Here is a 72,089-nt window from a genome sequence, read left to right on the forward strand (position 1 = left end):
GTTACGTCAACTTTTTGAACAGAGTAATGTGTAAACAAACACACAGAAAAACGATACAGTAGCAGTTTTGCTATACAACGCATGATTTAAAAAAGATTTAACATATTTAACACGAACTAAATCAAAATTATTTGTTTTTCAAAAGCTTTAATACATTGCAAATTATTATACAATTACATTTAGTTTTGACTTTATATTGAAGCATTATGAGTGACCAAACTGTTACACACTATACATAAATTAGTAGAAAACAAGTAAGGTCTACACCGTGTGTGCGTTAAAACATCTTTCCTCATAGAGAGGCTGACCATTTTTTGTATAGAAAATGATCTTGATAAAACAAAATTACGACTCTTTGGCCAGTTTCAGCGTGCTTTGTTGAAAACTATTTTGTGATAATAACGCTCTTTGTTTTATTTCTTTTTATTTGAGCGACTTTACACCACAGACCCGTGGTGTGTGACATGGACTCATTCGTATCGTATTCTTGCTGTCACGAACGGCGGCGACGGGTCTGGTGATTTGTAGTAGACAAAGAGGAGCTTACAGTGCGGTACTATGACAGGAGAGATGTTCGGACTTGCTCCAATGAGAAATGGTTCAGCGAAGCATGTTGCATCCACGTCTAGCCTTACCCCGGTACTTTAAGTATTTACTAAAATATGAAGGATGGACTAAAGGCCCGGTCACACAGGCCCCGACAAAGAGAACGACAACCAGAACGATAAAAATGCATGCGCTCGATTGGTTGAATGGCGTGGGCGTATTCTGCGTGGAGCATTTCAACCAATCGAGTGCGTGTATTTTTATCGTTCTTGTCGTTCTCGTTATCGGGGCCTGTGGGACCGGGCTTTTAGTTCTTCATAATAGTCTAATAGTCAACACAACATAGTGAGCAGGCACTGGATTAGTAACGTTTATAATGATGTCACTGTGAAATGCTTTTGAATTTCTGATCAGTTTAATATCTATGTAAAAAATCAGTGTTGAACTTGGTTCCAAAGAGAAAGAAATATATTTCAATGTGCCATACAATGTTTTGTTAAGTCCCTTTTCTGTAGAATGTGATGTTAAAACTGTGGTATTGTTTTTCAAGTTCATTATGACTCCTTTGTTCATAAACTGCTTGCATAGTGACTCTAAGTCTCATACTGCCAAGATATAGCTGGCACGGGGATAACATAGAGTGAAGAGACACATGGTTTTGAGTAACTTTGCAATTGGGACAACAGTTAAAGTTATTACAATCTATGTAAAATTACAGAAAAAGTTTAAATAAAAGGCAGTTCATATGCCACCGAGATAAATCGAAGTGTTTATTGTTGTTTCTATAGCGGTTGACGTTTGTTAATCACTCTTATAGTTATGGGTCTTTATTATGTAAAGTTTGATTATTCGGGCCAAGTGGATAATTGTTTGGTCTGGGCACGATGGTTTGTGATATAAGGAAGGCATCTGTGAAGAAAAAAACTTTATTTAATGGTTTCGTACACTTACTTTTTGGACGCAAAATGCGCAAACGGGCTGTATTATGCAAATGTTTAATTAGTTGGGCTGAGCTAATTAGCCAATCTATTCATTAGGGGCGCCTAGGTATGATGGTTTCTGATCTAAGGAAGACATCTGTAAAAAAAAATCTTAAGATTTATTGATTTTACTTTGAAATCATTTCAAATTACAATTGGTACTATTCGATACTTGCGCGCTTTTTCGTATGTAGAATGTGCGTTATACGGGCTATATTATGCAAATGTTTAATTAGTTGGGCTGAGCTAATTAGCCAATCTATTCATTAGTGGCGCCTAGGTATGATGGTTTGGGATCTAAGGAAGACATCTGTGAAGAAAAATATGAAGATTTAATGATTTTACTTTGAAAACATTTCAAATTATAATTGGTACTATTCGATACTTGCGCGCTTTTTCGTATGTAGAATGTGCGTTAGACGGGCTATTTTATGCAATTGTTTAATTAGTTGGGCTGAGCTAATTAGCCAAAGTATTCATTAGGGGCGCCTAGGTATGATGGTTTGGGATCTAAGGAAGATATCTGTGAAGAAAAATCTTAAGATTTATTGATTTTACTTTGAAAACATTTAACATACCGTAGTACCTCTTACTGCCTGTAACGGTTGTTATCGCGCCGCCGTTGCTTCGTAGGCAAAATGACGAAGGTTGATCACAAGAGGGCGCTATGGTATGCAAATGTTTAATTAGTTGGGCTGAGCTAATTAGGCAAAGTATTCATTAGGGGCGCCTTGGTATGATGGTTTGGGATCTACGGAAGATATCTGTGAAGAAAAATCTTAAGATTTATCGATTTTCCTTTGAAAACATTTCAAATTAAAATTTGTACTATTCGATACTTGCGCGCTTTTTCGTATATAGAATGTGCGTTATACGGGCTATATTATGCAAATGTTTAATTAGTTGGGCTGAGCTAATTAGCCAATCTATTCATTAGTGGCGCCTAGGTATGATGGTTTGGGATCTAAGAAAGACATCTGTGAAGAAAAATCTGAAGATTTAATGATTTTACTTTGAAAACATTTCAAATTATAATTGGTACTACTCGATACTTGCGCTTTTTTCGTATATAGAATGTGCGTACAGGCTATATTATGCAAATGTTTAATTAGTTGGGCTGAGCTAATTAGCCAATCTATTCATTAGTGGCGCCTAGGTATGATGGTTTGGGATCTAAGAAAGACATCTGTGAAGAAAAATCTGAAGATTTAATGATTTTACTTTGAAAACATTTCAAATTATAATTGGTACTATTCGCTACTTGCGCGCTTTTTCGTATGTAGAATGTGCGTTATACGGGCTATTTTATGCAAATGTTTAATTAGTTGGGCTGAGCTAATTAGGCAAAGTATTCATTAGGGGCGCCTAGGTATGATGGTTTGGGATCTAAGGAAGACATCTGTGAAGAAAAATCTGAAGATTTAATGATTTTACTTTGAAAACATTTCAAATTATAATTGGTACTATTCGATACTTGCACGCTTTTTCGTATGTAGAATGTGCGTTATACGGGCTATACTATGCAAATGTTTAATTAGTTGGGCTGAGCTAATTAGGCAATCTATTCATTAGGGGCGCCTAGGTATGATGGTTTGGGATCTAAGGAAGACATCTGTGAAGAAAAATCTTAAGATTTATTGATTTTACTTTGAAAACATTTCAAATTAAAATTGGTACTATTCGATACTCGCGCTTTTTTCGTATGTAGAATGTGCATACAGGCTATATTATGCAAATGTTTAATTAGTTGGGCTGAGCTAATTAGCCAATCTATTCATTAGTGGCGCCTAGGTATGATGGTTTGGGATCTAAGAAAGACATCTGTGAAGAAAAATCTGAAGATTTAATGATTTTACTTTGAAAACATTTCAAATTATAATTGGTACTACTCGATACTTGCGCTTTTTTCGTATATAGAATGTGCGTACAGGCTATATTATGCAAATGTTTAATTAGTTGGGCTGAGCTAATTAGCCAATCTATTCATTAGTGGCGCCTAGGTATGATGGTTTGGGATCTAAGAAAGACATCTGTGAAGAAAAATCTGAAGATTTAATGATTTTACTTTGAAAACATTTCAAATTATAATTGGTACTATTCGATACTTGCGCGCTTTTTCGTATGTAGAATGTGCGTTATACGGGCTATACTATGCAAATGTTTAATTAGTTGGGCTGAGCTAATTAGGCAATCTATTCATTAGGGGCGCCTAGGTATGATGGTTTGGGATCTAAGGAAGACATCTGTGAAGAAAAATCTGAAGATTTATTGATTTTACTTTGAAATGTTTAATTAGTACCTCTTACTGCCTGTAACGGTTGTTATCGCGCCGCCGTTGCTTCGTAGGCAAAATGACGAAGGTTGATCACAAGAGGGCGCTATGGTATGCAAATGTTTAATTAGTTGGGCTGAGCTAATTAGGCAAAGTATTCATTAGGGGCGCCTAGGTATGATGGTTTGGGATCTACGGAAGATATCTGTGAAGAAAAATCTTAAGATTTATCGATTTTCCTTTGAAAACATTTCAAATTAAAATTTGTACTATTCGATACTTGCGCGCTTTTTCGTATATAGAATGTGCGTTATACGGGCTATATTATGCAAATGTTTAATTAGTTGGGCTGAGCTAATTAGCCAATCTATTCATTAGTGGCGCCTAGGTATGATGGTTTGGGATCTAAGAAAGACATCTGTGAAGAAAAATCTGAAGATTTAATGATTTTACTTTGAAAACATTTCAAATTATAATTGGTACTATTCGATACTTGCGCGCTTTTTCGTATGTAGAATGTGCGTTATACGGGCTATACTATGCAAATGTTTAATTAGTTGGGCTGAGCTAATTAGGCAATCTATTCATTAGGGGCGCCTAGGTATGATGGTTTGGGATCTAAGGAAGATATCTGTGAAGAAAAATATGAAGATTTAATGATTTTACTTTGAAAACATTTCAAATTATAATTTGTACTATTCGATACTTGCGCGCTTTTTCGTATGTAGAATGTGCGTTAGACGGGCTATTTTATGCAATTGTTTAATTAGTTGGGCTGAGCTAATTAGCCAAAGTATTCATTAGGGGCGCCTAGGTATGATGGTTTGGGATCTAAGGAAGATATCTGTGAAGAAAAATCTTAAGATTTATTGATTTTACTTTGAAAACATTTAACATACCGTAGTACCTCTTACTGCCTGTAACGGTTGTTATCGCGCCGCCGTTGCTTCGTAGGCAAAATGACGAAGGTTGATCACAAGAGGGCGCTATGGTATGCAAATGTTTAATTAGTTGGGCTGAGCTAATTAGGCAAAGTATTCATTAGGGGCGCCTTGGTATGATGGTTTGGGATCTACGGAAGATATCTGTGAAGAAAAATCTTAAGATTTATCGATTTTCCTTTGAAAACATTTCAAATTAAAATTTGTACTATTCGATACTTGCGCGCTTTTTCGTATATAGAATGTGCGTTATACGGGCTATATTATGCAAATGTTTAATTAGTTGGGCTGAGCTAATTAGCCAATCTATTCATTAGTGGCGCCTAGGTATGATGGTTTGGGATCTAAGAAAGACATCTGTGAAGAAAAATCTGAAGATTTAATGATTTTACTTTGAAAACATTTCAAATTATAATTGGTACTACTCGATACTTGCGCTTTTTTCGTATATAGAATGTGCGTACAGGCTATATTATGCAAATGTTTAATTAGTTGGGCTGAGCTAATTAGCCAATCTATTCATTAGTGGCGCCTAGGTATGATGGTTTGGGATCTAAGAAAGACATCTGTGAAGAAAAATCTGAAGATTTAATGATTTTACTTTGAAAACATTTCAAATTATAATTGGTACTATTCGCTACTTGCGCGCTTTTTCGTATGTAGAATGTGCGTTATACGGGCTATTTTATGCAAATGTTTAATTAGTTGGGCTGAGCTAATTAGGCAAAGTATTCATTAGGGGCGCCTAGGTATGATGGTTTGGGATCTAAGGAAGACATCTGTGAAGAAAAATCTGAAGATTTAATGATTTTACTTTGAAAACATTTCAAATTATAATTGGTACTATTCGATACTTGCACGCTTTTTCGTATGTAGAATGTGCGTTATACGGGCTATACTATGCAAATGTTTAATTAGTTGGGCTGAGCTAATTAGGCAATCTATTCATTAGGGGCGCCTAGGTATGATGGTTTGGGATCTAAGGAAGATATCTGTGAAGAAAAATCTTAAGATTTATTGATTTTACTTTGAAAACATTTCAAATTAAAATTGGTACTATTCGATACTCGCGCTTTTTTCGTATGTAGAATGTGCATACAGGCTATATTATGCAAATGTTTAATTAGTTGGGCTGAGCTAATTAGCCAATCTATTCATTAGGGGCGCCTATGTATGATGGTTTGGGATCTAGGGAAGACATCTGCGAAAAAAAATCTTAAGATTTATTGATTTTACTTTGAAAACATTTCAAATTAAAATTGGTACTACTCGATACTTGCGCTTTTTTCGTATATAGAATGTGCGTACAGGCTATATTATGCAAATGTTTAATTAGTTGGGCTGAGCTAATTAGCCAATCTATTCATTAGGGGCGCCTAGGTATGATGGTTTGGGATCTAAGTATGATTTCTTCGAAGAAAAGTCTGAAGGTTATCGATTTTACTTTGAAAACATTTAACATACCGTAGTACCTCTTACTGCCTGTAACGGTTGTTATCGCGCCGCCGTTGCTTCGTCATGACGGTGTGTTGACAGGTTTTTTTGAAATTTGGTGCCAGCACCAAATTTCTCGCCAGCAACAAATTTGGTGCTAGCACCAAATTTAGTGCTGAGTTCAGCCTGGTGTTTTGGAAGCAGAGAGTGAGCATGACGCCCTCTGTTGGTCAAAAACAGCAAATGTTGGCACAGAGCTAAACAATTCATCGAGCAAAGAAACTTGCTAAGTACAGAAAAGTATTGCTAAACAGAAATAGGTAACCAGCCAAAGTTACGTTAAGTCTACACTGGTGTGACTTGTGCTTCAACAGCATTTTCAGCAAAACAGCTGTATGAAATTTTGCCCTGGTAATTTTCGTCCCCTTTTCGTTTTAGCACTTAACTTTTTAAACACGTGTCAAAACATAAAGCAAATTTCTACCCATTTATTAAGGGAACGTTCGTGAAACCACCCTCCTTTGGAGTATGCAGCATCAGCAGCCACATTGGCATACAAGCCATTAATCAATCCCATCAGCAAACTCAGCCCTAAACAGGTACAAGTAAAGTGTCTAACCAAGGAACGCAAGTGTCATGACCAGATAATTATATAAAACCACCATTTACATTTCCAGCACCATCAGCCGACTAAAACTTGCACTTAAAGAGTCAACCATTTCCACTCTCTAGTTCTCATCAAATACACCATCTGACCATGAACGATGAATATATAAAACTAATTTCAGACAAAAATAAAAAGATTGATATTTTGATTGATTTTTGTATTTCGTTATATTTAATCAGGGTAGCTCCTGATAGGAATGCATGTACATTGTCATAATGTAATCACAATTAGAAATATTAATATATAAGACTAGGAAAGTGTTTCAGGTGGAAATATTTCTTAGGAGGGTTGGCGCTGGTGTGAAGAATATAATCAATAAGAAGTTCCTATTCCCCATCTACACATGCTTCATTCCAGTACTGCATCATACCACATCTTATATAAGAAGTTCCTATTCCCCATCTACACATGCTTCATTCCAGTACTGCATCATACCACATCTTATATAAGAAGTTCCTATTCCCCATCTACACATGCTTCATTCCAGTACTGCATCTTACCACATCTTATAATTATATGAAGTTCCTATTCCCCATCTACACATGCTTCATTCCAGTACTGCATCATACCACATCTTATATAAGAAGTTCCTACTCCCCATCTACACATGCTTCATTCCAGTACTGCATCATACCACATCTTATATAAGAAGTTCCTATTCCCCATCTACACATGCTTCATTCCAGTACTGCATCATACCACATCTTATATAAGAAGTTCCTACTCCCCATCTACACATGCTTCATTCCAGTACTGCATCATACCACATCTTATATAAGAAGTTCCTACTCCCCATCTACACATGCTTCATTCCAGTACTGCATCATACCACATCTTATATAAGAAGTTCCTACTCCCCATCTACACATGCTTCATTCCAGTACTGCATCATACCACATCTTATATAAGAAGTTCCTACTCCCCATCTACACATGCTTCATTCCAGTACTGCATCATACCACATCTTATATAAGAAGTTCCTACTCCCCATCTACACATGCTTCATTCCAGTACTGCATCATACCACATCTTATATAAGAAGTTCCTACTCCCCATCTACACATGATTCATTCCAGTACTGCATCATACCACATCTTATATAAGAAGTTCCTACTCCCCATCTACACATGCTTCATTCCAGTACTGCATCATACCACATCTTATATAAGAAGTTCCTATTCCCCATCTACACATGCTTCATTCCAGTACTGCATCATACCACATCTTATATAAGAAGTTCCTACTCCCCATCTACACATGCTTCATTCCAGTACTGCATCATACCACATCTTATATAAGAAGTTCCTACTCCCCATCTACACATGCTTCATTCCAGTACTGCATCATACCACATCTTATATAAGAAGTTCCTACTCCCCATCTACACATGCTTCATTCCAGTACTGCATCATACCACATCTTATATAAGAAGTTCCTACTCCCCATCTACACATGATTCATTCCAGTACTGCATCATACCACATCTTATATAAGAAGTTCCTACTCCCCATCTACACATGCTTCTTTCCAGTACTGCATCATACCACATCTTATATAAGAAGTTCCTACTCCCCATCTACACATGCTTCATTCCAGTACTGCATCATACCACATCTTATATAAGAAGTTCCTATTCCCCATCTACACATGCTTCATTCCAGTACTGCATCATACCACATCTTATACAAGAAGTTCCTATTCCCCATCTACACATGCTTCATTCCAGTACTGCATCATACCACATCTTATATAAGAAGTTCCTACTCCCCATCTACACATGCTTCATTCCAGTACTGCATCATACCACATCTTTATAAGAAGTTCCTATTCCCCATCTACACATGCTTCATTCCAGTACTGCATCATACCACATCTTATATAAGAAGTTCCTACTCCCCATCCACACATGCTTCATTCCAGTACTGCATCATACCACATCTTATACTTTATCTTCAGTCTTCATTATGAGGCTATTTACAATGCAAGTTTCATTCTTTCCTTGTCCTTTGCAAACAACTCCTCTATCTTATTTACATGCAGCTTCTTACCCTCTTCAGTACTCCCTTCAAACCGTTGCACGCAAAGCAACTTCAAACAGTAGTGCCCTACCTCACCATCAGCCGTTGCACTTTGGTCAGAAGTACCCCCAAACACCCACTACCAAAAACTCTCAGGAGGTTCAATTGCCTTCATGGGGCTTCTTTCAACAACACCCAAAGTACTACAAATCCCCAGCAGGTCTCCATGCACCTTGACATAGGTCTTTAGGTCAACACTCTAGGAGTCTTCACTCAAGTACCTTCAAGTTGAGCTCATTTATTTGCCGGAAATATTTACTCAGTAGATACACCGATTTCTTTTGCATTTTCTTTTCAGTGGGTGGGTTTGTGAAGTAAACAAGTGGGTACATTCTTCAGTGAGCTAACCAGGCAGAAAACACCCTGTGCGCAGTAATGGTTCACAGAGGGCTCAATTTTACACTGGACCAAAGTCCAGATTTTTGTTCTTCAATTGAATAATAGATCCTCACTGTGTAATATTTTAAACCAAAACAAGTCATGTTCAAGTCAAGTCCAATAATTACCTTCAATTCTATTGAGTATTGAAGGATGTATACCAATAAATACAAATGAGGTAGATCTTCTCATTTGCTGTCTCATAGTGCTTTTCAAATCAAAACAGTTAAACTGCTCTGGTCTTGTTTAGAGAAATTCTGGGCTTGTAAAGATTTCGAGCAACAAGCCCTTCTTTAGTCTTGTGGATTCAACAAGCCCTTCTTTAGTCTTGTGGATTTTCCACCGAAATTTAAGTCTGGTTTACTAGGCACTAGGCTACTAGGCAACCTGTAAAAGTAAAATTAAACACAGAATGACCAAGCAGCGCTTTTAATAACCGCTTTGTACAAATCTTAAAAATTTACCTTCCACAAAAAAACAAAAAAAAACAAACCCAAACCTTCTTCAAAAATCTGTCTTTTGTTTTGACACTAGGCATGAGGCAGTCCACTAAAAACAAACAACATACACAGCATACTGGAATACAAAGTGCACACTTACGGTACATGTTTATTCCGACAAAACTCTACTGTTTAACCATCCAAGTTATTAAAGTGTTTGCAATGTTTGTATAAAAGCAATGACGATAATCTCATGGTACAAAAAACAACATTCTAGTAATATGCTCCGACCTCTTAAATGAGTCTTTTAGGTTCAGTTAGACAATAAAAATAATTGCCAATTAAAGTAAAACTGCTCCTAGACAGGACAACAAATCAAAACCTTGTCTTCAATACCAATACAGACATTTTGAACAATATCTTTTTAGCGCACTTTTGTGTAGTTCTTATATAAATGACTTCTGATTGGTAAGAACTGGTTGGTAAGAACTCTTTGACAAGTTCTGTAGTAAACTGGAAATTCAATTCTGTTATTGAAAAAGCTGCAGAATGGAAGTATAACGAGCAGGAAAACTATGATTAAACAAATATTTGAACTGTGGAGTCCCCTAAATGTAAATTGTTCACAAAGCACTGAAAGTATTGCAGGAAAGTGTTGTAAGAGCATTGAATGCAGCATGATTCGGGCGTGGTTAGAGCGTGGCTTAAATCCCATCAAAGATGGGTCAGCAGAAATCTTTTGTTTTATCAAATAAATACTTGAGTAGTGAATTTTTTAAAGAATATTTTTGATAAATATTAAGTATATTGGCAAAACTTCTGAATTTGATATCTATCTTTTATCGACTTTACAAGTAGGCGTCCAATGATAAAATGTCAATTAAAATAAAACTTTCTTTCTTTGTATTATATGCATCTTTGAAAGTGCAATTTCTGTGGTGTAGTTTCAGAAACTTTGAAACAGAGACAAACTTATTTCTCCGAAAAACATTCTTTCAAAAGAAATGTTTCAAGCTTATCCACATTGTTATACATTGTTAAAGTACGATGTGGAAGACTAAAAGCATATTGCAAAATATTGATGAGTTTATTTCCACTCTTTTCCTGCATTAAACTGATGTGTACCCTACTTGTACAAAAACAAAGATTAATGAAAACAGTTCAAGATTTGGTAAATAAAACAAAAACAAGGTAAGAGAAGAAAAAAATGATATGTTACTAGACCAACATAGACCAACATATATGATTGACCGAAAAATGTATTTTTTTAAAGCAAAATTTTCAGTGCTTTCTGAATTGTTTCTTGGATGTTTCAGTTTTTGTTTGACACTGATCTCACTTGAATATTTTATAGTCCAGGACCTTCTTCCCATCAAACTCTCCCTCACAGGCGAAGTATTCTGCAACCATCTTCTTTGTTGCTGGAGCATCGACGTCTAGCTTGGTGAAATTGTAAGATTCTGAATCAACCTGCCAGTCCTCACTCCTCTGTTAAAAGATAAATAAAAAATGAATCAAGACTCAAATGGGATTGGTGCTTCTACAGTGTATAATGCTATAACTTCCTTAATGAGTTGCCAAACCATTCGTGCGATAAAGGCTTAAGGCAAGGCCCCTTATCGCATGGCCACGACCCTGCAAGGTTTTAACCGGCCGTTTAAGAACTTGTCGCCTACTCTTTTATTCCCGTTCATAAATGCCCTCATGTTAAAAAGTGAAATAATTTCACAATTATAGACAATATGACACTGCTTTTTTTTTGCAAATTTTTCGAAGTTTGCAAATTGTGTTTTGCAAGTCGGTTGGTGTGTTTATGCGCGTCTCCATATATATATTATTTGCTATTACAAAAAAAAGCTACGAACTGCGTTCCGCATAATTCAAATAGGGAACACAGGCCTCAACCTTTAGCTTCAGAGGGGCAAGGCCACTTGGCCTCAAAAGCTCTCAAAAAGAAAGGGGCAGCAAGGCCAACTGAAAGGGCACAAAGGCCATTTTCAAACCTTTATTTGTTGATGATTATGTTAAAATACTTTCCACTGATTTGAAGACGGTGGTCAACTTTCCACCCCATATTTATTTCATTGTCGCTGAAATTGAATAAAAGTTTAAAAATATCTGTTTCTGAATTATTTACAGTTTTTTTGCAGCGCTCGAATTGCAAACGATTACCCCAGTAATTAATGTACCCCCTAACCCTTATTCATCGACTTAATTAAACTCCCTTCTGGTCATCTGAAAACAAATCGTTGCTCCAGAACAAAGAATTGTTGAAAAAATCATACAGAAAAAATATTAAGAAAAATAATTCCCTGCGTGTTAATCTGAAGAAAAAAGATCAATTAGTCTCTGGCTCACCACTACCCCAACTCTGCGAGACAAACGAGCCCAACCCACCCCACGCCAACAACCCCCATCATACACCAACAACCCGGAGGCTCAGCTAAATCCGATGATTTGGAAAAATATTTATTTCTCTTTTTCCCTTCTTTTTTTATATAAATATGATTAAGAAAATTAAAAACGAACCCTCAACCCCTTAGCACAAAATAATTGGCCTAGCATTTAGCTAAACTTGTAAGTTGTATTTTGCATGCCGGCGTTTATGCCATGCTAGACTGCGCTAAATAATTACTATAAAAAAAGTAAACAAACGCACCTAATTAAAAAATGCTTCTAAAGTTGGCACTTTGCTACCACTCTAGCCCTTTCGCCTTCCTGCTTATTTTTGCATCTTTTGTGGGGATGGCATGCTGATTAATCAATAATGAACTTGATGGAGTATGATGATTGCCAAATTAGGGCTCTGCCGTTTGACGTTTTACAATTCCACAAACATGTGTACACAAACATGTGTTTGGCAATGAAAAACAAAGTCGCAAGGCAGGCAGATCACTGGTAGTGGTGGGTCACAAACATTAATCCAGTACAAGCCTTGGACACCAGCGAAATAGCCAGGGGAAAAACATAGACTGTATCCAACCCCCGGCCGCGCGCCTCCCCCGCCCCATCCGCTACAAATACAGATCTCAATGGACAAAATCAGTGCGAAAATGCGTAATTTAATGTAGGGACTTGTAGCGAGTTTATACATTGGAGTAGTCTGGTGCTGCGTTTTTAGTAGAAAACAGCTCAACTACGTTTGATATGGTTACCATGCCACATTCTCGACACATTTTTTATTGCACACAAGCAGCATTGTGAAAAACTAGTGTGCGGGATCGTACGTACGAATTTTACCTCCATATAAATTAAATGGGTCACAATTATAACATTAAATAACTTTTTCGAATAAATAATGTTATGGAATCAATGGAAAAGGGCACGACAGCCAAGTGGCCGTAAGGTACGTGATTTTTAAAAGGGCTTCACGGCAACTGGCTGGGGCATCGCGGCAATGGCCGCTGTAGAGGTCGAGGCCTGGGAACATTAGCTTTCGCGCCCAACCACCAAGCCAGTCTGTCTTAAACAGCTTCAGCTGTGTCTTTATCAACCGTTAAAACACCCCCACGTGACGCGCTCTCAACCAATAGGAATAGTCAAACTGTCTGGGGTATTTATGAATATTTCTTATGTATCTAGGACACGGGGTCTGTCACAGATTGTTACTGACCGTACAGACACGTAAAATCCTAGAGTTTTAATTTTCCCTACTTTAAAGATGCCATGACCTATAGGTTAAAGGTCACGACACCGAATGTCTGCTTGTAGGGTTAGGTACTATTACAGAAATCCTTTTTTTGTTTTTAGAGAAGATACTTTGCATCCTTCTCATCAATTATCACTCACAATAAAAAATTGTTGTGCGAGTATAAAAATGTATCTTGCTTTATATAGCTCAAATGTACACACAAAATCAAAGCTCCCAGAGACTCAACATCGTTACACTGACACAACAAAATTACAATAAAAACATTCACAATGTGTTATTTCTGTAAAAATGACACCCTAGGAGCTAAATTTTCAGAGGCAAGAAGGTTGCTACAACTCTCAGAAAGAAAAAACAATTATGGTTATGTGTAAAGGACCCAACCTACACCAGCATAACTTGAGACTTTTGCACTACATCACTCACACATTACGACATTCTGGTGTTTGCAAAACAAGACACAATTGGATCTAAAGGTACATGTAAATGGGTCTTTCTTTTCAGCAGGATTTACAATACATACAAATAAACCAAGTTATTTATAAGTCATTTTCTCTAAACAAAACAAACTAGATTTTTAAAGGATTTTGGTACTTTTTTTCAAAATGTCCACAGATTTACATTAAACTTACAGGGTTTGAAGATAGTGATAGTGGAAAGCTTCCCTTCAAATATTACTAACTGAGGTTCTGCAGTTTTTGAGAAATGAGTAAAACAAGACACAAAATAATTTTCGTCTTAGTGAGCATTTTAGCATGTAAACTCCCATTAACCAGTTATGAGATTATACCATAATCTTAGCATAACTGGTTAATACGTTTTTACATGCTAAAACTGAGATGAAAATTATTTGTTTTACTCACTTCTCAAAAACTACATTACCTCAGCAAGTAAAATTTTCAGGGAAGCTTTCTACCATCATTATCTTCAAACTGTGTAAGTTTAATGTAAATCTGTGGAAATTGTGTTTTTCTTTTGTCCTACAAAAAGTACCCAGACCCTTTAACAAGAACATCATGGTTTGTAAAAAGCAAAAGAGAAACAGTTCTTACAGGACTAACTCAATTCTACGATTTTTAAAGGAAGTGGACACTATTGGTAATTGTCAAAGACTAGCCTTCACAGTTAGTGTATCCAATAACAAACCTGTGAAAATTTGAGCTCAATCGGTCATCGAAGTTGCGAGATAATAATGAAAGAAAAAAAACCCTTGTCACACAAAGTTGTGTGCGTTTAGATAATAATAATAATAATAAGACTTGTAATGCGCACATATCCACCCTGCTGGGTGTTCAAGGCGCAGTAAAACCAAAATCAAAACAAAAACAAAACACAAAACAAAGAAAAACAGACACAACCAAATTAGTCATTGAAAACCTGTGACATAAGATAAGTTTTGAGAAGAGACTTGAATTTTGCGGTACAAACACAAGATCGAAGATTAAGTGGTAGAGAGTTCCAGATGCATGGCGCGGCTGAAGAAAAAGACCTGTCACCCCATGAGTGTCGAGACTTGGGTTCAATGAGGAGAAGCATGGAACTTGATTGAAGATTCCTTGATGGAATGTAAACTTGAAGCAGTTCAGAAATATAGATGGTTGATTTTGAGACCTCAAGTTCTAAATCTGAGGTCTCGAAATCAAATTCGTGGAAAATTACTTCTTTCTCGAAAACTATGGCACTTCAGAGGGAGCCATTTCTCACAATGTTTTATACCATCAACCTCTCCCCATTACTTGTCACCAAGAAAGGTTTTATGCCAATAATTATTATGAGTAATTACCAATAGTGTCCACTGCCTTTAAGGGTTGGGTGTGGTGGTGGTGGTGGTGGTGGGGGGGGGGGAGATAAAATGCTCAAAGATTACCTCAAAGATTAGATTGTGTCCTCTCCAGAACCAGATTCCAGAGATGGTGCTGTCGTTGTCTTTCCCAAAGATGATACAAACTGCAAACGAATGCTTTCTTATTCTATCCAGACGCTGGAACATTCCTGAGAAGAAAAACAAAACACAAGACTAAAATATGAACTTTCAGTTATGTAAATGTACAAGGCGCCAATATTCATTTAAATTTTTTCTTAGGGTAAAACTCGCCATCAAATGGCATTGACTTTTTAAAGTGATAGGGGTAAGTTTAATTAGGAGAGTGTTCCTATTTTATTGTTCAAGTTTCAATAGAAATGAATGTTAAGTAATCACTCTTAAGATTAATGGCAATAAAAACCTTCGGTGTGATAGTATAAAGCATTTTGAGAAACAATTCACATTAAAGAAATGTGGTTTAAAAAAAAGATGACAGTTTATATGCTCCAAAATTTGAATCTGCGTAATGCTACTCAGATTGTGTATTCCTGTTTGGATTTTTCTTCCTGCGTGGAGATATTCACTTTGGACTTCAAGCAATATCTCAAAAACACAACAACCTTTTGAAATTTTCACATGTTGGTTTTGTTGTATGCGTCTACATTTAAATAGGATTAAAACAATCAAATCCAAAACTAAAGGTGTACTTTGCCTCTAAGTGGCCAGCCAATGATTTCACCAAACTAAAGGTGTACTTTGCCTCTAAGTGGCCAGCCAATGATTTCACCAAACTAAAGGTGTACTTTGCCTCTAAGTGGCCAGCCAATGATTTCACCAAACTAAAGGTGTACTTTGCCTCTAAGTGGCCAGCCAATGATTTCACCAAACTAAAGGTGTACTTTGCCTCTAAGTGGCCAGCCAATGATTTCACCAAACTAAAGGTGTACTTTGCCTCTAAGTGGCCAGCCAATGATTTCACCAAACTAAAGGTGTACTTTGCCTCTAAGTGGCCAGCCAATGATTTCACCAAACTAAAGGTGTACTTTGCCTCTAAGTGGCCAGCCAATGATTTCACCAAACTAAAGGTGTACTTTGCCTCTAAGTGGCCAGCCAATGATTTCACCAAACTAAAGGTGTACTTTGCCTCTAAGTGGCCAGCCAATGATTTCACCAAACTAAAGGTGTACTTTGCCTCTAAGTGGCCAGCCAATGATTTCACCAAACTAAAGGTGTACTTTGCCTCTAAGTGGCCAGCCAATGATTTCACCAAACTAAAGGTGTACTTTGCCTCTAAGTGGCCAGCCAATGATTTCACCAAACTAAAGGTGTACTTTGCCTCTAAGTGGCCAGCCAATGATTTCACCAAACTATTCCTAACTAAGGATTAATCTTAGGTCTTAAGACGAGTTCAATTACGCATCCACTGTACGACACTGTACGACACATTGAACCCATCCTAAGTTAGGACAAGTTACTCATCAAAACTCGAGAAAATTTGTGAAATCAGCTGGAGGATGGAAGATGATGTTTCTCAGATCAGCTGGCTCATACAAGGAAATTGTAGCATCTGTTTGGAAAAGAAAAAAAAACAACTCCAAACTTACCGTTGATGAGGTTACATGACATGAATGACTTCTTAAGTTCCTCAGGGTATTTGTATTCACATTTCCAAATAGAGTACTGCTCCTTATCAAAGTGTTCCCAGAAGTATGGTACAGAGACAGTCAGGGTGTCTCTGTTAGAGTAGCATCGCTTGAAGGCATCCAAGTCCATCGATCTAAGAAATCAAAGACAATTGGGAGAGGCTTAAGTGGATGAGAAGGGGTTGGGTCTTCTTCTTTAGTGCAGCTTTCATGATTGAAGATAAATGCACTACCAGAAACACTGGGGCTAACCCTTTCTTTTTGCAATAAGTGTGTACTGGGGTCTTTTACGTGCAGTGATGGATTTTATGTTCATAAATACCTAAGACAGTTATAATCCACTCTGATTGGTCGAATGGGGTATCACGAGGGGTTGTTTGTTGATATAACACCAGTAAAAAGTGTTGAAACATGGGCGTGACTTGCGAGCTTGCACCTGTGCTTATAAGACAGTTTCATTCCTATTGGTTGAGAGCAACGGCTGGAACAGTTGTGCCATATCACGCGATACGCACATGCACAGCAATCTCCTCATAAGGAGTTGTTTACGCGAGGGCCTTACCATTTCATAGCCGGAGGGGTGTTGTGTTGAAAGAAATTATTGAACAATTATAATTTGTGCATTTATTTTTACTTTTTGACCCATAAGTTTTTTGACCGAAAAGGTATTTACGAATGGATATCAAAGTGTGTTGAATTGGTCTTCAACTAGTGGTTTAAATGTGCCGAGGCCTGGTTCTTGATAATTTACCTTGACTTCGTCTTGGTAAAATTATCAAGAACCAGACCTCGGCCTGTTGAAAACCCCTTCACGACACATTGATTCCCTTAGTAACACACAGGACCTACAGCTTTATGCCCATCAACACAAAAATGGTTTGTTTTTAACTGCTCGGCCACGACATGCCACAAATAGATCTCATGATCTTTCATATTTCTTGTTGTCTCTAGGACACGGGGTCTGTCACAGATTGTTACTGACCGTACAGACACGTAAAATCCTAGAGTTTTAATTTTCCCTACTTTAATGATGCCATGACCTATAGGTTAAAGGTCACAACACCGAATGTCTGCTTGTAGGGTTAGGTACTATTCATGTCACGTAGGGTTAACAATATTAGCAGAAATCCTTTTCCTGTATTTAAAGGAGATATTTTGCATCGTTCTCATTGATTAACACTCTTGTTGTGAGAGTGTAAAAAAACGTATCGCGGTTCAAATATCACAAAATCAGAGCTCGCTGAGATACATGTACGTTACACTGACACAACAAATAACCATAATAAACTTGATATTAAATCAATAGATAACTCAGAGAAGTGAAAAGGAAACATGTTGTTCCGGTCTTAGCAACACAAGGCACAATCAGATCTCAAGGTACACTTACGGTTCAGGAAGGTCTGCAAATGGGTCTTTCTTAGGGGCTGGTGGAGCTTCACTAGCAGCCTTCTCCTCAGCCTTGGGCTTCTCTGCTTTCTTCTCCTTTTTGGATTCTTTCTTGTCATCTTTCTTCTTGTCTCCTTTGCCTGAGAGTTCGGCAAACTTCTTAGCTGCAGATTGGAATAGCACCATGGTTAAATTCACATGTTAAGAAAAAAATGTGAGTCAACCAGAAATTCAGTATGTGGTAGAGGGTGTCATCCCAACTCCCCCCCCCCCACCCCAACAATAAATAAAATTAACTTAAAAGTCCCCCCCCCCCCCAACCAAAAGACAGGAAAAGAACTCCTGATATTGTAAGGGGAAAAATGAAGACACAATAGGGGTGGGGAGGGGGTATACTCTGCCACATATCAAGACTAAATGAGAAATTCACATAAATCACAGTTAATAATTCTTATCAAATGCCAACACAATTGCATCCAGTGACTGATGGCGTTACAAAAAATAGTTCCTCGTTAATATTAATTTTTCTCTTTCATATTAATTTTGTAAAATGTCTCTAGGACACGGGGTCTGTCACAGATTGTTACTGACCGTACAGACACGTAAAATCCTAGAGTTTTAATTTTCCCTACTTTAATGATGCCATGACCTATAGGTTAGATGTCACAACACCGAATGTCTGCTTGTAGGGTTAGTTTCTCATTGTTTGAAATCCTGACAAACCACAAATCTGCAATTGCTTTTTAAACTAACTTCTAAAATAGCTTGACTTTAGGAAGGACAAATTTGCCCTGCCCCTGACAGAGAGATGACAGTCTGTAAGTAAACCTACCATCAAACTGAGCCATCTTGGTGCATAGCTGGACCTCACCAAGGACTGCTTTAAACTCTGGCTGATTCAGCATTGTGTTAAACCACCTGTTCACATTAGTGTATGGAGCACGGAACTGGGGTTCTAGAACCTGTTCAGTAAATCAACACAATAACTTCATAATTGTGTGATTGAATAATAATAGTTGGATTAAAATGCTATATTTAAAGGCAGTGGACACTATTGGTAATTACTCTTAATAATTATCAGCATAAAACCTCACTTGGTAATGAGTAATGGGTAGAGGTTGATAGTATAAAACATTGTGAGAAACGGCTCCCTCTGAAGTGACGTTGTTTTCGAGAAAGAATTAATTTTCTACAAATTTGATTTCGAGACCTCAAGTTTAAAATTTGAGGTCTCGAAATCAAGCATCTGAAAGCACACAACTTCGTGTGACAAGGGTGTTTTTATCTTTCATAGTTATCTCGCAACTACGACTACCAATCGAGCTCAAATTTTCACAGCATATGTTGGGATACACCAAGTGAGAAGACTGGTCTTTGACAATTACCAATAGTGTCCAGTGTCTTTCAAAAAGTTGATTTATTCTTTGCACTCAATGGACTGTGTGTCCTAGGCCCAGTTTTATGGCTGTTTACCACAACCAAAGAATCGGTGCTTACGGAATTATGTGCTTACATCAAGGTTAAACAGGTTTCATAGATTAACAGGGAATTACTGCTTGTGTAGGTGCTAAGTCCAAGTTACAAGGCAGTATTCACTTACATAGCTAGCGAAGGAATTCAGTGCTTGCAATGAAAGTGAAGAATAGCAAAAGCACAAAATTCAGCAGTAATCAGAGCCATGAAATTGGGCCCTGATCTGTTGATACTTCTTTAATATATTTGCCTAAATGTCTCCAGGACACGGGGTCTGTCACAGATTGTTACTGACCATACAGACACGTAAAATCCTAGAGTTTTGTTTTTCCCTACTTTAATGATGCCATGACCTATAGGTTAAAGGTCACGACACCGAATGTCTGCTTGTAGGGTTAGGTACTATTCATGTCATTACATTGCACAGCTCATGTCTTTGCATCACTGAAATAGTTCTTTAAATGTTTTCTTTGTTAAGTTAACATTTTAGAAAGATGTATCATTTATGTACTTTCATTGATGTTTTTCACTGGTCAACCAAACAAAATAGATGACAATCAACCTTTTCTGGCATGGCCATCAATAGGGATAGGAAGAGCTTTAATACTCACATTCTTGTATAGAATTAGAAGGTTACAAGCAACGGCGATATCAGCTAAGGAGATTCTCTCCCTGACTAAGAAGGTCTGGGTCTTGAGTGCACCGTTAAGGTATTCTAGAGCCTTCTTAATATCCCCCTTGGCTTGTTCTGTGTTCTGCAAAAAATGGATCAGGTACAATATTAAATACATTGTATTAAGAGATTACTCTCATAAAGCCTGGCAATCAAATGTTTCCTGCTTAACTGGGAGGCTCTTAAGAAGATTGTAAAACTGCTGTTTACCAGAAGCAAAGCAAAAGGCACGTAAATTTCTGTCAGCCAGACAAGTGAACTTGAGTTGTCCACAAGATTATTCACTAGTCAGCATGTACTGCAAGACATTTGCAACTAAATATTATGTTTCACCAACCAAGCTATTTTTTGTTCTTTCAACACATTGGATCTCATCAGCAAAATTTGCTACTTAAGTTTTATAAAAGTGAGCCTTGGTAAGTACCTTATAAAATGTCTCTAGGACACGGGGTCTGTCACAGATTGTTACTGACCATACAGACACGTAAAATCCTAGAGTTTTGTTTTTCCCTACTTTAAAGATGCCATGACCTATAGGTTAAAGGTCACGACACCGAATGTCTGCTTGTAGGGTTGGGTAATTTTTCATGTCATTACAATCATTCTCTCAAGTTTTTAAAGAAGATTCAGAAAGTCTTCGGAGTATGGTGGTATACCTGATTCCATGTGTCAAACAGCCAAATTATTTCACTGGCGCAATTCTCAGTCCAACACTATTCAGTAAGTAACTCAACACCCAAACTGTTGAACTCAGTATGGTGGTATACCTGATCGCAATATAAAGCCAGATTCATTTACTGTTGCAGTCCTCAGTCCACCAGAGTCAAACAAACTTTGAAGGTTTGAAGCAAATCAATCCATTGTCAACTCATCTCAAGATGAAAATTGTCCATTTAAAAAATCACGACCAAAAGCGTTTCATAAGGAGAAACTTACTGTTTTGTTGTACTGCATTATCCCCAGGGTTGGAAAGACCCAATTGCAGGCTGCCGGAAGAATGTCGTTGTCAGCGAAGTTCATGTACATCTGGACACGGGACTGGGCTGCAACGTCGTTACCTCGTAGCTGCTCATTGGCAACTGTGTACAAGAATTAACCAACACTGATAAGCAACAGAAATGAGTTACACGAAAAGTTTAAACTCAAGCACAATTTGAGATCAATTTTTGTTCAAGTCGAGTTGTGCGTAAATTAACAACTGCAAAGGGTAGCAAGCCATAAACCCTAATAAAAAAAAACCACTTAAATCTTGGAATGTTTGCATCTGTGGTGTTACATCACACCAAATTTGATGAGACAAAGTTATTTACTTCCACCATTTTGGCTAGGTAGCTCAGTTGTTGAGCGCCAGCACATTAAGCCGGAGGTCAAAAGTTTTGCTTAAGTCAAGTTGTCTTTGTTTGCCAACCCAAAATTATCGATGACAGTCCTTAAAAACCTCACATTCAATTCTTTGCTCAACACCCAAAATCATTTAATAGAATTAGATTATATAAGATTAAACGCTAAGCTACTAATGAGATACAAACGAAAGTTATCCCTTACCAAAGTAAGCAATTGCATTGCTCTCAGTCAGGCATATGCCATTACTTGATTCAAATGCTGGCACCTACAAGATACACACAAAAACAGGATAGCTAGGTAATACAAAGAAACTGTCATCATCTAGTTGGGGCAACTTTTTAAGCATAAAGCCCTTTTCGTATTCCTTCATTCCTGTCTCTTGCTATTCTGGGCCCAATTTCATAGAGAGCTTCGGTTAGAAGATTGTGGTTAAAAAAAAATTCCAAACCTTGGTCCCTGCCTTTCTTGCCGATACATTACTCGGGTGGAACGCTTTAAGACTGAAAATGCAAGAAACTACAAAGTAGACAGCTCATCATGAATTTGATATTTCTTCTTCATGTTTGCCTAAATGTCTCTAGGACACGGGGTCTGTCACAGATTGTTACTGACCGTACAGACACGTAAAATCCTATAGTTTTAATTTTCCCTACTTTAATGATGCCATGACCTATAGGTTAAAGGTCACGACACCGAATGTCTGCTTGTAGGGTTAGGTATAACAAATTAGGTATCCTCTTGGATCTTGAAAGGAGTGGATGGTTAGGGTCGAGCATAGAAATTATCAGATCGTCATCTAAGAACCAACACATAGTTCTACCACAAACCTCACCTCAATATACTCACACCATGCAAAGTTTCAAATCCAACTTCAGTTAAACTGAATATTTTTTGTATAGCTAAAGAACATTTTTAAGGGTACCAAGTCCAGGTAACAACGGCAAGTCTTGTTTCAGTTGTGACTAGATTAGTTATGACCTTTGGATTCCCTTGTACACCAATTATCATTGTCAGTGCTTTGCAATGAGTAATGCACTTATAATAATATAATAACTTTCGATTTATATAGCGCCTAATAACTAACACTTAATTCTCTAAGCGCTTTACATTAGTGCCCTGGTCATAGGGCCAATAACATCCCTTTTTTTTTTTAAATGTTTCTCAGCTCCCTTGGGAGTATAAAACCTGGGCAGTTTATATCGCTCCAAAGGCCTTTTTCATTCACAATATCAACATTTACCCTCACAGGTACCCATTTATTCCCCTGGGTGAAGAGAAGCAATTATAGTAAAGTATCTTGCTCAAGGACACAAGTGTCACGGCCGGGATTCGAACCCACACTCCGGTGAAAACGCACCAGAACTTGAATTTGATGCTCTTAACCACTCGGCCATGACACTTAATCCTTTACATCTGATTGCACCATCTTGCCAGTGAAAGTTGATTACAATATTGTTTCTGTTAAACTATTCTTAGAAAGTTTGAGAAAACTTAAAACAAAATCCCTTCTTAAAGCCATTTCCAAAATGAGAAAAATTGCTTAGATAGGAATACAATTAATACAATTCTAACGCAAGAAACAATCAACTGGCAACAAAGGCAGAAAGTTCTCGTAACTGTTGTTTACAATTGTGAATTTCTACAGTTTCTTTTGCACAAGTATTGCACCATGGACTACGGATGTCCTGAAGAACACATTCTCAACTGAAGGGAACACTTTCAAATCAATAGAATACACAAATTAACCTTATTGCACAACAGTGCTTGGTACTGTCATCATTCATCATAGCATACACATTCAGTTACACTTGCACCCAATTATTTTTTTTAGTGCTCTTTGGAACATAGCCTAATGGAATAAATACAAATTTGCTTGACTTTTTGTGGTTTCTCTGTCAGACTCAAAGAAGATTATATAAAAAAATGAATTGAAGAAAGGTCAAACCAAAGGAAATGGTTTGTGTAAATTACAATCACAATTGACATCAGTGGATTTACCCATCCTACCTGCCTCTGTTGTAGTTGTGATAATCGTAACCCTCCATCCTCCCGACGGTCGGAGACCGGAGGGTTACGACACAAGACTGATATTATCGGTGTAACTAGCAGTTTTGACCAGTTTTTGCCAGACTCGTGATCAGATTCGTCCTTTTTTTCCACTTTCCAAAATCATGACAGACATTCTTAACACATGGAGTTGATCTTTATTGTATGACAACGTCATCTGGAACCCTTAAAACAACATCATGAAAATATTTGGCAGAAAAAAACGACAAAAACTTACCAAAAGACTGACCGAATATATCCATAATCCATAGCGGGGCCAACTAGTGATTTTGAACGTCGCACTTGCTTGGCAACAACCAATCAGCGTGACCCAACCAAACACGCATCTGGACGAGCCATGGCTGTCGTATGCGTATCGGCCATTCCAGCTTGCAAACTCACCGCCTGTGTGTGTAAGCACCGATCCCCCACACCGAGTGCGCACCATGCAGGCATGTACATGTACATGTACATGTACTGTATGAACATCGTGCGTGCACAAACTATACAGCTCGTAAGTACCGTGTGCTGCTCCATACCCCCACATGGCCAAACACACCCTGACGTTGTGTGTGTGTGTGCAAGTGTACACAATACATTATAATGTACATGTACATGTACAGTACATGTACATGTAGTCTACGGCTCGTCCAGATGCGTGTTTGGTTGGGTCACGCTGATTGGTTGTTGCCAAGCAAGTGCGACGTTCAAAATCACTAGTTGGCCCCGCTATGGATTATGGATATATTCGGTCAGTCTTTTGGTAAGTTTTTGCCGTTTTTTCTGCCAAATATTTTCATGATGTTGTTTTAAGGGTTCCAGATGACGTTGTCATACAATAAAGATCAACTCCATGGGTTTAGAATGTCTGTCATGATTTTGGAAAGTGGAAAAAAAGGACGAATCTGATCACGAGTCTGGCAAAAACTGGTCAAAACTGCTAGTTACACCGATAATATCAGTCTTGTGTCGTAACCCTCCGGTCTCCGACTGTCGGGAGGATGGAGGGTTACGATTATCGCAACTACCTCTGTTGTTGACATACAAAAAATAAAAGTTTCCATCATTATTATTGATTTTTTAATAATAATTTTTTTCTTATTCGATAAATATAATAATGGCTAACGCCATGATCACTCTACACCAATGGGGGGCGGTGTTCACAAAATTGGGAACAAGTTCTGTATCCTGCCAGCACAGCATGCAGTCCAAAATTAATTTCAAAAGAGGTATTTCTTTTTTTGTCAAATTTGTGAAATAAATTAAAGGAGGCAGGATACAGAAATTTGTTCGTTCTATGAATTGAAACGGAAGTTCATACCGTGAGTAAGCACAAAATTGGTCAGCCGCTATGAAATCAGCCCCAGGCTGGACCCAGTAACTTGGGGCGCTGTACTAAAAAATTTGACATCTGTGGTCCTCATTTTTGTTTTACAATTCTAAACAAATTCAAATAAAAGGAGTACCGCCCAGTTGAGTTGGGTCTAAAACCCGGACAGACAAATTTTCCCACGGGAACGTAGGCATTTTTGTTGTTTATAAATGTCACAAACCTCACCTTTCCTAGCGGGAACTTGCTCAGAAATTCTTTAGTCTTGTTTGTCTCACCAAACTTGAACTGCGGTGGATCTTGCACCACAGTGATCTTTGCATCGCTGTATTTAGCAGCGATCAAGATCTTCTGGGCCCGAAAGTTGTCGGGGTATGTGTACAGTGTCTGAAAAAAAAAATCATTAAAAATTTATTCAGGATGATAGTTTAAACATTTAACTCAATAACTGAAGTGTGAAATGGTAAGAAATATACAGGATGGATAAGATAATTGAGGATTTAATTTCTGTCCATGTGTAACCTTACCCCGGTAGCCATTTTGCGGTTGAAGAGACAGTGGACACGTAAAACAGCTGTGTCGTGGAAATTCCGGTTGTCCTTTAAATGTCAACAGATGGCGCTGTTGATACACGTGTTTTGTGTTGATTATAGTCGTCGTCGATGATGATGGTGGTCGGTTAATTTTGAAAGATATGAAACGAGCAATGGCCGACGAAAACACAACGAAACGACCGTTTTACACCGGGGATAGACAGTTGGCCAGACGTGTCCAGGAGGTTTGTCGAATCAGTCATTTGTTTTGTGATCGAATAGGGTAGTTTCTTGCATGTGAAGGAAAGTTTTTACTGGCTCAGTACTGACAGTTAGTGCATGTAAACTGCACTGATTGTCACTTCACTTGTGTTGTAATTGAGTACGTACATATACAGTGTACACTGACAAAGTGACATACAAACTAAAAAAAACACTATTATTTATTGCGAAAGACAAACTGCAGTAACACAAATAAAACACAATCCTAAATTCTAACTGTACTTCGTAATTCAAAGTTTATTTCCACGAAGGTTCAGAGAAAAGCTTCAGTCTGTACTCTGACTGAGTCTAAAAATGTATAGCCCTGGGGGGCAGCTACTCCTAGTCCTAGTATCTGTATCTGTTCATTAGTGCACACAAACTCCACTATATCGGGATATCAATTAGCCAACCGAGCCTCATTATAGTTCTAGGAGTAGGGGGGCGGCTATATAAATAAGTACAACTGAGTACAATTTACAATATTAATGCTAATGACATTGTTGTACTTCAGTTGTAAAGATTCGTGTTGGTTAGATAAATACTGTTTTTTGTGATGTATTTTTATTTATATCTCATCTGTTCAGCTCAGTCGTCTGCTTACTCCTAGAACTATGAGATTTGATCTTCGACGAGTCGGTAGCGTAACGAACCGTGCTGGCAATGCAGACAAGATCAATTAAACTTAAACTTATTTGTGAAATCGCTGAAGTTGTATGCTGCTTCAGTGTTGACATGTGGTATAAAAAATCATCTGTAAGTAATGATGGCTTCACATTTGGAGCTTTGTACTAGAGCATATAGTGAATGTTGAATTGAAGCCTTGTCTCGTTGACCGATTACCCTCCATCCTACCAACGGTCACAGAATGGAGGGTTAAATTATCGCAACTAAGCCTGGTCTATCTTTCCAATTTGTTGACAGTACGTTGACAGCTGTCCACAAGGATGCTACATTGACCCGGTATCAGTTGCTGATAATCTGCAGCGTAACTACAGGTATGTTACCATGGCAACAGATTGCTTTTATTTTAACCCATTATTTGTTTACCCATTGCATTCGACATCAAAGATCCAACAATGCCCTCACTCAGGTTGGAAGAACTTAGACCTTTCATTAGCCAGTTGATTTTCTTGGATTGGTCCGCACTCGGCAATGACAGCGTCTGCAAGGAGACATGAGTGGCCTGACATTTAACAGAGGCAAGTACCTCAATGTCACTGGTCTTTTCCTTGAGTGGCCCTTGAAGTGTTCCTCTAGAAACCTCAATTATCTTCATAGAGGGGCTCTTTTCACCTGGAGGAAAATCTTTTCTGACATTATACAAGAATGAAGCATCAGGCTTGACAAGTTAACATGTTCTCATTAATAACTATAGTTTTGTATTTGTTTCCTCTGTTTTGAATCAGGGAGTACACAAGACGAAAGAAACTGGCATTCAGGAAATCAGTTCAAAGAGGTAAGAAATGAACCCTGAAGGGTAATGAGCCCCAGGAATGAGTGTCATCAACAATGTCTACCCTCGCAGGTCAATATTTACTCCAAGGTGACTGATGAGAAAACTATAAAGCAATTTGTGTAATAAGTGTCTTGCTCAAAGGTAAAATTGTAACAACCAGGATTTGAACCCACACTTTGATGTTTTGGCCACCAGAATTTGAGGAATCTGGTGTACTACAGTGATCGACCAGGATTATACTTATCTAGAAAACAACATAATTTAGCTTAATTTCCTAAAGGTTGTTTTAACGACTTGTATAGGCCTATTGAAAACATTTTCACTGGTATAAATATAGAAACAAGCTACTTACACCAAAAACATGCTTGTGGTTTGTGTTTGTTTACAGTTTGTGATTGGATTTCTAAGCAGAAAACAAAGCAGACAAGTCTTGATGCAGCAGAGCACAGACATCTCACTAAGAGGAGAAAACAGGACAAAACAAACAGGTAGCCCCAGCCCCCGACGCTCCACATCTCCACCAACTTTAATTCAAAAAGGCTTCTCAATCCACTCCCAGCCCTTTAATCCACTCCCAGCCCTTTTCTTCTGAGGCTTGAGTTTTAACGTTGGTGTACAGTGTTAGTTTATTGAATCACTAAGGCATCAGGTTGGCTCAGTGGTTTCTTTCCCTGCGTTTCACCCTTGTGGACCTGGTTCGAATCCCACCTCAGACTGAAGCCTTCAGGTTGGCTCAGTGGTTTCTTTCCCTGCGTTTCACCCTTGTGGACCTGGTTCGAATCCCACCTCAGACTGAAGCCTTCAGGTTGGCTCAGTGGTTTCTTTCCCTGCGTTTCACCCTTGTGGACCCGGTTCGAATCCCACCTCAGACTGAAGCCTTCAGGTTGGCTCAGTGGTTTCTTTCCCTGCCTTTCACCCTTGTGGACCCGGTTCGAATCCCACCTCAGACTGAAGCCTTCAGGTTGGCTCAGTGGTTTCTTTCCCTGCGTTTCACCCTTGTGGACCCGGTTCGAATCCCACCTCAGACTGAAGCCTTCAGGTTGACTCAGTGGTTTCTTTCCCTGCGTTTCACCTTTGTGGACCTGGTTCGAATCCCACCTCAGACTGAAGCCTTCAGGTTGGCTCAGTGGTTTCTTTCCCTGCGTTTCACCTTTGTGGACCCGGTTCGAATCCCACCTCAGACTGAAGCCTTCAGGTTGGCTCAGTGGTTTCTTTCCCTGCGTTTCACCCTTGTGGACCCGGTTCGAATCCCACCTCAGACTGAAGCCTTCAGGTTGGCTCAGTGGTTTCTTTCCCTGCCTTTCACCCTTGTGGACCCGGTTCGAATCCCACCTCAGACTGAAGCCTTCAGGTTGGCTCAGTGGTTTCTTTCCCTGCGTTTCACCCTTGTGGACCCGGTTCGAATCCCACCTCAGACTGAAGCCTTCAGGTTGGCTCAGTGGTTTCTTTCCCTGCGTTTCACCCTTGTGGACCCGGTTCGAATCCCACCTCAGACTGAAGCCTTCAGGTTGGCTCAGTGGTTTCTTTCCCTGCGTTTCACCCTTGTGGACCCGGTTCGAATCCCACCTCAGACTGAAGCCTTCAGGTTGGCTCAGTGGTTTCTTTCCCTGCGTTTCACCCTTGTGGACCTGGTTCGAATCCCACCTCAGACTGAAGCCTTCAGGTTGGCTCAGTGGTTTCTTTCCCTGCGTTTCACCCTTGTGGACCTGGTTCGAATCCCACCTCAGACTGAAGCCTTCAGGTTGGCTCAGTGGTTTCTTTCCCTGCGTTTCACCCTTATGGACCCGGTTCGAATCCCATCTCAGACTGAAGCCTTCAGGTTGGCTCAGTGGTTTCTTTCCCTGCGTTTCACCTTTGTGGACCCGGTTCGAATCCCACCTCAGACTGAAGCCTTCAGGTTGACTCAGTGGTTTCTTTCCCTGCGTTTCACCTTTGTGGACCTGGTTCGAATCCCACCTCAGACTGAAGCCTTCAGGTTGGCTCAGTGGTTTCTTTCCCTGCGTTTCACCCTTGTGGACCCGGTTCGAATCCCACCTCAGACTGAAGCCTTCAGGTTGACTCAGTGGTTTCTTTCCCTGCGTTTCACCTTTGTGGACCTGGTTCGAATCCCACCTCAGACTGAAGCCTTGCATGTAGGTTGGGTTTTCAGTCCTACCTGATTACTTGGGTATTTTTCCATTTTGGGTTTTGCTCCCACATCTAAAACTGAATGTCTCTTTTCATCTCCTATTTTTCATCTCATTATATTGGTGCTTATTGAGCTGTCTGATAAAATAAAAGAAATCAACTAGCCTATTTCCTCATCTCATAAGAATATACAGTTCTTAGATAAAATTAATTTCAATCTTCTCAGACTCATCTGATCTCCGTTTGATTTTGTTCCCTCCTCCCTATGTAGAGCACTTTTGGTTTATCTGTAAAGCATGCTTCATAAACACAGCTTATTAACTGCATCGTTAGTTTCTACAGCACTTTCCATCTGGTTCAAAGAATCAGGAATGTTGATCATTGGTTTTTTCTCAAACCAATGGAATGTTTGTCTTGTGTAATTTCTTAGAGAGACAAACGTCACCGTTGAGTCCTGGAAGTCAGATGATGATTCAAGTTTTTCCTCTGATCTTGATGATTATGAAGAATCAAAGGTAAGAATTTCTTACTTAAAACATGGAGAGAATAACAAACAGTTTGTAAAATTCTTCCTGGCTGATCCTTCGCCCCCCCCTCCACACACAACGCACCATACATCGCACACCTCCCTTAAAAGGCAGGTTATTTTATCTATGTATTTTTTTCAGGTGTGAGACATGATTGGAAAGGATTGAAGAAAAATAATAATTTGTTTTTATTGTGAAGGCTGCCTTTTATAAACTTTATACTATACCAATTGTCCTATAATGCACTTGCTAAAATTGTCGCCAACACTCAACTTAACAACACAAAGGTGTGCCTGAAGGTCTGTACATAAGCAGTATCCAGCATTTTCCTAAAGTTCTGAAGATCATTGGCACAATGTTCTTCCTTCTTAAGTCTGATTTTTTCAATTTGTAAAAATCAGCAAAATTAGCAAAACAATTAGGTTATTTTATCTATGTATTTTGCAAAACTGTGATTAAATAGCATTGAAAATCTTCTAAAGACTACACCATAATGAAATGTACATGTAAGTCAACCCTTGTACTCGGTGAAATGTTCCTACTTTTTTCCAAGGACCAAATATCACACCTGAAAACATGAGAAGCTAACTTGTTAAAATTTAGTTTCAAAACAGAGTTCTTTGTAAGATGTGTTTGTACCTTACATCTTTCTATGTGTGTGTTTGTGTCAGGACAATAACATGGTCAACGATGCATTGAGCAGACTTTACAGTAAGGGTCCATCATCCGCTGCAAACTCACCGAGTTATGGTCTGAAGTCGCTCACACCAAATTACTCAGGTGAGTAATACATCGGATTTCTACATTGATTGCTTGTCTCATAAAAACTCAAATTACTTCTGGTTTAGTATTTATAAAGATAACTAGAGGCAAAAAAGTTGTGTTCATAACCAGTTACCTAATGCAGTCCTCAGTCCAACATCATTCAGTTGGACCCTGTGATGGTATGCCTGATCCCATTTTTAGCATAATCAGTTTAGTGGTGCAGTCTAACAGAATCAAACATGCAGTTGAATTTTGAAGGGTTTGGTTAGAGTAACAGTGAACCCATGATTGAATCTTCTTGCCCCACCCCCTTTGACAGGAACCCCAGATACAACCCCTGGTAGACCGGACGACAGACACAAAGATGTAGATTCAGGTGAAGAGAGCATAGAGCTCGGCAATCTCTCAATGGATATGCCTGATGATGTAGATGAGGTTGAACCACCGAGAAGGAGGATGGAAATGATGTTACCAAGGGTACCTATCAAGGTACAAGAATAAGTCTCATTTAGTCTGGCACAATTGATAATATTGTACTTGAATGTAGCATAAGTATTCATCCGGTTTGACAGTCATCTGTGCCCTATTTCATAGAGCTGCTTAGCACACAAATTTGCGTAGCATGAAATTTCTTCCTTGATAAAAACAGGATCACCAACCAAATTTCCATGTGTTGCAAATTGCTTGTTACTGGTATTCAGCTGTTGTTTGCTTATCCTGAAAATCACAAGGTAATTTGGTAGCCCTGTTTTTATCAAGACAAAAATTTCAACCGTCTACCATCAAACTATGATATATTTGTATACTATAATCTGTGCTCTCAGAATCCTGCAGGAAAAAATGCAAGGACTAAGAAATTATCGGTCATCGATCACTTATCAACAGTTAAAAAGATCTTCAAAGGTCTAAAATAAATGCAAGTTTTTGTTGATATTTCCTCAGTTCTGACAACTGTGATTTGGATTGTTGTGTTTTACATTTCAGCAATCAACACCACCTCCATCAGGAAGTTCCACTCCTCAGACTTCCAAGAAACGATCTGTCAAGAAGAGGAAATCATCCAATCAGACACTTACTGAGGAGGAGAGCACCATGAAGAAAGGAGGAATAGGAGCTGAGAAAGGACGTAAATCCAAGAAGAAGAGTAAGGCTTTTAGAAACTTTGCATGGTGGAAGTATAACTTAGATACTCAGAGCAGGTCCGTATTTCACAGAGGCAATGAAGGCGAGTGCCTGAATGCCCACTGGTCATTGCTATGGTGCACATGAAAAGCTCCAGTAGAAATTTACAATTTCCTCAAAGAGTGCCCTTTACCATGGAGAAAATTCCTTGGCGCCTATGCACTTTCAAAAAGGAAGCATACAAGCCTGTCAGAGCTTATTGATCAAAATGTTGAGTTCAAACCGGGTTCACATAGGTGAAAGGCAGGAAAAGAAACAACTGAGGCAACCTGATCCACTGTTTGACTCTTAATGCCATCATTATTGGAGTAAGGCCATGTCGCTCATAAACCTCGCAGTTAGTTTTATCCATCACATGATCGTTGGCCGTCAATAGATTAGAAATTTCACAAAACGCATGCATGTCACAAGATAAAACCAAAGTCTACCACGCACTTGAGGGTAGTGGTATCCAAGCAATTGTGGGGGAGAGTCACTGCACTTTTTTTCTTGCTTTCTCCTTAAATTGTTTTGGCATTTAACTGTCATTCAAGATTGTTTATTTTTAATTAATTCAAACTATTTTTATTCCCCCAGTTGTGGAACCTCAAATGTCTACAGTAACTTTTAGCGACATTGGAGGCAATGATAAAACATTACATGTAAGTCTGATTGCTGCTTAACCAAGTAAGCATAACATGATCTGGGAGTTAATTAGAATTCAATCTCATAAGTAAAATGATGCAAGTATGGGATTTAAATGTGTAAGACTTTGTCATTCAGGGCAACTGCTTAGCAGCAGCAATGGTCACACAAGTCTCAGTCAGTGGAATGTCAAAGCAAAATACACACTATAGGACCCAGTTCATGGCTCTGCTTATCACATGTATAGAATTCTGCAGTTACAGATTAAGCTCCACAGTTCTGTGCAAGCGAAAAATGCTTACCATAACTTCAAGCATAGAGAAAGGCTTGAAGCATCAATTTCTTGTGGGTATATTAAGTGTGGATTTTTCAGCTTCTGTATGTGCAAATTGTTCACTTGCAGTAAGCTGAGGGATGACATTTGACCTTGGTATCATGACAGGTCATTTTCAATTTGAAATTGGAGATTTGTGTGTCAGACTTGTGTGTCAGACCTCTCATAGATTTTGTACACAAAATTCCTTGTAGATCACCCCATAGAATTTCCCTATGATGATACCTTTTGTTTCCCACTTTCTGTTTTGTTTTCGGAAGAGAATATAAAAGCACACAATCATAGTTCTGATTTTTCAATTCATTACAATGTGGAACCTATTGATCGATCTGTTCTCCAAACACTTTGAATCATCTCATGAAGATGCTCTACAAACGAAGTTCAGATCTTATCAGATTAAATTGGATTCAATTACTGTTTGAATTGAACCTTTCCTGGAACAACTTACCGCACAACATCAGAACTGCTCCGAACGAGAACATTTTCAAACATCTGCTGAAAACTTACCTGTTTACTCATTAATTTTTGTAAAGCGCTTCGGGACTATTGTGTGAAGCGCTATATAAGTGCTGTTTATTATTATAATTATTATTATTTCCGTTCTTTTTTTGTATGTTAGGCTGTGTGCAAGTTACTGATTCACATGCGTCACCCTGAGGTGTATCAACAGCTAGGTGTTACCCCACCCAGGGGAGTATTGCTTCATGGACCCCCAGGGTGTGGTAAGACCCTACTAGCTCATGCCATTGCTGGGGTAAGTCAATCATTTATTTGCTAGGTGTTTCCCCACCCAGGGGTGTATTGCTTCATGGACCCCCAGGGTGTGGTAAGACCCTACTAGCTCATGCCATTGCTGGGGTAAGTCCATCATTTATTTGCTAGGTGTTTCCCCACCCAGGGGTGTATTGCTTCATGGACCCCCAGTGTGTGGTAACACTGGGGTAAGTCAATCATTTAGTAGCTAGGTGTTACCCCACCCAGGGGTGTATTGCTTCATGGACCCCCAGGGTGTGGTAAGACTGGGGTAAGTCAATCATTTAGTAGCTAGGTGTTACCCCACCCAGGGGTGTATTGCTTCATGGACCCCCAGGGTGTGGTAAGACTGGGGTAAGTCAATCATTTAGTAGCTAGGTGTTACCCCACCAAGGGGTGTATTGCTTCATGGACCCCCAGGGTGTGGTAAGACCCTACTAGCTCATGCCATTGCTGGGGTAAGTCAATCATTTAGTAGCTAGGTGTTACCCCACCCAGGGGAGTATTGCTTCATGGACCCCCAGGGTGTGGTAAGACCCTACTAGCTCATGCCATTGCTGGGGTAAGTCAATCATTTATTTGCTAGGTGTTACCCCACCCAGGGGTGTATTGCTTCATGGACCCCCAGGGTGTGGTAAGACCCTACTAGCTCATGCCATTGCTGGGGTAAGTCAATCATTTGGTAGCTAGGTGTTACCCCACCCAGGGGTGTATTGCTTCATGGACCCCCAGGGTGTGGTAAGACCCTACTAGCTCATGCCATTGCTGGGGTTAGTCAATCATTTGGTAGCTAGGTGTTACCCCACCCAGGGGAGTATTGCTTCATGGACCCCCAGGGTGTGGTAAGACCCTACTACATGTGTAGCTCATGCCATTGCTGGGGTAAGTCAATCATTTATTTGCTAGGTGTTTCCCCACCCAGGGGTGTATTGCTTCATGGACCCCCAGGGTGTGGTGAAACCCTACTGGCCCATGCCTTTTCTGGGGTATGTCAACAGGAAGTTTACAAGTGACTTGCCATCACAAGGTTGTGGGTTCGAATCCCCAAGCTAAGCGCTGATTTCAACAAATTATTAGAAACAATATTGTCGTTTAGTTACTGAATCACAATTTCTGGATTTGTTCAATGTATAATAATAGTCGTTAAACCAATGTTTGTACAGTATGAGAGAGATTGGCTGTTTTCAGCCTGGTGTTTACATGTTTATATCACCTATTGGGAGTTTGCTGAGTTCCCTTGACAGGAAGGTCATCTAAACAAACAAAAACAAAACAAACACATACGTTTTTTTCCAATGTCCTCCGGTTTTACCGCAGCAGAGTCTCTCTCAAAGGCAAAATCAAAATGTGATTATTTCATAGAGAGTTTTTAAATCCCTAAGGAAGCCTTGGATGGAGTCACAACTCTGTTATCGAGGTTGAACAAGATTTCATAACGTATTGCTTCCAAACCTAGGAACTGGAGCTTCCATTCCTGAAGATAGCTTCCACTGAAATTGTGTCCGGTGTTTCTGGTGAATCAGAGGGAAACATCAGAGATCTTTTTGAAGAAGCTTTGGTAAGTTTAGGATTTTAATTTTGTCCTTACACTGATATGTGGTAAGCAGTGTTGTAGTCAATACCTGGATATCCGAGACCAAGTCTGAGACCTTGACATCCAAGACCAAGACCATGAACAATGTTCCCGAGACCAGAGGTGGATTTCACAAAGAGTTAAGACTAGTCTTATCTTGAGTTAGGCCGAGTTACTCGTTACTATCTTCTAAGACCAAGACGAGACCCGATACCGCAAAAAAAAAGACCAGGTCTTGATACGTACATTTCTGCTCAATATATGTATTAAAGAGATCCATTTATTTATTTCCAGGGTTTAGCTCCTTGTATTCTATTCTTGGATGAAATTGACGCCATTACTCCTAAGCGAGAGACGGCACAGAGAGAAATGGAGCGAAGGATAGTGGCTCAGTTATTATCATGCATGGATGGTCAGTATCAGGGACTCATTGATCCATTTGTTGTTTCCACTTATCTTTTAATTTTTTTTTTTTTTTATTTGCTTAATATGTTTGTTTGTCACTTGTGTTTTTCAAAAACTACTTGCATGTTCATCCATTTTTTCTGTCTGTAGTGTTACTGTACATAACCTCTTGTTTATTCTCTTGTTTATTCTTCTTTGATGAGAATTTGACCATGGATAAGCACGTCTCAAATATATGTAAGTCCTCTTTCTACCATCTCTGGAACATTGCAGCAATCAGAGGTGCACTTACCAAACCGAGTGTCTTGTCCTTTCCCTCATTTCATCACGATTGCATTTCTGCAATAGTTTGTTATCTGGACTTCCACAACACACCATACACAAGCTACAATCAGTGCAGAATGCTGCTGCTCGCCTGATTACCCTACATCACTAAGCTTGTAAACGAATCTCTCAGTTCCGGTTGTTTCCCCGATAGCCTCAAAGTTTCCTACATCAGGCCGCTCATCAAGAAACCAAACCTGGACAAGGAGATATTCAAAAACTACAGACAGTTGCAAACTTAAAATATCTTGGAAAAGTCATCGAACGAGTAGTGTCATCACGTATTTCTGATCACATTCATACTTTCAACCTGTCCGACGTGTTCCAGTCAGCATACAAGCCTTTCCATGGGACCGAGGCTGCACTAGTCCGTGTGAGCAACGATATTCTCTCTTCTATGGACAATGGTAACCTTACAGCACTAGTCCTGCTAGACTTGAGTGCTGCTTTTGACACTGTTGATCATAACATCCTTCTCTCTCGGCTCCAGAATCACTTTGGCATAGAGGACACAGCCCTAGCATGGTGCAAATCGTATCTCCACAATAGAACTCAGCATGTATGTATTGGCACTGCGATATCCGACCCTGTTGTTTTGAACTACTCTGTGCCACAGGGGTCGGTACTCGGCCCGCAGTGGTTTACGCTGTACACTTTACCGAATGTGACATCATCCTTAAATTTAATCTGAATTACCATGTTTACGCAGACGACACTCAGCTATACATCACGTTTAAATCTTCTCAAGAAAACGCCAATGCATCTATTGCAAGACTTGAGAAATGCATCCAAGAGATTCGACGTTGGACACAACAAAACTTCCTGAAGTTAAATGATGATAAGACAGAGTTCCTTTTATTTGGGTCACGTCAACAGTTAACTAAGGTTTCAGTGCCATACATCTCCATCGGTGATGCTCGGATAGCTCCCTCGCTGATAGCTCGGAACTTAGGGGTTATTTTTGATTCATCGATGACACTTCAGCCACACATCAACAACATTGTTCGTTTATCATCATATCACATCAGAAATATTGGTAAGATTCGCAAGTACTTGGACAAAAGTGCCAGTGAAAAGGTCATTCACGCATTTGTTACTTGACAACGGCAATGCTCTTCTCTACAGTCTTCCTAACAACCAGATTTATCGACTTCAACGGCTCCAAAATACTGCTGCCCGCATTGTGACACTGTCTAGAAAATCCTGTTCTATCACCCCCATTCTGAAACAACTACACTGGCTCCCTATCTCTCAACGAATCATCTTCAAGCTGATGCTCATTGTCCACAAAGCTCTTAATGGCAAGGCTCCACACTATATTTCTGAACTGCTTCAAGTTTACACTCCATCAAGGAATCTTCGATCAAGTTCCATGCTTCTCCTCATTGAACCCAAGTCTCGACACTCATGGGGTGACAGGTCTTTTTCTTCAGCCGCGCCACGCATCTGGAACTCTCTACCACTTAATCTTCGATCTTGTGTTTGTACCGCAAAACTTATCTTATGTCACAGGTTTTCAATGACTAATTTTGTTGTTTCTGTTTTTCTTTGTGTTGTGTTTTGTTTTTGTTTTGTTTTTGGTTTTACTGCGCCTTGAACACCCAGCAGGGTGGATATGTGCGCATTACAAGTCTTATTATTATTATTATTATTATTATTATTATTATTATTATTATTATTATTATTATTATTACCAAGAAATATGATCACATCACACCACTACTTTATCAACTTCACTGGCTCCCCGTACATTTCAGAATTCGGTTCAAAATCATCCTTCTCACGTTTAAGTCTCTTCATCAACTCGCCCCTATCTACATCCGGGACATGCTACAACTTTGTAATGTCAGGCCTGGTCTACGGTCATCGGCTCTCACACTCCATGTACCCATATCCCGCCAGCTAGCTGTGGAGAAAGAGCTTTCTACAGCATTGCACCTCGTCTTTGGAACTCACTGCCGCTTGCCCTCAGAACACAAAGTAATCCCTCAATCTTCAAACGGCAGCTCAAAACACACCTCTTCAAACAATTATCTTGATCATGGACTCTTGACTTTCGGAACTGGCGCCATTGAATGTCATTTTCTTTGTCAGATTCTGTGCGCTTTATAAGTGCTGTATATTATTATTATTATTATAACAAATTCTAGATTCATAAGGGATGAGTTTTACTGTTAAGGTTAATTCCGTTTTCTTAGCGAGTATTTTGTGTTGATCCTGTATTTTGTCTACTCTCTTATACAGAAAACCAAGTAACTGTTTCATGTATTTTTTTTAGAACTAGACTTAGCTCACTGCATGTTTTGATGTAGCTTGAGTATTTTGATAACAGCCAGCCTACTGTTTCATGTATGACTTCATTTGTCCGTATCAGAGAACAAAGACACTAATTACAGCATATGTTGGTTAAAAGGGTAAGTATTTTGTCAAAAGACAAACAGCTGTGCCACTGTTTCATGTATGACTTTTATTTGTCAATATTTCAGACCTAAGCGCAAGTCCACAGCATGTGTTGGTGATTGGAGCAACCAACCGAGCAGACTCCCTCGATCCTGCTTTGAGGAGAGCTGGAAGATTTGACCGCGAGATCTGTCTAGGAATTCCTGGCGAGAAGGAAAGGGAAAGGTATGATACAAAACAAAAATGTTACGGTTGGAGTAGATAGAGGTAGACATATTCTTACTGGAGGTGCGCTGAGTAAGAAAGGTTAGCTGAAGAAGTCAACCATCTCATTTCCTTAAATTGGAAGTACATTAATGACTTTAGGAAGAGTAAATCAGTAGACTTCAGTGAAGCATGAGTTTTTTTATAACTATCAATCCTGTAACCCTAAAATTTACAAACTTGTTCCACACTGTTTTGTTCAGGATATTACAAGTGTTGTGCAGAAATCTTAAGTTGTCATCAGACTTTAGTTATGTAAGTCTATCATCGCTCACACCAGGGTATGTTGGAGCTGATCTTATGTCACTATGCAGGGAGGCTGCTATGTGTGCTGTTAATAGGTAAGGTGATGGTAGAACTTGATGTCATGTATAAACATCTGGATTTTTCACAGATTCAAAAATCAGGTAATAATAATTTGGGGGGCTAATAGATGTTAAATTTTCATGTGGGATAAAGAATATCATTGATTTTTACACAGATGTGTGTTAAGCATTGTTTACTCAGTACTTTCCTGAGTTCTGTGAGGACAAAATTACAGGCATATTACTGCGATGGGATTCGAACCAACATCTATGAACACTAGATACATGAACACTGTGTGGGTTAAAAGACAGACCGAGCTTAGAAACAACAACAAAATCATATATTTTTCCTTTTCTTCCAAATTTCTTGAAAGACGTTAAAAACCAGAGCACAATGATGAGAACAAACTCACAGAGCCTTTCTGAGCCAACATTTCTGCCTACAAGAGACTAGTGCATGGTGTACCCAACATCATTATAAGGATATCAATTCCATCATGTAAATACTACAAATTCTACATCACAATGTTAACTTTCCATCAAGGGAAGAAGTACAAAACTCTGGTTTCAACTTGTTAGTGATGTAGAGAGTCTGCAAATCCTCTAAAACATAACACCTTGCATGAAGGAAATTCTCACTGCAGATCAAGAGGAGTTCGCCTGCAGCCTGACAAGATTTTAAATTATTGTACGATCACACCTTCTAGAATATTCCAGAATCTTCAAGAAGTGCCAACAGACGACCAATCAGAGACAACTCAACCTGCAGATAGTCTACCTGCTATTCAGGCGCCTGATGCAGATGAAAACAGCCAGAACCCCAACACACAGGATGCATTATCTATCAGAGCAACGAGTCCAGATACCACACAGATGGATACAAATGAGGTCATAGACTCCAAATCATCATATCACTCAGGTTTGTACCAAATTGCTACATCTAGGTTTTCAATCATTAGGAGTAAAGTTGAAAAGTTAGCGACTGGTTTAAATCCCTTCAAAAAATTAGTTGTAAAAGAAAAAATAAAGACTGCACAGCCAAACAGTTTTCAGAATGGAAAACAGGACTCTTAAATGTGCTTTTGTTACCTGTTTTTTTTGGGGGGGAGGGGCCTCCATTTGAAAAAGGAACAGGTAAAAACATTTAACACTCAAATAAATGGTGCATGGAAGGGTTAAAATAATATATGGTTAACCCCATCACATGATTTTAAAATTTTAATGTGTTTGTATTTGCTGGGCACCTCTGGTTTCCCCAGGGTAAATAAGAAATAAACAAAATAAATGTTACTCTCCTAGTTCTGACCTGGTTGAAAGAACAACCCCCTTTTACTGATGACCAACTGGAGGCGCTGTACATCATGATGCAAGATTTTGAGGTCAGTAAAACACAAAGTCATAAGTAGTGTGTTGTATATTAATTTTGGGTTTTACCCATATACACTGATGTGTGTAGCACTGTATACTCAGTACTTTCCCCGAGTCCTGTGAAAAAAAATCACAGGCATTTTACTCGTGTGGGATTCGAACCCACGACCCTTGAAATTCTAGAGCAATGTCATACTAACTAGACCACCGAGATTGCCCGGTAACTAGAGGCAGTTTGAATCCTATGTTTAGCAGCGGGTACTGCAAACGATTTAGTAGATGTTAAATTTTGCATCGGGATAAAGAATATTAATTTTTGGTTTTACCCATATACTTTCCCCGAGTCCTGTGAAAAAAATCACAGTGTGTTGTAGCCGAGCGCACCAAATTCAATTGTCAGGTATTTTTGAACACTTCTATTTTGATTATTTTAATTGCAATAATCAAACTAATTTATTTCTACCACCAATGCTATCACCACAGTATTTAACAGGCTGATTTGTACTGATATGAACTTTTTAATCAGTGAGCTTTCAGAGTGCCAATAATCAATTAACTATTCTGACAATAATCAATCCTGTCTTTAGGAAGCCTTACCCAACGTCCAGCCTTCAGCTAAACGAGAAGGTTTTGCTACAATACCAGACGTGACTTGGGATGACATCGGAGCTCTGCATTCAATTAGAGAGGAACTCACTATGGCAATTCTGGTAAAGACAATTTTTGTTTAAAGTCCATTTATGACTTTTTAGGTATTGCCAACAAAATGATACTAGTAATAGGCATTTATTAAAGTTATTCATCCCCTGCTTTCTCTGTGTGCTTTCATATCTATCATCTATTTTCACTTGGCTGCTTGTGCTATACGAGTATACCTGTTTATGTTTGTTGTATCATTCAGCCTTAGATAAAGACTCAGGTAGTGTCAAGACGTCAGACCACTAACTATTTTGGAGGCATTTATGACATAAATGCCTAATAATTAGGCGTGTTTAAACTAAGTATCAAATTGCTGTACAATATGACAACTCCTATCTATTTGTCCTTTCAGCGTTCGTGTCATTATGTTTTTAAAATAACATGGTTTATGTTTTATTTTGAAGGAATGAGATGGGTTTGTAGTAGAAAATGTTATCTTATGATTTCTTTGGTAAAACATCCATAAATAATTTTGTTAAATTAAAAATTAAAATTATGTTAAATTAAATTATTGATTACAAATTCAAACCTTGCTTACACTTCTGAGAGCCTCTTTAGATTGCTTGAAAGTCTGAATGAATTAAAATTGTGCAGTTGCACGGGTCCAAGCATTGAAATAAGCAGAGACCTGCACAGTCTATAAAAGCATACTGATTTGACAACTGTTAGCTTTCAATGATGTTTTTGCCGCTGCTTTGTTCTTTAGGCACCAGTAAGAAATCCAGCAGCATTCAAGGCCCTTGGTCTATCAAACCCACCCGGTATCCTGCTAGCTGGTCCCCCAGGGTGCGGAAAGACATTACTTGCAAAGGTAAGAAATCTGAATAGTGCAATTCTTATATATCGCCAAGTGCACAGTGTTTATGACATATGTGCAGATCTATATATTAATTCTGAAACCTGTTTTATAGTACCGGTAGTTTGTGCAAGTTTGCAAATTGATGTCACACAATCTGCAGCCACTCATGCCAAAAGCACTGGGGCAAACCCCTTCTCTCAACAATAAGTGTACTGTTTTGTTTACGTGCATTACACAACACACAGAACCTTTAGCGTAACGTCCCATCCAAAGGGTGAAACAATTATGGTTCAGGACTCAAGGGAAATCATCAGAACTTGAATCCAGACTGCTCAGCCACGACGCTTTTCTTGTATGAAACGGGAACAAAAAAAAAGTTTGAGATTCTGGAGGAACATTAGCAATGGTCAAAAATGTTGCTTGTAGGAAATATATTAGGTGCAAAATGTTGTCTGTGTACACACTGAAAATTTACAAATGTATCCTAAATAAAATATGATAATTTATTCTTAGACTAGTTGACACAGGAGACAGGATTATTATGTTTTGTATATTTGTCCAGCCAATCTATGATTTTATTGAAAGATGCTATTAAACAAAATGGAACATTTTATTTGATGCTGTTTTCAACAGGCCATTGCCAATGAGTCTGGAATTAACTTCATATCAGTCAAAGGTCCTGAACTAATGAATATGGTAAGTCTACTCTTTCTACATTATTTCTTTTCATTTATCAATTGTGATTATGAAGCCAAGAACTCTCAGAAAAGTGAACTTAATCACAGTACTAGCCAGGACCTTAAGGGAGATAAGACAAGGAAGTCTCAGTTTGAGATGTGGGAAGAAAACCTGGAGAATTATTCCAGGGAAAACCCCTGCAGTCAGGAAGGAACTGAAAACCCATGCAGTCAGGAAGGAACTGAAAACCCAATCCACATAGTGCCCCTGGTGGGATTCAAACCGGGGTCCCAGAGGTAGAAGTTGAGACAAGATACTCTGAGCCAACCGGACTGCCCATTGTGTTTCTAAAAGAGTCAATTCATTTATGTCCCCCAAGTTTTCAATTTACAATATGGATAAAACCAACATGTGAAATTTTCATCAAACTTTAGACGATGTGACCTGTGACATCACATAGTAACAAAAGAGCCACCAAGCCTGGACTTCCTACAGGCATGTTGGGAAACATAAAATCTTGCATTTTATGGAGATTGCACTTTCCAATTCTTGTCAACTTTCGATATGATGAAAGCGGGCACATCTCAAAACTTGTCCAGCTTTTACTTTCATAACTCTTGGATTTATGTGGAAATTATGACACAAAATGTCAACTTTCCCATATGACCAGTGTAGTATCTTGCCTGCCAGACTAGCCAAAGAGTGTATAAGGTCACACTTATTGTAAACAAATGTCACATGGTCTATATTATCACAACTTGGTGAAAACAATTTTTTAAATGGATGTTTTGTCAGGGAATTTGTGCAAGTTCATATTTGGTAATAAAATTAAGTAATGATAAGTTTCTAGAAGCAATTTTTTTGTTTTTTGGGGGGCTGAAATCTGTCTGCAATATATATTATTAGAGGGTTTTAGGTGTTCTTGGAGCATGCTGTGAGTTGGTTGTCACTAGTAATACAGAAGTTTCATTTGTTCAATATCATGAGAAAAAAATTATTTGATTTTTGTTCTCTGTTTATTCTCAATTCATAAACTTTGGGCATGCTGCCAGCATTTACATTTTTGCTAACCCTATTGTCATGAAGTAAACCTCATTTGCATAATTGTAAATATTGTTGTTACCCTTCCCCATGCCATATGTTCCTTTTGGAATAAAACAAATAATCACTGAATCTGACTGCCATGACATTGACTCGTTGTAGTATGTTGGTGAGAGTGAGCGAGCTGTTCGACAGTGTTTCCATCGTGCCAGGAACTCAGCTCCTTGCGTTATATTCTTTGATGAGTTGGACGCTCTTTGTCCAAAAAGATCAGATTCACCAGAGGTAAGAACCAAAAACTCTGAGATAGAACTTTAAGAATGCAAAGTGCATATATGTATCTATATCTACATTGGAAATTTACTGTTTTTAAACAGGTTTTGATATTTTTGTAATTTTGTAAATCTATCATGTTTTTACATTTTATATTCGCTGTATATTTTTCTGTATTTGTCCCTTTGGCAACTTGGTGAATTTGTGTTTTTAAAGAATAAACCATTAGTGATTAAATTATTTACTGTTTGGCCATTCTTGCATGCATTTCGGCTTGTTGCAAAGTTAAGATTATCAAAAGACTGTTAAAGTCTTGTGTTTAGGCCACTGATTTTGTTCTTCTTGCAAAAAGTGTCTGACAAGGTGTGGGACTTGCACTCTCTATTAGTTGTTGTGATAAACTTTTCACACTTGTTATGTTGTCTTGGTAATTCATGGCTGACATCATGGATGTCACTTACAAATAGACTCAAGCTCAACATTACTATGTTTAAATTTATTTGATATAACAAATATGATCATTAACTAATTTGTTAATGAATTGCCAACTCACTAAAGTAATTAACATTGGATATTACTTCTTTAAGTCTAAGCTCTAAACATGAGTTGGGGAACTAAAATTGTTGACACTATCTCATTGTTCAAAAACTGAGAGTTGTTCATTATATTTTTAGTCTGGTTCCAGTGCTCGTGTTGTGAACCAACTGTTGACTGAGATGGATGGATTAGAGTCAAGGAAACAAGTCTTTATCGTTGGTGCAACCAACAGACCAGGTAAGAATAACAATAATAATGGAAACTTTTAAAGCGCGGTATCCGCCGCAAGTGGCACTCATGGCTCTGCAAAAAACAACCAAATACAAAAAAAGAAAGTAAAATCACAAGTAGAGAACAAAGTGAACAAAGTGCTTCTTTATGCGAATTGTTTTAACTGGTCTTGAAAATGCCAAGTGATTTTGAAAGTTTTAGTTTCAGGTAGGGAGTTCCAAAGCCTTGGTGCTGCGCTCTGAAAACTTCTCTCTCCTCCCCCCATTGTAGGGAGTTCCAAAGCCTTGGTGCTGCGCTCTGAAAACTTCTCTCTCCTCCCCCCATTGTAGGGAGTTCCAAAGCCTTGGTGCTGCGCTCTGAAAACTTCTCTCTCCTCCCCCCATTGTAGGGAGTTCCAAAGCCTTGGTGCTGCGCTCTGAAAACTTCTCTCTCCTCCCCCCATTGTAGGGAGTTCCAAAGCCTTGGTGCTGCGCTCTGAAAACTTCTCTCTCCTCCCCCCATTGTAGGGAGTTCCAAAGCCTTGGTGCTGCGCTCTGAAAACTTCTCTCTCCTCCCCCCATTGTTGATTTGCCGTTAGACTGTTAGCCACAATGCCCTGGGGCATAAGCTTGAGCATCACTTGGACAATCTTGAAAATAATTGAAAGCTACTCTCACAAACACAGCAACTGAGCTTTACTTCTATTCAGTCTCTTGTCCCATTCCTTTTTGTAAGCTTGGGGGTCAAATTGTAAATGCTCAATGATTGCGTGCACAAGTGTTACCCGTTTCTGACTATTAAAACTAGAACATTTTTGTATGCATTTTAGCATTAAAAAACATTACAATTTTTCAATTGGACTGTTTAAATCTTTTCTCCATGAAAGACTTTTTGTGCCAACTAGTAAAAAGAATAATTTTTACCTTGTGGTTGATTAGTTTAAAGACTTTGAAAGATTTTTCAAGAAACAATGTTTCTAAGTAGAATAAAGTTGGTAAATCTTATTGTTCTATTCTTGTTTAGATATTATAGATCCAGCAGTGCTAAGACCAGGACGTCTTGATAAGACGTTATATGTGGGAATACCAAGCGCTGATGATAGAGTAGCAATTCTAAAGACTATAACAAAGGTAACCGTTTATATAGTGGAGCCATACAACTGTAGATTAAAAAACTCAATCCAACAAATTTGACCAGTTTTTTTAAAAAGAATGTAAGCACTTAGACGCCTCTCTAACTACATGCGTGACATCATAATTCTTACCCAAAATGAGGCCATAGGCGAACGTCTGCCACCACTTGCAGTGGCTGCGCCTATGGCCTCGGTTTGAGTTTGAATTGTGACGTACTCATGCATAAATATTAAGAGAGGCGTATTGGACGCTTTTTATGAGGGATATTATATATATATTTATCACGAGGCCATTAATGGCGACTCAATGAGGACGCTACAAGAAAAATGGAAAGGGGACAAGGAAATAACAAAATGTGGGATTTGAGGCATAAAGTATCAAGTTATATTTGGTTTGCGGTAACACCATGTGTGTATTTACTTGCTCGTGAAGATGACTAGAGCAAGCTAGTCAAAACGTTGAGATCAATAATATTAAGAACTCACTCTGCGGCAGTGAAGTTATTAATGAGTCCCCTAAGCGAGAGTAATAGTCCTGGCCGATTTCCTACCTTCCACCCAGGTTGTAGTTAATAAGCAGGACAGTTGAGAAGTTTCCTGAACTCATAAAAATTTACTCTGCAGCAGTAGAATAAATAGCAAGACAAATTCTCAAAAGACATAACAAAAAGAGTGAACATCGGAATGTAGACAAATATGAATTAACTTGTTTCTAAACAGAGCGGATGTCGTGCGTATGTAGGACACACATAAAAAGTTCCGCAGTGAGGCAGTTTTTATAATAGTTGCTTTTATGTTAGCTCCAAAGATGTTTTCGTTTAATTGATTTACATAGATGTATATGTACAAATATTTGCGTATGTTATCCTTTCCTTTAATTGGCTGCTTGTTGGTTGTTGGTTTGGTCAATCCAATTTTTTAAAAATACATTAAAACTGGATGAAGATCTATCATTGAATATCATGTTGTACCAGCCCTTTTACAATTTTTTTCTTTCTTTTTCTGATTTGATTTTAGAACGGTAGTAAACCTCCATTAGCAGACGATGTAAACTTGGATGACATCGGGAAAGACCAAAGATGTGATGGATTCACGTAAGGAGTTTTGATATATTTAATGGTCAATGGTATGACCCTCGTAGTATCTGAACAGTAGTACATTGGAAATGTTATTTGATTCCTTAAAAGTCTCAGATCTCTTCAGAGTATACAGCCTTTGCTATTTTTAACGTAGCTCATCAAGCTATAATCACAAGAACCATGTCTGCCCTGACAGGTACCCATTTACTAGTGCTGGGCGAATAGTGAAATTTTGTTTTCGGTTAACCGCTGGCCAACTATTCGAAATTAACCGGATATTCGAATATTTTTTCCCGCCCTAGAGGGCGCTAAAAAAAAAAACTTGAAAAAACACACACTTTTTTGGTCGCTACAGGGCGCTGTTCGTTTGTGAATGAGATCTTATGGGCGGATTGATATTAGTTTTAGACAGTGTCACCCAGTTTATTTATAAAAATAACCGGATCTAATTTGAAGATGGCCATTTGCTTTTTCTTTTGATCGTGATTGACTCTATGTGAAGGAAAACTTTCATAATCTTTGAACAAATTACGTCAGAAATGTCATTGTTTTAACTCTTCACGGAGGTGAGCTTAGCTAAGTACTTAATTTATGCTGTTTATGCTGTCTTAATAGAAGTTTCATAAGGATTCAGACAAAACATTCCTATCAGTTGTCGCCCCGACGATCCTGGATAGTAGGATTATCCAGTTACTTGGGTGTAATTACACAACTATCCGGTTTATATGTCGGTATTCGCGCCCCTTATATCCGGTTAAGAAAAAAAAGGCATTCGCGGTTATGGATAGGAAAACCTATTCGCCATTAACTGGATATTCAAATTATTCGCCCAGGCCTACCATTTACCCCTTGGTGAAGAGAAGAACTCTTTAAGTGTCCTACTCAAAGACACAATTGGGTGACTGGCTGGGCCAGGATTCGAACCCACATTCTTATGCCTAAGCCATCAAAACATTTGTTCAATTCTCTCATTCTAAATGGATGGCCGCAATCCTTCCTTATGTAGCGAATCCTGAATTCTCAGCATTCTCCAAACTCTGCGAATTCCAATATTCTGTTCATGTCTGCAAAACAGGTGTTTGTGTGGCATACGAAGAAAAGTTCCAACCGATTAACGAGTTTAACACACGCGTGACTGCTCACCCCAAACTTAAAGTATGTGTGCTCGCCCCACTAAGGAAATCTATAACATTCTACACGTATAGTATTAAATACTTAAATAAAGAAACATTACTCCATTGTTACTTTAATCCCAACGCTTATTTAAAAAAACCGGATATTTACTCTGGACCATTTACTCTGGACCATGACAACAGTGATTTTTATTCATGTAAAACCCCCTTTTTTCACAGTGGTGCTGACTTGGCAGCTTTGGTACGAGAGGCATCAATGGCTGCTCTAAGGCAAGTCTTGCGGACTGTACCATCAGTGACTGGCCAGAGGAGTGATTCAGCTGAGAGGGGTGTATTCAATAAACGTATAGTGGTAGTTGCAGACAATTTTCAGTCAGCTTTCATGAAAGTGAAAGCTTCAGTTTCCAAAAAGGTACGTTACTGAAGTTCTATCCTTAGTATGATGTAAATTTACTGCAAACCATGTAAACCATGCCTCATCAAACAAACTGGCTCAAATAATTACAGGATGACAATAGAAAATGAATTTCCATAAGAAAAACATCTTTTGACCTTGTTGCCCAAACCCAGCAATAACATCAACACAATAATCTGCATTACAGAAATTTGGGACGCAATGTCCCTGTGTGTTATACAGTGAAGTGTGCATTTTAGGTTACCTGTTGAGTCCCAAATGGTAAGCATGGCACAGACACAATATTGTGTAAATGGAATTGTCAGAATCCTTTAGTTTGGTGGAAGTGTTTGTACCACCTTCTCTAGGTAAATGAGTGAAGAATCTTTTCATGTTTTGATTTACAGGAAAGAGAGAGATACAAGAAGCTGCGTTCCAATGCTTTGGATTCAATGACAGAAGAGAAAAAACCATTGACAGAATCAAAAACATCGACAGAACGACAAACATCGACAGAACCAAAAACATCGGCAGAATCAAAAACATTGACAGAACCAAAAACATCAGCAGAACCAAAACCATCTGCAGAATCAAAACCAGCGGCAGAAACAAGTATTTGAAGTGGCTGCAAAGAAAGTAAATTAAATTCCATATACATGAAGCAGCAATATCAAATTATTTACCAATACCTTTATTCTCAACCAGTGTAAATTTGTTGTCACCAGGACCATTCTAATAGTTCTGCTTTAATAGTCAGGAAAAAACGCCACTTTTGGTAGCAGGCTGTTCCATGCTTTCAATGTAAGCATACTTCACTTAAAGCCTTGCTGACTAAAATTGTGTGCCAAGATTGACAAACCTGTGGGAATGAGGTTAGGTCATGCCGAGTCCGATTAGCGGCTATAGCTACGGCTAGGTTTCCCTGGCATCATGCATTAACTATGGTTCGTCCAAAGCAACACTTTTTACCATAGCTATAGCTGCCAATGGGAGACTTTTGAATGGTCCTTTTTCACAGTTCTCCCCAGTAGTGCACATGCTCAGACCTACGGGTGCAACACTGAGCATGTGCACGCATGTTGACCCACAAAAAAAAGACCATGTCTGCTGCCGCCAGCGGCTCAAAAGTCTCCCATTTGGATGCGGCCCTAAATTGGTTTGACCAAAGAAAACGAAGATGGCTAACCATAATGATCGGAGGGGTTTGTAATCGTCCAATTTATCTGAACATTGTAGTTACAATTTTGTAATACAATTTGGACTTACCTAAAGCAGAGCAGTGTCTCAAAAAAGGTCAACTCCGAGAGCTATGCAGACTAATCTTTGTTAATCCATGCAACATCATCCAGTGTGATTTTGACTGATAGATAAACATGTCAGCCTGCAATAGAAAATTGAACAGTCAGCCATCTTACTGGCTGACCATTCAATATCACCCACTGTAGTTTTAAATGTAAGATGTACTATGCCAGGCTGCAATATGATACCATGTTGTGAATGCATCTACACAGTACACAGTCAACCCTCCTACTGTCTGACCAATCAATATCATCCAGTGTGGTTTTAAATGTAGATTCACTATGCCAGCCTGCAATAGGATATCATGTGGTGAATGCATCTAATACAGTACACAGTCAACCCTCTTACTGTCTGACCATTCAATATCATCCACTGTGGTTTTAAATGTTAGATGTACTATGCCAGCCTGCAATATATCATGTGGTGAATGCATCTACACAGTACACAGTCAACCCTCCTACTGTCTGACCAATCAATATCATCCAGTGTGGTTTTGACTGTTAGATTCACTATGCCAGCCTGCAGTATTTCATGTAATGCATGCAGTAAGCGCTGACTCTGCATAGTAAGTTGTGCCACCACTTTAATGGTGCAGTTGAATGGTTCTGAACATTTTGTTAACTCTCTAGTACTAATTATAATGGGATAAAGCATGGAAGATACAAGTTGGCAGCAAAAATGTACAGGGTGGTCATGCGGTACAGCGGTTAGGTCAAAGGTCAATATTCACCTTTTAATTAATTTTCATATTTTTATCTCTTTTGAAGTTAAAAAAAAAAACTTTGTGTACCTTTAGTCAATGTAGAATGACTACGGATGGCATTTGACGTAAGCTCAAACAATGAAATGACACATTTGTTTTGTAATGATTTGTTTAATTTATTCTCCCCATTACAATACTCTCATATCATGAGATTTATATTACATCATAAGTTAATAAATACAAGACGTTGTAATGGCTGTCGTCTTAATGTACAGAATTACTGTATAAAACTATTAGGTTGTATGGTTACATTACAATAAGTATGGAGAGTAACAAAACCTTTCTGAATTGTCAATCAATTTGCGTACGTGTCTTCTTTCTTTTCATTTTGCATTGAGATTAATAAAAGTAGGTATTAGTAGGTTTTTAAACCAAGTTTCAAAGTGCCACTGGCTTTAACAAGTGCTGCTCAGAAGGCATGTCAACTCCCTTAAAGAGTTTGCAGAATTCCTTCATTTCAACATAGAGAGTGCTACCAGTTACAACAAGGCCCATGTAAACATTGTTTTATACATCAGGCATGGCATCTTTTTCATAGTAATCTTATATGAAACTACTGAATGATTATTGAGGTGTGCCCTTAGGTGATACTTTAATAGGACATTTACACTAGCTCTAAGCATCTGCACAAAGTACAAGTTATTTTCTTGTATTCTTTGTGCATGTGGCATGCTCAACAAACATGACGTAATTTGTCAAAGCATTTCAGCACAAAACATTACATGACTTAGAGGGAGTCAATCTTTCAGCAAACGTGAATAATTTATAAGAGATGTTAAATTTGCATCAGCAGGGATAAAGAATGTAATTTTGGTTGTACCATACACCGATGATGTGTGTGTATACTCGCTACTTTCCCCTGAGTCCTGAGAAAAAATATCACAGGCATGTTGCTCAGGTGGGATTCGAACCCACGACCCTTTCAATTCTAGAGCAGTATCTTACCAACTAGACTATACCGAGGTTGCCTGGTAGCTAAAGGCAGTTTGACTCCTATGTTTTGGCAGCGGGTGAATAATTTATGAAATTTCTGTCTGATCATTGTCATATCTAGTTGGATTAACAACTTGGGGATTCCTTAACAAATTCCTCAGAAATTTTACATTTTCTACAAACCAAAAATTATAATAGAATACATTAAAAAGGATGCGTTTTTAGAATACATTAAAAAGGATGCGTTTTTCTTGCTGTCAAGACTACTATTCTTTTATTCATATAAACTTTGCACTCTAAGATTTGCTTCTTATTGGCAGGGAAAAAATAGTAACTTTTTCCTGAAAAAAAAGGAAAATTCATTGTAAGAAATACGGTGCATTGTACCCAAATGAGAAAGGTGGTTCACAACAGTACACTGTTCTTTCAAAAGATAAACATATTTTGGCCAGAACGCTTATCAGTAGGCCATAGGAAATGCATTGAACTAGCTCCTATTTAAAGAATGTTGAGGATCCATGTAAATAAGTTGCATTTCACACAAATGAATTTAAACTGTCAACAAATCCAACTGATTTTAAATGGCAAAACAATGCGATTAAGGATAATTGTCTCATTTGATTCTTGGCAAGGAAATGGATTGTCAATTAAAATTTATATTTACGAGAGCAAATCACTGAAAAGACACATTTTAACACCCTCTTCCATTTTTAATACAAATAAATAAACATTCTTTCAGCAAAATCTTGATATGACAAAAAATGGGGGGGGGGGAAACGAGATGTGACAATTCTATCAAAGACAACAACTACGTGACTATTATTTACAAATGCTCAAGCTTAACAAAAAATTCTCAATTAAAGACTTTACAAAAGAGTCTTTAACGAAACTGGAGATAATCTGGTTTGACATCTGTCTTTGCTACACTGTGAAGTTGTGGCATGAAGACTGATATATATAACAGGCTACTGTTAAACATGTTTACTATAACTGCTTTATAGCGATAAGACAAACGCAGACAAGCAAAAGAAAATCATTTCATTTCAAGAAAGTGGAGTTTAATAACCCTTTTTCTAATATTCAATCTTTTTAAAACGTCAGAATAGTCCATAGTATTTTGAAACAATGTTTCTCAGGTAGGTGTCTGGATTCTGTACAATTTTTGTTCAATTTAGATTACATTACAGGTCTCAAACTAGAGGCATATTAGTATAAAACTGTGTGTCACTAAAAGTCAACTTCAAGTTAACTTATGGCATATCTTGTTTGCAATTCAGTCCAATTTCATCCCATTACACATGAATTCTTTTACTTTGGTTAATAGGATCGTCATAATGTCAACAGTTTAGGATTTACAGATTGGTAGAGTTTAGGAAAGACTCAAAACTGTTGAATCGGAATAGAGCATTGTTGTGAATGTGAACTTAAATTTTGACCCCTTTCAATATTATTATTATTATTATTATTATTATTATTTATTCTTATTATTATTATATAGGATATGCAAGAATACAAAATCAGAATTCTCCCTCAAGCTTTGCATTGTGGATAGACCATTGTTGAATCTTGTGGATACATCAGGTAATCATCTCTTTCAACAGAGATAGTGGCTCTAATTCTAAAAGAGCTTCTTTGAAGGCAAGTTGGGAACAGCTTTCTCTAAATGTCCATTCAGTCTCCTGTTGTTGACTTGAACAAACTGAGTATATTTTAGTTACAACCTTATTTGGATGCATGACGAGCACTGTACACTCAGGGCTTTCCAAAGTCCTGCAGAGAAATGAGGTTTCTTTGTTGGGATTCGAACTCTACACCCCAAAATTCTAGAACAAAATAACACTAAACCACCGAAAATATAACAGATTGGGGTAAAGATAAAACCCAAAACAACCAAAGTAATAGTCTTATCCTGATGCATTTCTTACACCAATACATCAATCTGGTTGACATGTTGAGAACAAACCAAACCTACTCTTCCCAGAGCCAACACATCTTCTTAAAGAGATCAAAACATGGAGTATGATCAACCTAACCCTCCTACTGCCCGACCATTCATTATCAATACGGTTTTTGAGTGATAAAAAAAGTATGCCAACCTCAACTATGGTATTGCACATATTTTCTATCATACAAACCTTGCAGTTAAAAGGTCTTGAATGGTAGGTTGGCTCACGGGCAAATGTTATGGAAAGTAGGAGGGTTAACTATTTATAGAGGACAGGTAACTATTTAACTTTGTTCTATGATCCTTTGAGAGGATAAAGAACATCATAATGTCCAGGTCTATACAGAAGAACAATCTGAGGTGTACAACCTTCTGGGAAGTCATGAGGGATAACTTTGCCACCATCTCCTCGATCTAGGTAGACAACACGAACTCCGACCTCTAGGGCAGAGGTCAGGGCAATGATGTGGATGTGGTCACTCTCTTGGGCCATGGGTTCAACCTCCTGTGTTAACAGATAGGGGAAAATGTTAATACAAACAATAGCGGTTCATGCTATTTATTGATTCATTCATTTGTTCATTCACTACCATGATGACTTGATGACTTTATCAGGCATTGTGTTACAGAGAGATGGTAACGAAGATGATCGTCTTAAAAGCTTGACCACTTCTGTCTCTATCAAGCATAGTAGTAGAGAGAGATGGACTGCTTAGACCAGTGTCAGCCTAAATGGATGATTTGAAGGTCATGTTGGGAAAAGCTCTAGGACTAGGGGCATCAGGCTTGCAAAAAAGGACACAATATTAAGCTCTAGGACTAGGGACATCAGGCTAGCAAAAAATGACACAATAAGCTCTAGGACTAGGGGCATCAGGCTAGCAAAAAAGGACACAATAAGCTCTAGGACTAGGGGCATCAGGCTAGCAAAAAAGGACACAATATTAAGCTCTAGGACTAGGGACATCAGGCTAGCAAAAAATGACACAATAAGCTCTAGGACTAGGGGCATCAGGCTAGCAAAAAAGGACACAATAAGCTCTAGGACTAGGGGCATCAGGCTAGCAAAAAAGTACACAATAAGCTCTAGGACTAGGGGCATCAGGCTAGCAAAAAAGGACACAATAAGCTCTAGGACTAGGGGCATCAGGCTAGCAAAAAAGGACACAATAAGCTCTAGGACTAGGGGCATCAGGCTAGCAAAAAAGGACACAATAGGCTCTAGGACTAGGGACATCAGGCTAGCAAAAAAGGACACAATAAGCTCTAGGACTAGGGGCATCAGGCTAGCAAAAAAGGACACAATAAGCTCTAGGACTAGGGGCATCAGGCTAGCAAAAAAGGACACAATAAGCTCTAGGACTAGGGACATCAGCCTAGCAAAAAAGGACACAATAAGCTGGTTTATTATGGCAGAAACATGACCAGCAACGATAATTTCGGAGACTCAAATATCTGAGGAGTCTGTTTGTGAATGCTGCAGCCAGAGAAGTGGTTGGTGTCCGATGTCACCTCGCTAAACAGGGATGGATTCACCATTCTTGATGACAATTCTGTGACAGTTTTTCGCTGTTGCCTTAACAAGTAGAGACTATATTCAGCGGAAACTTTCACATGTGACTTTCATGTATCTTTCATGACAATTTTGCTCATAAATCAGCATTCCGTTGACAAAAAACAAACAATGACCTCATACTTATAACCCATATCAAACTTCTCAGAATCAACCACCATATTATTAAACCCCAAATAAATGAATAGCTTCTATTTACCCTGCGGCAGAATTCCTTGACCGTCTTTCCACCTTCAATGAAATTCTCATAAAACTCAGCATCCTTCTGGAGTTGACCTGAGGTCAATAACCTCAAGTAAACTACGATATAGTCACTAATGCCTTGATCCTTGAATGTATCCACTAATTCACCTACTTCAGGTTGCTGCTCAACTTGTTGAATCACCTCCATGAACTGTGGATATAAATATATTGCAAACTGGATTAGCTATATGGGCCTTCTTAGCAGTACTGGACACATAGCAGTATTCTCACTTGGTGTATCCCAACATATGCATAGCATAACAAATCTGAGAAAATTTGCTCAATTAGTCATCAAAGTTGCAAGAGAATAATAAAAGAAAAAATACCCTTGTTGCACAAATTTATGTGCTTTCATATGGCTTAATAAAAGTATTTTATTATTTGAGTGAGAAATTACGCCTTTCATAAAAAAGGTGTTATTTCAGAGGGTGCTTTTTCTCACAGTATTGCATACCATCAACAGTTCTCCATTGCTCGGTGCCAAGAAGGTTTTTATGCTAACTATTGTTATGAGTAAAAAATACCAATAGTGTCCAGTGCCTTTAAGGGTGTGCTACATTATCCAGTCATGATTTTTGGTCTGTGGAAAAAGGGAACAATATTTTATCGAGTACCAGGGCTGACCTAAATGTACAGGCTTTTATAGACATTTTGGTTGTATAAATAACAAATTTTCAGATTTTTCCAGACCAAAAAATCAGAAATCAGACTAAAGTAGAAAGAAAATCGAGCCTGATAAATGGTAATCACAACGACAAATATTGTGAACATTTATACAATTTAAGTCCACTTTGCATTAAACTTTTTTTTGAGGTGAACAAAGAATAATTAACTAAGATTTGAACCGGCGACCCAAAGATTAATGTGCTTGAGCTCCACAAACCAAGCTATCAAGCCTCTCATGTTGGTGGTCTCCCCATTTTATCAATTTCTTTGTTTGGGGGTGCCAGTCAGAAGCCATACAACCTGTAACTGCCAGGTATCCAAGGATCACACCCAAGTTTTTGATACATCCTGAGAAACTGCAGTATTGTTCATTTGATAGAGAGATACCAAATGTGAGCTTACTGTTTCATGGAAGTCTGTGATGGTAAATGAAGGGAAACCAAGATCTACAAGCTGAGCCTTACTCCTCTCTGCTATGGTTTTAAATCTAAATAGAAGAAACAAAAACAATTATTACCATTTATGACATCATAGCAACAGCTGTAAAACTAAACAAGCGATAACTCGGTTGGAACCTTGTGTGAACCCAGGTTTTTTTTGTGACCCCAGGATTGTTTGTAACCTCTAGGTTTTTAAAGGTACACGACTGTGGTACCCTTTCTCGCCTTCCACCTCTAGAACCCCAGTTGGAATCACTGGGTTTTAATTCCATTACTGACTGTGTGGGTTTTCCCTGAAATAAACCCTTCGAGTTTTCCTCCCACATCTAAAACTGAAAATTCCTTCATTGTCTTCTCTCAATTGGGGTCACTGATTCAATGATTGAAGTCACTTTTTTGAGAGTCAATGACTTCACAATTAGAATAAATGGAATAAAACAAAAAAGTTACACAAGGTTTAATCCAGACTTTACTGCTTGTTAAATTTTGCATTTCTCAATTACCAACTACAGCAGAATGTGCCACCTCCCTCATCCAAGTCGCTGACAGGCTTTGACAAGTTAGAGGTAGAAGAAGTACAAGTAAAACTACTTGCCACTCACCTTTGAAGCTCTCGTTTATCTGTAAGCAATCTTTCTAGATAAGCAAAGCCAAATGCCCTGAAGAAACAATTCCCATCTCCCCTTGTTTTCCTGATGTGAGAATATTGTCTTGATAAATCCTGTAAGATAACAACATTGGTTTATCAATCCTTTGGTCAAAAGTAATTAAAATGTTTGATGTATCGACAACTGGTTCGTTGGGAATGTATCGTATGCAGCAGCTAACATTTATACATAATAATGATGAATAATTTATTGAATCTAAATTGTGCTTTCCCAAGAACCAGCCTGTTAGAGAGAGCATAACCATAACACATACCACTTATATCCTTGGACACATTTATAAAAGTTGATTTAAATCAATAGTTAAAGCACTCTTAATTTACATTTTACTGGTTATTACTTACGTCAATCTTTTTCCTGTATACTTGATCATCTAAGTACTCCTCACATAACACACTGATTGGATACCTTTGACTAACAAGTGGATTGTTCTCCTTGATCTGTTAATTCAAAAACAAATGAAACACATACTTTAAAAATAACTAACATCTGGTTTTGTGATGAATACCCTGCAACTCTGAAGCCACAACTATCTGTATTGAAGCCATGTTGAGCAACACACTCGATCACTTAAACTGTTCCACTAAAACTTGTCTAGATGCTGAATAGGCTTTGACAAGTAGCTGGATAGATGTAGAACTGTTTTAATGGAACCTTGCACAAGTTGTAGTCTACGATTATAAATTGCACAAATCAATAATTTTGATTCAGTAACTAGACCACAATACTTATTCTTGTCATTGTGAAATCAATGCTTGGTAGGGGATACAATCTGAGGCATAACAAAAACAAAATGTGTCAAAACAAACACATATTCTCTTGAAATGTTATAATCTACTTAGACATAGACACAAACTGGACTGTGCGTCTAATCAAAGCACTCTAATTCTTAGAGTACAAACATCTGAACATTGACTGAATTTCCTGCATGTAGAAGATGGTCTCAGATATCTCAATACACTGTTATCAGTGAAGCTATATTTGATACACTGATATCAGAACCCAGTTAACTCATCAATGGAATCAATTCATTTCAATACTCACCTAATGAAACCAACCATGCTGAGACTAACCAGGCCTGCCCCAGCAGTACCAGCTCCTCAAATTTGCGCAGAGATTTGTCATCACAGACCAGAAATCTTACCCAAAAGTTTATTTGCATGTTTGTTTAGATGATCTTCCCATCAAGGGAACTTGGCGAACTCCCACAAGTGGATATATTTACCAAGCTGGCAACAGCCAATCTCTCTCATACGTCTATGATTATGAGTTGAACAAATCAAGAAATAGCGATTCAATAACTACACAATAACGATAATAGTCTTGGTAGGATTCAAACCCACAACCTTGTGTTTGCAAGTCCTGTAGTCCAACCACTGGACCAAGGTGTTCAATCACTGACATGATAGAAAATTTGTGAACACAATAATCTCTTGCCTACGTAGGGAATAAAGACTTGATTTTCTGAATGATTAATTTTGATTGACAGGTTGAGATTCTTTATTAGGGAAATAAAAGGGTAGAGTTCTTACACGGCCGTTTAAAGCCGGCAGGGTCGAATTGCCGAGTGATAAAAGCCCGAGCCGAAGGCGAGGGCCTTTATCGCACGTCAACGACCCTGTAAGGTTTTAAACGGACGTGTAAAACGAGTCACTACTCTTTTATTCCCATTCATAAATCCCTTTTGTCAAAAATGTTTAAAAAATACAATTACAGACACTTTGACAATGGAAAATTTGAAGTTTGAAATATTTTTTTCAAAAACTTTGTGAAGAGTATTTTGCGGGTAGGTTGTGTGAATGCGCGCGCGCGCTTAGAAATAGATTACGTGTGTGCGCTTAGAAATAGATTACACGCTGTTACGAAGCTATGAATTGCGCGTTCTGCACGATAATCTTGCCCGCCGACACGCGGAAGCCAGCCGGTCATAAACACTGGTCATTATCAACCGTTTAAACACCCCCACGTGACGCGCTCTCCACCAATAGGAGTAGAGAAACTGTCTCGGGTATTTATGAATGTTCTTTAATAATACATCATGCAGATACGTGCTGAGCATAAAAAATAAAAAAATTTTATCTCCAATGCAATTACTATTCAAAAGTCTCAACTTGCTTTTGAAAGGGCCGGAATAAATAACCTTGTCTCGAACAATTTTTACAAAACCATCTAAACTTTTTGTCTGTTTCTGTTTTGGGTTATTTTTTTCTCTCCAGTTTTCACTACCCCACTAGACTGAATTGAGTAAAGCCTTGCAACACATCTGTTTACTTCTGTTACCTCATTTTGTATTCGTTCTTGTTGTGCGATGATTGCTTCATCACGTGCCATACCTGGGGATAAAAGTGTCACAAATCAATAAAAGATTTGTTATATTTACAATTTGTTAAATAATCTCAAATTTATTTATTGTTCTGCCTGTCATTCTTATTATACTTTTTATAAGTTTGGTTAATCTTATCTTGTCGAAATGTATTTGATCTCCTTGCTAAGGAGCCTGTACAACAGAGACAAACAAAATCTGGAAAAGTTTCCGTATGGTGCCACCACTTTTTCATTCGATATGAAATAATATAGTATCTAATTTACCTCAATGAGACATCCCTTTATGTAAAAATGAGCAGGAGTGGTGGCGCCATACGGAAAATTATCAAAATTTCTTTCGCTCATTCCCTCAAAATGATATCTCGTTCCCACGATCGATGATGTTCCTTGCTCTACTACGGTACTATTTTATTAAGATATCATTTTTAAGAACAAAAAAACTAATAATAATCTTTCTAAAAAATATTAGGCCTCCCTATTTAAAACAAACAAACAAACAAACACACAAACAAACGAACAAACAAACAAACAAACAAGCAAGCAAGCAAGCAAGCAAGCAAGCAAACAAACAAACAAACAAACAAACAAACAAACAGACAAACACAGCGACCCCCTCCCCTCCCCGCCCCTCATAATAGAGCAGAGTGAATGTTTTACGACCACAAGTCCACAGTGAGCAAAACAAGGCTGTGGAAACAAAACACAGCCAAAAGGTTGACCCATTTCCCCAACAAATATCTCCTTTAATCTACCTGTGAGTTCTTCAATTTCTTGATCTGGATCACCTACGATATCAGGTTGAACTTGATTGTCTTCCATGGCGAAATTCACTGGAGAATTCAGATGAGAAGTAATAGTTAAAGTTTAATGAAAACTAGGCCCGTCCTGCACTCAAGTGGTAGCTGCAGTTCACGTACGCCGGCCGCCGTCGAAAGATAAAAAAAAGACAGACGAACAAAACACCACAGTTTTTTGCTCACTTCAGTTTACTATAGCGCCCTCTGTCGGTTTCTCTACCCAGCAGGAATATTTGGCATGAAATAGATAGTTAAAGGCCGTGTCCGAAACGGTGACTTCGGCTAGAGCTACGGCTAGATCGCGCGCGTCTGCCTATTCTTCAACACTGGTAGACGCGCTGATCTAGACGTAGCTGTAGCCGAAGTCGTCGTTTCGGACACGGCCTTATTAAATAGTTTTATAATAGCTAAAAAATAACTGTTGATCTATACATTGCTGGGGGAGAGGAGGGGGGGGGGGGTTGGCAAATTTGTTGGAGTGAACTTGTTTCCAACTGTCAAATTAAAATTGACAAAATTAACACACACAAAATGACCCAACTTGGACCAAGAAATAAACCTTATGCTGGCGTTTGCTGTTGTACAATGTGTGTGCCTTTTAATTATTTCAAATAATTTTGGGTTGCAAAAAAGAAAAATTTACAAGACTGGGACTTAGATTTGCAAATTCCGCTCAAGCCCTAAATTATTTGAATTTACCCAGTTTGGGTCCCTTGTGTTTATTACTTGATATTTGAAAAAAAAATTCACACACTTCAGCCTCTGCTGCAGCTTTTCAGGTTTTATAGAAACTTTGGTTGGATTCCTGGCTACACAGCAGTTGTAGTTTATGACTTCTTACCGAGGATACAGTGCTTTAGGGTAACAACCAATAGCATTCTTTATCCCCGATATAAATTAACTTATGAAAAAAACAAACATACAAAGGATTGTTTTGCATATGATTTTTAATCACTCTACAATTTCACTGGGACAATCAGGTTTCAACATTATATTGTCATGGAATCTTGAAGAGCCAAAGAAATTTATAAAGTTTTAAAATAAGAATAGATTTCAATGACACACAATAATGTTGAATTCTTATAAACTATTTCAATAAAAGCAGAACATTGACAATTAAGGCACTGAATAATGTACAACAAAATGGTGCATGTGTTTAACACTATATTGCACTTTTAAATATGTTTAAATGGAAATAAAGTAAACAATGAACAGAAACAACAAAAAAGTAAACGGTAAACAGAAACAACGAAACAGTAAATAGATAGTCTCTTCACAACAGATGCTTCTATTCACAGAAAAGAAAATCAAAACCCCCCAAAACAGAACATAATTAAATTGTACCTTTTACACAAAATTGCCTTTTAAAAAAGGAAAGTGTTTTGAATAAAAACAATGTACAAACAACCAGTAATTTTTTTGTAATAGTTTAAAGCCAGTGGACACTATTGGTAAATGTCAAAGACCAGTCTTCTCACATTTGCATAAAATAACAAACCTGTGAAAATTTGAGCTCGATTGGTCATCGGAGTTGCGAGATAACTATGAAAGAAAAAACACCCTTGTCACACGAAGTTGTGTGCATTTAGATGGTTGATTTCGAGACCTCAAATTCTAAACTTGAGGTCTCGAAATCGAATTCGTGGAAAATTACTTCTTTCTCGAAAACTACTCCACTTCAGAGGGAGTCGTTTCTCACAATGTTTTGTACTACCAACCTCTCCCCATAACTCGCTACCAAGTAAGGTTTTATGCTAATAATTATTTTGAGTAATTACCAACAGTGTCCACTGCCTTTAAGAAAATATTGTAGAACAATGAAAGTCTGTGCACATTCCTACTGGGTTTGTTTCCTTTGCAGCAAAGAATAAATTTCATACTCAGTGAGCTTTCAGAAAGAAAAAAATGTTTTGGGATAGTTTACAATTCCTTGTCTTTAAAGTAACAACTTCTTGATGACTGACCATCAATGAGTCTCTCCCACTTTCTGTTTACACAAAGACAAACAATTCTTTTACTTTTAGGACGTTATTGACATTGGTGAAGAAGAAAACATTAATTTGCACAGATATACATACAACTCACATGGTACATGTATAATGATAGTCATGGTAGAAATCTTTCCTTAAAGACACTGGACACTTTTGGTAATTGTCGAAGACCAGTCTTCTCACTTGGTGTATCTCAACATATGCATAAAATAACAAAACTGTGAAAATTTTAGCTCAATTGGTCGTCGAAGTTGCGAGATAATAATGAAAGAAAAAACACCCTTGTCACACGAAGTTGTGTGCATTTAGATGGTTGATTTCGAGACCTCAAATTCTAAATCTGAGGTCTTGAAATCAAATTCATGGAAAACTATTTTTTCTCGAAAACTATGTCAATTCAGAGGGAGCCGTTTCTCAAAATGTTTTATACCATCAACCTCTCCCCATTACTCGTCACCCAGTAAGGTTTTATGCTAATAATTATTTTGAGTAATTACCAATAGTGTCCACTGCCTTTAAAATACTTTTAAGACATAAGACACTATTGCTTGTTGTCAAAGACCAGTCTTCTCACTTGGTGTATCTCAACATATGCATAAAATAACAAACTTGTGAAAATTTGAGCTCAATCGGTCGTCGAAGTTGCGAAATAATACTGAAAGAAAAAACACCCTTGTTGCACGAAGTTGTGTGCTTTCAGATGCTTGATTTCGAGACCTCTAATTCAAAATCTGAGGTCACAAAATCAAATTCGTGGAAAATTACTTCTTTCTCGAAAACTACGTTACTTCAGAGGGAGCCGTTTCTCACAATGTTTTATACTTTCAACCTCTCCCCATTACTTGTTACCAAATAAGGTTTTATGCTAATAATTATTTTGAGTAATTACCAATAGTGTCCACTGCCTTTAACCTAAAATGCCAAACAATTAGATTTTATCTCACAAAATGTGATGATTGGATAGAGTGAAAATATTGTAATTTTAGCATGGCTCTGATGACCGATTGAGCTTCCAGAGATTTGTTATTTCCTCGTCACAGAAAGTGCCCACACTGATCTTAGACAATTACCAAAATGTTGTGCTGTAAGATTAAACTTTAGTAAGTTATCAGATGAAATTATTAAATAAACTTACAAATCAAATTGTGACAAATGCTGCACCCTCCATTACCCTATATAAAAACTACAAAAATATAAAGTAGGCGGTCACTATACCAAACACTCAATGCATACAATATGACTAGACTAATTCCATTCAACTCAATTTTTCATTCACAAAACGCAAATACGTTTCCCCAAATCCGACAAAAATCAGAGAAGTTAAAACACTCGAAAATGTAAACAAACTTCCACATTTTGGAAAGCTTTTGTTTTGGATCTTCACTGAGTTTCAGAACACTTTACCTTACCTATATGGACACAATTTCTAGACCTTTGCTTTGGTAGTGGGCAGAGATTAATGAGTTGGCCAATCAAACAAAAACTGTACAAATAAAAAACTATACCTACACAAAGTCAGCACCATGGCAGAATGATTCAAATGTACCATTCAAAACATCATGTTGTTATATGAGTACATCATTTACTCTTTTCACGGCCAACCTAACTCTTCCACTCTCATTCAGCTACCTTCGATTGGATTTCCAACATGCAGAGTTTCCATTCCTACCTAAACTTAAATAAATATATACTTCAAAAGTATAAAAAAAAATTCTCAAACAATGATCCTGCGATTGGCTCAGGTTTACTTCCAAAATGTCTTAACAAGCGGAGTGATAAAAACAGGCACATAGTGTCAGCAGTCTTACCATGCGTACATTTCCAAAAAACAATGGATTAACCTGGTAAGTCTGCTGCCACCTAGCATCCAAAACAGTCTCCCATTCCAGACACAAGTGGAAAACAGAAAATGAATCAGAAATCATCAGGTTTCACGAACCCATCTTTCTTCAAAGAAATCTGGGGGTTGGGGAGGGCCACCACACATGGGAATTCATCTGCATAAAAACATTAATCAATCAATCAAACATACTATCTATACATTTCACGATTGATCAATTTAAAAAACATCCACAAATATCGATACAGAATGAAGGAATACAGTTGTTTCCTCAACAGTTTGATATTCCTGGTCCAATTTCATGGTTTTTTTTGTAAACAAGTAATACATGTTTTATGAGCAAAGCATAATATTACAGGCAACATAGCATATGCAACATTGCTGCTGGAACCTACCAGCATTGCTGCTAACAATTTGTTTTAGAACTAAGCAATTTCTGCCATCGTCATGTCGGTTTTAAGGCCATTGTCCATTCTGTTCTAGGTTGGCCAACTAAGCATAAAACATTACTCAGCAAATTGTTCTGTTAAGCAAAAAAAGAGCAGGGTACCGTTCACATTGATGTACACATAATGGCATTGTGGCTGCTTACACTTTAAAGGCAAGCAACATTGTTCTGTGCTTAGCATATACATGTACATGTATTATGTTTGCGCTGAGCAGCTTAAACAGCCAATAAAGGATGATCTCAAATATATAGATGTTACAGTTTTCTCATAGCTGGGGCCCATCCAAGAAACATAAAAAATATAACCAGTCTCTTACCTCACGTTAAAACATGGTAAAAATGGATTTTCTCCAGAACGCTCCAAGCCAAATTTCTGAAAAACGTGGGGGTCAAACAAACCCGCGCGACAAAGGAATCGTGACGTTAGTGGCAGCTATTTGGTGTGGAAATGCCAATAGGGGAAATTCGTCACTGGCGTCCAGGGTCATTATAATAGATAAGCCGTTTTTGACTCTCGGCTGAAAAAGCCGCGCGGCCGGGTGCATTTTTGACTCGGGATATTTATTACTAAATGCAAATTTTGAGAGTAAAATGGTTATTAACCGGTATCTGCGATGTCTATTTGGCCATAAAAAGGTAATAGTTGACATATTGAGATCATCCTTTATTGGCTCTTTAATGATTTTGGACGCTGGTTGACTGTAGAGTAAGTATACACATTTCAGATACAGCAATGACAATAAGATCAATATTATGATATTTAAGGTTTGCAGGAACATCATGTGAACAATATCTCACTATTGAGCTGCAGTGATTCAGAAAACACAAGAGGTTTAACATCTCAAATTTGTATAAATAAGCCCTTTTCCTAAAGACAATCAGAGCATACTATATCCAAAGTCAAGACAATCAGAGCATACTATATCCAAACTCAAGACAATCAGAGCATACTATATCCAAACTCAAGACAATCAGAGCATACTATATCCAAACTCAAGACAATCAGAGCATACTATATCCAAACTCAAGACAATCAGAGCATACTATATCCAAACTCAAGACAATCAGAGCATACTATATCCAAACTCAAGACAATCAGAGCATACTATATCCAAACTCAAGACAATCAGAGCATACTATATCCAAACTCAAGACAATCAGAGCATACTATATCCAAACTCAAGACAATCAGAGCATACTATATCCAAACTCAAGACAATCAGAGCATACTATATCCAAACTCAAGACAATCAGAGCATACTATATCCAAACTCAAGACAATCAGAGCATACTATATCCAAACTCAAGACAATCAGAGCATACTATATCCAAACTCAAGACAATCAGAGCATACTATATCCAAACTCAAGACAATCAGAGCATACTATATCCAAACTCAAGACAATCAGAGCATACTATATCCAAACTCAAGACAATCAGAGCATACTATATCCAAACTCAAGACAATCAGAGCATACTATATCCAAACTCAAGACAATCAGAGCATACTATATCCAAACTCAAGACAATCAGAGCATACTATATCCAAACTCAAGACAATCAGAGCATACTATATCCAAACTCAAGACAATCAGAGCATACTATATCCAAACTCAAGACAATCAGAGCATACTATATCCAAACTCAAGACAATCAGAGCATACTATATCCAAACTCAAGACAATCAGAGCATACTATATCCAAACTTCCAGTTGTTACACCACCAGTTCTTTTGAGAACCAAAACTCATTGGAGAGACAAAAGTCTTAATCATGTACTTTGGCTGCGGCTAGCTGCGACCATCTTGAAATGATCTTTTTCAGTGATCTAGCTGAAACCATTGCCAAACCCATCAATTCAAACAGAACGGCCATGATATTTAGATGATGTGCCTACAAAGCTTTCCCGTTTCCAATTCTACCCAAGTTATGTTTACCATCTACAAGTCTGTACCGAGGCCTGGGTTGGCTGCAGTGTATGGCATCGTAGTCTCAGCATAGACTCTATCAGCTTGTTTGATTGCTATCCTTTCCCTATGAAGCTCTTGCTCTGCTTGTTCTTGGTCTAACTCCCTCCTCTCCTGATAAACATAAAACCAGCCCAAAACGTCACAATTTGATAAAATTATCGATAAAGTGTCAAGTCAGTGGGGAAATAGCCTTTACAGTTTAAACTACACAAGTGACGTCTGAAAATTTAATTAATTTCCTTCACAATAAAAGTACTTGGTTCTTCTTTATCACACCCTAAGAGGCATATCAAAATGCTGCAAGGTATGTGAAGATACATTTTGAAGTATGAATTATCTTCTTTTCAGACACGATGTTATGGTGTACAAGGTACTGTGGCGCAATATGCTGCCAATCAAACAAGGAACACCAGAGTGGTCCACTTTTTTTTATCGATGAGTGCACAGGATGCTTTCATCTAGAAGATGGTCTCAGATATCTCAATACACTGTTATCAGTGAAGCTATATTTGACATACTGATATATCAGAACCCAGTTAACTCATCAATGGAATCAATTCATTTCAATACTCACCTAATGAAACCAACCATGCTGAGACTAACCAGGCCTGCCCCAGCAGTACCAGCTCCTCAAATTTGCGCAGAGATTTGTCATCACAGACCAGATATTTTACACAAAAAACTTCACAAGACAATCACAGATGATTACTACAATCTTAAAGGAAACTACACCGACTGGTCTAATCCTATATAAATTTAGAGGTACAATAAAACTAACCTGTGAAAACGAACTTTTCAAAAGGTTGTAGCAATTTTGAGATATTGCCGGAAATCCGAAGCAGTTATGACTTACCTGACAGAAAAGTTTGTCAGATTCAATCTTGGAGAATAACAACTTATGTTTAAGTGATGCTCAAAATGCTTTATACTATTAAAGCTGCTGTATTCCTAATCAAGTAAGATTTTGTTGCCATTTATTTTAAGAGCAATTTTTCTTGAGAAAGAGGAATTCAATAACATTTCAAGATGAGAATTGTGCATTCCATTAATGGATTATTCTTCCTGCCTGGATATAACCACTCTAGGTTTCTGGCAATATCTAAAAATTCTACCACCTTTTGAAATTAATATTTCACAGGTTAGCTTTATTGTGAATGTGTACAATTATAGGATTAAAACAATCAAGCGGTTCCAAAACCAAAGGTGCACTTTGGCTTTAAGCAATATTTGTCTGCGTTTAGCTAATTTGTATTGAATCTACTTACATCTTCTTCTAATCTGTTGTACTCGTTGATGGCATACTGGTACTTTGGTGAAGTGATGCCAAGAAAGTAAGCTAACCTCTCACCAAGAAAATCACATACTGGAGTCAAATTGAAGGGGAAAACAATTTCACTGTGTTATTATTATTAAAATAAAGTAATAAATCACAAGGGAACTGACTGGGTTTAATTTTAAGCAATTTGTGGTTGAACCAAAACTTAATGAAGTAGCAAACCACTTACCTCCCAGTGTCTTTGACTTAATGAAGTAGCAAACCACTTACCTCCCAGTGTCTTTGACTTAATGAAGTAGCAAACCACTTACCTCCCAGTGTCTTTGACTTAATGAAGTAGCAAACCACTTACCTCCCAGTGTCTTTGTTGATGCTGCAACTGTATAATACCAAAGATATGGACCCCATGTCAGCGTTTTCTACCGATTGGAAAACAAAACAAAAAAACATGGTCATACATGGACGTTAGTAAATCTGTATTTAAACCAAAAGGGAAACTGTAAATTTTCAGTAATTTGGGGTTGAATAAAGAAAGTTTGACAAAAAAGGGACTTGTACCTGTGACGTCCAGATTAACGAGCCACACTCTACCAACTGAGATGTATACCCTTATGTTGGCGTCTCCCTATTTTGCAAAAATCTTTGGTCGGGTGCCAGTCAGAAACCATACAATGTGCCCTGAACACCCAGCAGGGTTGATTTGTGCAAGTTACAAGTCTTTATTACTATTATTATGACACAAGCTGGTTTGCAAAGGGCTCACCTAAGGGAATAGCTGCAAACATTGGTATCCCAGAAATAGGGACACATCTGGACTGATTTTGTTTTGTCGCGGGAGGTGAACATCGGAAACTGTATACTTTGTTATTTTGGGGGTCAAACTTTGGGTCGCCTGCAATATCTTGTTTACTAACCCACTTATTAATGCAAACAATATTTTGAATAAAAAAAAAAAAGAAAAAAAAAAAGTGTTTTTTTTTCCCCCCCATTTTTGGACGATCTACCCTCTTATTTCTGCCCTTTATAATACCTTTTTTCGTCAACAACCATTTTCATGGCTTCGTAATTTAAGGATTGGTTGTGCAAAAAACTCATTTTGCGATAGAATGTTCGTGGTTCAACCATACCTCTATGGTTTAACCATGGAGGTAGAAGTTAGAACCATGGTTTAACGATCGGTCAGCAACGCACATTGGGAAATAGGGTCCAATAACTTACCGCCAACTCGATGCCATCAACTCCTCCAAAATAAATTTAAAATCCACAAAGGATGCATAAAACTATAAAGTACCGGTATAAGCCAAAAGAGTTTTAACAGGTTTTAAGTTCCATCTCAGTTTTAAAAATTGAGTTTTTTTCTCGTGAAAAGATCATCTCTCAACTACAAAGCCGTCGGCCGACATCTTGCATTTAAAAAAAATAGTTTATGGCCTGACGTTTCGACCCTAGCAGAGTCTTTCTCGAAGGCTAAATGACAACACAACAAACATGAACAGGTAACTAAGTGAAACATAAGCAGTGAAGTGGAAATACATGAATGGGGTTAGAAAGCATATATAAAAAAGCAGGGGGTAAACGATGAATAGGGGGACAAAAAGGGGGTGTGAAGGGAAGGGACTGGCTTGACCACAAGCAAGAAGATGGAAACACAAAGGACAACATCAAGGGTGGTGAGGTTGGGTAAAAAGTAATTTGTTAGTGAATGAGGCTCAGGCTAAAAGGCTATGGGGAAAAAAGGAGACGGCAAAACAAAAGGTTTATTAGTCGTTTCCTTCTTGGATGTTCAGACCATGGGGTTGAATGGTCTGGAGGCGTCTAATCCAGAGTTTCTCCCTACTCAAACGCACAGTCTCTCTGTGGTTGCCTAGTGCCTCTATGCCCTGTAAGATCATGTCAGAAATGGAGTGATTAGGAAGATTGAAGTGATGACCTACAGGTGTATCTAGCTTTTGGGTCTTGACTGTAGATCTGTGGCCGTAGAAACGCCTCTTGAGTGTAGTTCTTGTTTCACCTATATATTGAACACCACAGACTCTGCAAGATATGAGATAAATGAGATTAGTGGTGGTGCAGGTGACATGACCCCTTGTCTTATGGGTGGTACCGCCGGTGTTACTGGTGAAGGAGTCCGATTCCCTGATGTGTTGTCTACAGACGATGCATTTGGAGATGAACGAACACCTAAAAGTTCCCTGTGGTAGAGGGGGATTAACATCATCATTAATGGGAGGGACTTCTGCTCGGACAATGAGATCCCTGAGACTTGGTGGGCGTCTGTAGGCAACTATGGGTTCTTCCTGCACAGCACGTTGAAGTCGATCTGATGTGTGAAGAATATGATGGTTAGAACTGGTTATTTTACGAATGGGAGGAAGTGAGGGGTGGAAAGTGACAACAAAAGGTACTTTCCCAGTAGGACTCTGTTGTTTCTTGGGTCCTTTGGAAAGTACTGACTCCCTAGAACGAGCCTTGACTTTCTGGATAGCTCGATGGACTGCTAGAGAGCTATGACCCCTGAAAACAAGGTGTTTCTTAAGTTCCTGTGAGTGGTGGATAAAATCAGAATCATTAGAACAGATTCGACGGAGTCTGAGGGCCTGACTGTAGGCTATGCTGGTTTTGCAGTGTCGGGGGTGACAGCTAGTGGAATGTAGGTATTGGTGTTTATCTGTGGGTTTAACGAAGAGATCTGTGGTTAAGCCTTCATCCGTCTTGAGAACCTTGACATCCAGAAAGTGTGTATCTTTGGTTGAGTATTCGCTCGTGAATTTGATGGTCCTGTGGAAGGAATTTATGTGATTAATGAAAGCTTTGAGGCTTGCTTCATCGCTTGTCCAGATGAAAAAGATGTCATCGATATAGCGCCACCAGACCCAGGGACGGCAAGGGGCTGATGCCAACATGCGCTGTTCAAGATGGCTCATGAAAAGGCACGCCATTGATGGTGCCATACGTGTGCCCATTGCAGTGCCCTGTACCTGTAGGAAATTCTTACCCCTGAAAGAAAAGTTGTTTTTTGTTAGAACATGTTGCATGAGGGATACAATGTCTGAAATGGGCGGTGATGTGTGACCACTCTTAGCCAGAGCTGAAGAGCAGGCAGCAATCCCTTCATCTTGGGGAATGTTGGTGTATAGAGAGGTTACATCAAAAGTACCGATGATGGCTGTGTTATGGCCTGCTTCTGAATACCTGCGATTTTGCGGAGGAAATCTGGAGTGTCATGAATGTATGATGGAATCTGCGGCATTAACGGCTTGAGAAAACTGTCAACAAAAAGAGAAATGTTCTCAGTGGGGGAACCGTTGCCAGATATGATGGGTCTTCCTGGGTTGTCTGGTTTATGTACCTTTGGAAGGAGGTAAAACCTGGCTGTTCTACAGTCGACCGGGGAGAGAAACTTGTGAGCTTTCTTGGAGAGGTTGTCACGGTCATGCATTTCGTCCAGTGTTTGTTGAATCTCCTTTGAGAAGGTGCCTGTTGGATCAGTGTCAAGTGGTTTATAATTAGTTTGGTTGTTCAGTTGTCTCATGGCTTCATCGATGTATTGCTGGCGGCCCATGACAACAACAGCAGAGCCCTTGTCGGCTGGCTTGATGATGATGTCTTTCCGTGCTCGTAGAGTCTTAAGAGCCTCACGCTCTTCTCTAGGGAGGTTGTCATGAGTCCTGTGGGTAGAATGATCATTCGAGTTAATTTGTGAACTAACAACCTGCACGTAAGTTTCAAGGGAAGGAACAGGGTTCTTAGGTGGTACCCATTTACTCTTACAGTAAAATGGCTCAGGATCCATGGGTGGTGAGTCGAGGAAGAATTCATTTTCAACAATCTTACACTACATTGACAACAGAGGGCGCTTTCCTGAATTTGGAATAGTCTTGGCTCAAGGCGTCACTGATCGGGACAGCCTGTGTGGTATGTACTACACTTTATCTCAATTGAAAGCTGACGACTTGGGTCGAGACTAGTCTAGTCCCAAACTAGTCCATCTGCGTAGTGGTTGAGTAGACGGCGAGTTGACGGCAAATAGCAGAACCGGTGCATGCTTTTATTCTCAGGCGAAAGCGGCCACATTAAATTTAGCGCAAATCAAGACTTATCAAACCATTTTATGAACTTTAAAACATGGATTTTACCACCCTACCCCTTTTAAAACTTTCTAAAAATAAAATTGGGAAAGTTGAGAAATCAGGACAGTCCCGTTTTTTAGGGTCTTCAAAACTCAGAAACCGGGACTCCCCGGGGAAAACCGGGACAGTTGGCAGGTATAACTAAGGGGTACAACTTTTTGTTTAAAATATCAAGAAACAACCCAAAAGGGAACTGACTGGGTAAGTTTCAAAAAGTGAAATGACTTACAGGGTCAACAGCTGGTACTACTTTGGCATTATTAGGTCCATCTTCTTCATCAGAGCTATACTCCTCCACGACACCATCGCTGAAATGGATAACTCGTTTGGGTTTCTTTATACCAAGGGAGATATTATTGACATCTGTCGCTGGAGCCTGTGCCTGAAAATCAATCAATGTGTCTTTTAAGATATTGATCAACAATACATACATGCATTAAAACCACCACTGCCAAACTAGGCCCACCTTGTACCATAGAGGAAGGCTTGTACAACTCGCAACCTCAATTTTCCAGGTTACTCC

General features: G+C 38.4%; 4 protein-coding genes across 5 annotated transcripts in view; 1 reads left to right on the forward strand and 3 right to left on the reverse strand.

Annotated features, from left to right (window-relative positions):
- Positions 1–9,870: 9,870 nt before the first annotated feature.
- LOC117306738 (elongation factor 1-gamma-like) lies at positions 9,871–25,682 on the reverse strand. Its single transcript, XM_033791215.1, has 10 exons — positions 25,612–25,682; positions 25,313–25,471; positions 21,910–21,973; positions 21,301–21,443; positions 20,303–20,446; positions 19,051–19,180; positions 18,220–18,382; positions 16,794–16,966; positions 15,253–15,377; positions 9,871–11,224 (listed from the first exon to the last, which is right to left on the reverse strand). Exons 1-10 carry the CDS (start codon positions 25,621–25,623, stop codon positions 11,072–11,074), a joined length of 1,266 nt encoding a protein of 421 aa, XP_033647106.1. The 5' UTR covers positions 25,624–25,682; the 3' UTR covers positions 9,871–11,071.
- A 49-nt stretch (positions 25,683–25,731) lies between these two features.
- LOC117306737 (nuclear valosin-containing protein-like) lies at positions 25,732–49,830 on the forward strand. Its single transcript, XM_033791214.1, has 25 exons — positions 25,732–25,862; positions 26,803–26,876; positions 27,288–27,337; positions 27,726–27,825; positions 29,895–29,979; positions 30,663–30,771; positions 31,076–31,245; positions 31,741–31,900; positions 32,515–32,579; positions 33,516–33,650; positions 35,106–35,207; positions 35,517–35,634; positions 38,438–38,576; positions 38,819–38,956; positions 39,628–39,839; positions 40,220–40,299; positions 40,876–40,998; positions 41,694–41,798; positions 42,420–42,482; positions 43,668–43,790; positions 44,453–44,552; positions 45,549–45,655; positions 46,675–46,751; positions 48,089–48,281; positions 48,671–49,830. The coding sequence occupies exons 1-25, from the start codon at positions 25,779–25,781 to the stop codon at positions 48,881–48,883; spliced, it is 2,925 nt and encodes a 974-aa protein (XP_033647105.1). The 5' UTR covers positions 25,732–25,778; the 3' UTR covers positions 48,884–49,830.
- A 1,660-nt stretch (positions 49,831–51,490) lies between these two features.
- On the reverse strand, positions 51,491–60,031 carry LOC117306733 (ubiquitin thioesterase OTUB1-like). Its single transcript, XM_033791209.1, has 7 exons — positions 59,868–60,031; positions 59,071–59,123; positions 57,135–57,230; positions 56,728–56,846; positions 56,088–56,172; positions 54,976–55,170; positions 51,491–53,708 (listed from the first exon to the last, which is right to left on the reverse strand). The coding sequence occupies exons 1-7, from the start codon at positions 59,932–59,934 to the stop codon at positions 53,499–53,501; spliced, it is 825 nt and encodes a 274-aa protein (XP_033647100.1). The 5' UTR covers positions 59,935–60,031; the 3' UTR covers positions 51,491–53,498.
- A 3,335-nt stretch (positions 60,032–63,366) lies between these two features.
- The window catches only part of LOC117306734 (protein FAM177A1-like), a 10,636-nt gene continuing 1,913 nt past the window's right edge, over positions 63,367–72,089 (reverse strand). The window contains exons 2-5 of one of the 2 annotated variants that reach the window (XM_033791211.1): positions 71,796–71,948; positions 67,789–67,855; positions 67,426–67,523; positions 63,367–63,900 (exon numbers count right to left, since the gene is read on the reverse strand). In XM_033791211.1, the coding sequence (XP_033647102.1) occupies positions 63,853–63,900; positions 67,426–67,523; positions 67,789–67,855; positions 71,796–71,948 (366 nt within the window). In that variant the 3' untranslated portion in view covers positions 63,367–63,852. Of the gene's footprint in view, positions 63,901–65,814; positions 66,272–67,425; positions 67,524–67,788; positions 67,856–71,795; positions 71,949–72,089 lie in introns of those variants that run through there. The other variant, XM_033791210.1, reaches the window with a different exon arrangement.

Source organism: Asterias rubens, unplaced genomic scaffold (genome assembly GCF_902459465.1).
Source record: "Asterias rubens unplaced genomic scaffold, eAstRub1.3, whole genome shotgun sequence".
NCBI lineage: Eukaryota > Metazoa > Echinodermata > Asteroidea > Forcipulatida > Asteriidae > Asterias > Asterias rubens.

Bases quoted from the DNA above. Each gene is read 5' to 3' on its own strand.
- LOC117306738 (XM_033791215.1), bottom strand. The intron at 21,444-21,909 runs GTAAGGGATAAC...TCTTGTACACAG, and splicing joins CAATGCAATTGCTTACTTTG to TTGCCAATGAGCAGCTACGA. The intron at 11,225-15,252 runs GTAATCTTTGAG...ATCTTTTAACAG, and splicing joins GACACAATCTAATCTTTGAG to AGGAGTGAGGACTGGCAGGT.
- LOC117306737 (XM_033791214.1), top strand. From the start codon at position 25,779: ATGAAACGAGCAATGGCCGACGAAAACACAACGAAACGACCGTTTTAC. The intron at 39,840-40,219 runs GTTTGTACCAAA...TTACTCTCCTAG, and splicing joins CAAATCATCATATCACTCAG to TTCTGACCTGGTTGAAAGAA. The intron at 40,999-41,693 runs GTAAAGACAATT...TTTGTTCTTTAG, and splicing joins AACTCACTATGGCAATTCTG to GCACCAGTAAGAAATCCAGC.
- LOC117306733 (XM_033791209.1), bottom strand. From the start codon at position 59,934: ATGGAAGACAATCAAGTTCAACCTGATATCGTAGGTGATCCAGATCAA. The intron at 59,124-59,867 runs GTAGATTAAAGG...TTTTATCCCCAG, and splicing joins AGAAATTGAAGAACTCACAG to GTATGGCACGTGATGAAGCA. The intron at 53,709-54,975 runs GTAAATAGAAGC...CTGTTAACACAG, and splicing joins TCAAGGAATTCTGCCGCAGG to GAGGTTGAACCCATGGCCCA.